The sequence below is a fragment of the Erigeron canadensis genome, chromosome 4 (assembly GCF_010389155.1).
Source record: "Erigeron canadensis isolate Cc75 chromosome 4, C_canadensis_v1, whole genome shotgun sequence".
Classification (NCBI taxonomy): domain Eukaryota; kingdom Viridiplantae; phylum Streptophyta; class Magnoliopsida; order Asterales; family Asteraceae; genus Erigeron; species Erigeron canadensis.
Genome location: NC_057764.1, coordinates 9,760,169 through 9,832,257, shown reverse-complemented (window position 1 = coordinate 9,832,257; position 72,089 = coordinate 9,760,169). Strand labels below are relative to the sequence as shown.

The window sequence follows — 72,089 nt, the reverse complement described above, 5'->3', positions numbered from 1 at the left end:
CTCTTAAGATTTCATCAGTGTTTTCTTCAGATTTTATTTCATATTTTATGGACAAATCATGTGATGAAAGTGATGAATTTATATTTGTGTTCTTGTGATTTCGGTTAGTGATTTTTATGCATAGTCTTGTCTTGAATTCTTATAAAATCCTTATTTCTTGTGCTAACTTAAAAAATCCCAGATTATTAACATCCATTAAAGGTCCATCTCAAATTCCAAATCAAAACAACTTAAACTAGTGTAAATTTAAGCATGCATGTAATCATCTCATCATTTTAACAACAAATCTTTATCCATCTTCAATTCAACAACTCAAAAACATATTTTTATGAAAAACTCCAGAAATATATTCATCAAGATATATAAAAATATGACCATATTTCAAAGGAAAAATCACTTTAAAAGTTATTTAATCTATAACAACACTTTTGGGTCTTAAAGTTGTTGAATCCTTGAATCTTTTCTCTAGATCTTGACATGCAATGGCATGAAAGAAAAGATTCTATCAACTTGCCTTCATCAAGTGTGTTTTTCAAAGAAAACATGAAGAAAGTATAACTTTTGATAAGACCTTTTAGTATAAACAAGAACAAGATTAAATATAGTAAAAAGGATGGAGATTATACCCTCTTGAATTCGGTTTCTTGTTGATGATGATGGCAGAATTTCGTGACCTTGAGGGACCCAAATAACCCTTATTCTAACCTTAAATTAACCTTTAATCCTTCCTTGAATTAACCCTTTAATAATCTAACTTAAAACCCTTATTATTAATATGTTTAGATTGATTTTAGATTGTGTTTTCTCCTTGTTTTGTTGCTGGCCGAAATTAGGGAGAAAGAAAAGAGAAAGAGTCTTGAGAGAGAATGATGGGTGTGTGTTGGAAGTGTAAGGAGTTATGGTGTGTAAGAGTTGAGTGCATGTTTGGTCTTGCTTTTTCTTGGAGAATAAAAAGCTAGGTGAATTTTGATTGGGTGAATGGTTTTGGGGAGATGGGGGCCGGTTTTGGTAGGGTAAAATGGGAGGGGATTTTGAATTTTTGGGGTATAATATAAGTGTATGTATATTTGTATGTAATGTAGGTTTATTTTGTGTAGGTACATGCATGTAATCCTTAACTTGTTAGTTGATATTGGTGCTTTCAAAGCTAGTTATGTGCATGTATGTGTATGGCCGTGTATGTATGTATGTATATATTTGTTGTGCCTTTAATTTTTTTTTGTAGCTTAACTCATTATTTATAAACTTGTATTTACAATAGACATATATATTTACTTATTATTATTCAAGCTCACTTTTATGTGCATAATGGTTTAAATTTATTATTTAGAGAGGGTTATTATATTTTTATGACCGTTTGAACTTTAATTAGCTTGGTGTTTAAATTGTTGGACATTTATAAGTATTTTCGGTTGTTATCACAGCTTATGAACCTTGCATTCTTATTTGTATAATCCCAACTTCTCGAAATAAGATTTTTGGTTCATTGACATTTCACCAAGTTTGATTAGAACTAATTTATACTTTGGATTGTATTGAATGATTATAGTTATTGTTTATGGCATTTCTAAGATAGCTAGTCATCTATGATGTTTTATTGAACGAGAGGGCAACTATCACTGTGCCTTGAATGTCTAAAAGGTCAATTCTCTTAATAAATCTCTAGGGATAAAGACCTAGATAAGTCCAAGTAAATTATCCTAATCGAAATTTGAGGGTTGTTACATCATTAACCCCTTAACAAAAACTTCGTCCTCGAAGTTCGCTTGTTTACACCGTGATAACATGAATAGATTAACGGTAAGGATAGCTTTACGGAGGCATACAAAATGTGAGAGTTCACATAGGTTTTATCACGACCTTTCGGTTAGTTACAGGCTTCTTAACCTCCATAGTTGGGGGCATCTATTTCTTGGTGCCCTAAATATCACCTGATTAGAAGCTTTGAAAGAGTTATAATTGTCGCTCACTTCCTGAGACGACTTGAGATTAATCGTAAGAAATCACCGTGGGCTGTCCATTCTGCCTAGATCAATGTTAAGTAATGGGATGATGACAAGAATATTAATACGGAGGTGTAATATGAGCAAACGGTTCACAACGTGAGTTATAACAAAAATAGTAAGAGACGTTGGAATATCAATCGTTGGTGGCCACTCATTTCTCATTGTCACTTTGTACTCTTTCCTTTATCGTTTGCTTTCTCAAATAAAGTATCCTCTACTGGCTCCTCGCCTACTTTTATCTTTCTTTGGTTTAACGTTGGACACGTTTGCTGCTGCTAGAAAATATATTGACTTCATTTGTGGCTAATCACTTGTTAAGGGATTACCCCCTTAACAAGGGTGATGCTAATTCGAAATGCCGAGTTGCACTAAAATTGCAAAAGTACATCTTCGTAGCACCTTATTTTAAGGTATTCTAGTGTTGTGTTTGTTGTTTTATGGCGTGCAAGGGAAATTGGTCATGTAATGTATGATGATAGTTCCATCTTGTTCCTCATACTCACCTTTCTTCTTTCAATTTTGCCCTTATTTTCCCAAGATCACCTTTTCCTGTTATTCGCTAAGTCACACCATTAATAAATTCTCTTTTCTTCCTACGCATTCCTCGCGATTGAGTTTACACAATCCTTATGTCTACAATTAATCATATTATATGCTCACCAATTTTGGCAGGACTAACACTTCAAGCCCTTGTTGGTATGAATCCCTTCTCAAGGACGATTCTCTTTAGGTCCTTTTAGGCCTCCACAAAACTTCCAATTACCTTGCTCTCTAAAGTCTCATATCTATATTTTGGTTTTCTAAGCTAAGCTTCTTTTCAAGTACACTGAACTAATACTCTTAGGTATTGTGATGTAACATAATTTAGGTGAAGCTTCACACCTCATCCTTTTTACCAACCATTTAGTTTTCTCCATTTTTCTTTCGTGTTCTTATGGCTCACCATACTCCTTGCCATTTCGCCCCTCGGATCCATCTCTTACTAGAGTGATTGTTATTATGGTTGACATACGCGCAGTCGATAGTCCTTGGAGTTTATCTCAGGGGTACTTGCGAGATCATAGTGTTAGGGATCCTTGGATCCTGACTCGTCACAGATGCATGTTATCATTATCACGCTTTCGTTCCAGTGTTTCGTAAGTAGCCCTTTCCAGAGTTTGTAGTTTCTTAAAAGTTAATTCAATGACCAACTTCCTTAATCGTTGTGGTGGTATGTGCCTTAACTTCTAACGTTGTATTCCTTATTTGCTTTCACTACTAACTTAGCGATTTCATGTTGTTTTTGTTCTTCGCTTTTCTTGGTCGCACCACTTCGTAGGTCAATGGTTCTTGACTGTTCACCATGTGTTCCAAAATTTTTCTCACTCGGGTTCATCTCATTTTAGCTTACCTTTCTACAAACGTTGACCTTGAGGGGTTAACCTTCATAACCCACCTTGCTTCTAAACTTGTGTGTTGAGCGTATACCGCTTTCTCTTGGCTTAGTCGATCTATTCTATTAATAGCTTGGTTTTTGATAGTGGTTTTGCAAGTGGTATTCAAGAATAACATGAGGAGTGCCATAAGGATGAATATTTCCGGAACTATATCTTGTAGATAACGTCGATGTCCTCACTTTACCGTTTGGGTTAAATCGTCTTCCTTTACTTTACTCTCTACTCTACATCACTTTCAATGATGCTACTGAATAATTTTTCCTGAACGATAAAGGATAATCTTGCGCTTCATTCTCCATGTTTGAGTATCTTCTTTTGTTGTGATTACCCCCTTAACAATTTTTCTTCTAGAAAAATGTAAGGGGTTTCGTGCTTTTCGTATCATCTCGCTTTCTCTTCTAAACAAGCTCATTAGCCACCTTCTTAACTAGGTTCCTTGAATCATCTTGCTTTCTTACGTTCTTTGGCAGTCTTCAATCCACCGAAACTTCTCATCATTCTCAAAGGCCTTCAATTCTCCAGATTTCCTAATCCTACTTGTAACTAATCTTGTCCTCTAGAGTAGTCCCAAATCATTTTTCATTTATCTTCAAATCACGGGGTCACAAAATTCTTATATTACTTCCTATCCTTCTTAATTTTGCATCTTCGCTCCAACGGTAACTTTGGATTTCTTCTAATTTCCGTCGAGGCTCCATTTTATATGGATAAAAGGACCTTTAATTCCTTCATCACTTTGAGGCCTCGGTTCAATTTCCTCTACACTCGCTCATATGTAGACCATATCCAAGGCATCGCTTTCATTGGGTATACTAGTCTATAGTATCTTCTATACTATACTTCTCTGACTCGCTAGTTTCTTGAATTTCCTTGTATCGAGTGAGTCTTTCTCTTAACGTCGTTGCGAGTGGGTAGTGTTAGTTATTTGGTCTCACCACTTTCAAGTGTTGCGTCGAGTCATCTATGGATTAAGGAAATTGTAAATCTTTGGAAATGAAGGAGAATCATGCTTTCATCGTGTTTGGTCCTCGAGGTTGTCGAAATTCACTTGGCTAGCTTCAATATGGAAGTGGGGAGCAAGAGTTCATAGCGAGAATAAGACGTCAACCCAGATTAATATCTTCAGGTGAGTTAAACGGAATGCTTCAACGTCGCTTGCGAAAATTTGCTCCTTTGTACTTTGATCGACATACAACATATCTTCCATGGCCTACGTTATGTTTGTGATCCAATAGCATCTTCTATGCTATATATTTATCCCAAGCATTTCACTTTTGGACAACTGATGACTAAACGTCATTCGCACCTCTTGATGTCGCAACGAGAGCGGAGTACTACTTACTTGATTTCGTCATTGCCGAGTGTGGCGTGAGTGAGTTGTACGTTGTTAGGTTACTAACTTTTGAAGAGAAGCGGTGGTGATCATTACTTTGAATCATTAAGAATATCAAGGATATAGAATTTGGTTTCGAATGAATAAAGTAGGAAATATAAAACAAAAGATTCATTAAGGCTCGAATCAGACTCCTTGCGCGAGTTAAAGAAATCACTTCTATGTGTTACGTTGCCCATTGGACTCCAACTTTTAATGACGTCAATATACGCCGCACTGACTTAAATAATATAAATAGATGTTCACGTATACGTGTTAAAATAGAAATATTGCACCAAATTTCAAGGCTACATTCCTTACAGTGTGTCATCTAGAATGTATGGGTACGTGTTCGACTGGTGACGTTGTATCGTGATAAGGCCTTAGTGCCGTTCACCATTTGTAAATCTCCGACTTAGTTTGACATTCCCCATATGTTTTGCGCCATCTTAGATCGCATAAAAAAGGTTGTGTGTAGATATCTTCAAGTCGCATCATATCTTAGGACTATAATCCTTAAAGTATATCATCAAACGCTCGTGAGAGGATGCTTTACAGGTGATATCGCGTCGTCGTATGTAAATAATGAATAGCGGTGTCATAAGAAAAGGATATTGAATAGTTTCAAAAAGCACGAGTGAACGAATATCGGAGGGATACTTAATGACAACTTTCATACTTAGAAAATTTCTAGTTTATAATGAATTTCCCAAAGGCAATAACTAGTTCTCAAGCGGTCGAATCTCAACATACAATATCTATCTTGATAGTAAGGACTAACCATATTATCATCATATCAAGCGATTACTAGTTCTCAATAGTCACATCTTAGAGCATCATAACTATCTTATAATTAGGCACAACTATATAGTCATTATATCATCTACGCACTAGCCCTTATAAAGCTCAACCTTAGGGTGCAATAAGTATGTCAATAGTAAGGCATGACTACATAATCATCGCAATATTCACACGCTAATTTCAAATAGCTCAAACTTAGAGAGTAAGGGCTCTTATATCTATATTTCAAATAGTCCAAACTTAGAGAGTAAAAGCTCTTATATCCATATCGGCTATAGAATTTCATTTTACTCGTCATACCTATATCCCCTTTCGGTTCATTCATATATAATCAATCTTATTGTCTTATAGTTTAAACATGTCATGCCCCAAAATGGTTTCATGTCCCATAGTATTCTCATCATTTTAAAGTGCATATGCTATTTAAAGTTCAACATTATGGTTCATAAATCTTTTACGCATGCATTTCTCACAGAATTTTCACATTGCACCTTTAAACTTTCACATAGACAATACAAGCTTTCACATTGCACATTACAACTTTCACATTGTACCTTATAACTTTCATATTGCAATCAAATCAATCATGCGCAAGTTTGCATGTTATAGCATAGAGTAGCATGTATCAACAAATATATATTTCAATCTTAGATTCGTTTCACTTCTAATGTGCAAGGAGAGGAATCCTACAAAGCTAGCATAATCCTCAACTAAAGCAAGTCTCAAATCCTTATATGTGCTTAGGTGAATGTCTAAATGCAACACGTATGCTCATAAAAACGGATTTAATAAAGATCTCTTTTTTTTTTTGAAAAGGAATCCTTTTGAACATAAGTCCAAGTGGTCGTTTGAGTTTTACATGGTTCTCTCATAATTAAACATAGATTCATGACTCTATGTTTATTTAGGGTCCTACCATTTAAAGCTCAAACTAATCCACTTAACCTCATGCTCGACTCGACTATAAAAATCGTTTTGAAAAGTGGCTATAGTTTTGAAATTTCCGTAGGAACTCCAATGTTCTCTATAACCTTGGCTCTTGATACCATTTTCTGTAACACCCCAACTAAGGCGGAACAATGAAATGTACAGAAAGTCGAGTATTCAAAACAAAGGATTATAAATAACATTCACCATAGCTTTATTTGATAAAAAGAATTTACAATGTACAAACATGTGAACCAATTTCCAAGTACAAATGCGTCCACCATACTTGGGTATTAAGTCCACGAACCAAATAACAAGCACATGAAATAGTAAACTACAATGATCAAGGCGGATTCCATTGCCTATCACAAGGTTTGATCTTTGACTCCAAAGTGCAATGCAAATAATCATGAAGCATATAAATCCTCAATGCTTAAGCTTATTTCCTGAAAAGCATGAAGAAAAAGTGTCAACTACGAAAACGTAGTTGGTGAGTGCATAGGTTTTTATATAAATCTTGGTACATCACCGTATTAATACTTAGAAAACCGTTTACTATTACATTTTGAAATATCCAAACCATATGACCGAGAAAATTTTCATATCATGTTATCAAGCTTCCAAATACCATAATGTCATATCAAGACTTGGAAAAATCCATAGCAAAATTTCAGATTCTCATTTGTCAAATCATCATGAGAGAAAGAGTATATAAATCGATTAATCGTATATCATACCAAAATCATTCGGTTACCAAAATCATTTCAATATCACCAATTTCAACATCTTTCAAGATATCATATGAGGGACGATACCAATCATTTCAAACAATTTCCAACTATCAACAATATTAATATCAATTTCACTTAGCCACAAGGCATAATTCAATATCAATTTCATTTAGCCACAAAGGCATAATTTACATAATTTTGATGAGAAAATGCTTGAGCCACTACTACTACCATTTTTTTAAGTCCCATAATAAAATTAATTGGAATAATAGCACAAGCTATCAATTAAGTGCTTTAAATATAAAATAGGGTCGTGCTATGGGGACGACCACTTAAAGTAAGGTAGCTAGAACACCCTATGGTCGGACTAGAAGTGAAAGTCATCACAAAGGCAACTAACCTTCTACCGTTACACTATGGGTGGGTGGACGAATCCTAGTTGCGCAACTCTCTAACTACAGGCCTCCACTTTCGGAGTAAATAGTAGTGTACCGACGAAATGGGTTGACAGAAGTCAAACTCATCATAAAACATTCATCACATTGAACATACGAAATAATTTCAATTCATAATCATAATATCAAGAACCATTTCATATATATACAAAAGCAACTTAATTTATATATCATGCTTTTCACCCCGATAATTAAACACATAAAATAGTTTGAAAGGGGGCTATGACTCCCCTTGATATGCCGCATATTATATTCACTTATCCAAAATGGGTACTTCCCATCAATTGCTCCATCATACATCCGTCACGTTTCTCAAACACATTTCAAAGCCAAGACTATCCCTACGATAGGACTAATACACGTAAGTTCCTATCTTAAGCCATCACTTAGAAGTGCCACTTTCATTATGTTGCTATCAATTGTGGAATCCAAGTATATTGCTAACATTCTCATTGTTTTGGTTGTAGCGATTGATGGTGTAAAAGGTTACTTTAATTACATGCGTAGTTATAAGTTGTTAGATTTTTGATAACTTGGCTTCATTTGTGGTTTCACTTGGCATCTTAGGTTATCATGTAGAAATATCATATTAAGTTATGTTATCCTTATTCATCATTTGTTTTATTTTGATTACATTTATCTCATGAAATTCGTTTAAGTGTTATGGGTCATTATCAATTGGGCCTTAAGTGTCATGGGCTTTTAAATGTTTTGGGCTTACATTAGTTATTGGGCTTTACCTTATTTGGGTTAGGTGCATAATGGGTCATGGTGGTTATTGGGCTATAAGGCTTATTGGGCCAAGTAGGCCTACTGATTTGTGTTCCTTATGGGTTCATTATTTGGGCCGGGTTAACCCATTATGGTTCTTAGTTCATTACATAGCCCATTATGCCATTTATAAGATTACTTACAAATTTTCTGTTTTATACTTTATTTTTAAGAAATGTTAGCTACTATTTTGGGATCAAGATAAATTATTTGGACCTTCATGATTTTTACACAGTGACTTATATGTATCTAGTATTTTTGTGAATTTTCGGTGAATTTTTAGATGCTGTTTGGTGTCCTTAAAAATTATCCAAACACAAACTGTCCCGAATGGGCACTGTTTGCGACACTAGAAGTTTTATAAAAGTTCTTGATGTTCTGATTGTTAGAAAAATCCCATGATTTTATTTTTAAATTCACGACACATTGAAATTACTTTCCACCAAGTATGACCTCCTGGAACCTTATGGATTAGGAGAAAAATTGTTAAAGATTATAAAATATTCAGACAAAATAACAGTTTGACCAGTTTCAGTAGAAAAATCATATTTTTCGTTTGGTGCAGTATTTTTGAGTAATTCCAGTTGGAGGTTAATCTTAACTCATTTCTCACAACTTTTATTTTGATAGTTTTGCTTGAAAATGCCCTCACATGCCCAGTTTTCCCGTTCAAAGACAGAAGATGGGTTCTGTCAGCTTACTTTGTTTGCCCAATGCATGCCTTTACTTTATGGCTTCGCCCAATACTTATTTTGACAAACCCAATACATTTTGTTCATCCTATTTCATCTCTTAAGATTTCATTAGTGTTTTCTCCAGATTTTATTTCATATTTTATGGACAAATCATGTGATGAAAGTGATGAATTTATATTTGTGTTCTTGTGATTTCGGTTAGTGATTTTTATGCATAGTCTTGTCTTGAATTCTTATAAAATCCTTATTTCTTGTGCTAACTTAAAAAATCCCAGATTATTAACATCCATTTTAACATCAAAATATATATGAAATCATCAATTAAAGGTCCATCACAAATTCCAAATCAAAACAACTTAAACTAGTGTAAATTTAAGCATGCATGTAATCATCTCATCATTTTAACAACAAATCTTTATCCATCTTCAATTCAACAACTTAAAAACATATTTTTATGAAAAACTCCAGAAATATATTCATCAATATATATAAAAATATGACCATATTTCAAAGAAAAAATCACTTTAAAAGTTATTTAATCTATAACAACACTTTTGGGTCTTAAACTTGTTGAATCCTTGAATCTTTCTCTAGATCTTGACATGCAATGGCATGAAAGAAAAGATTCTATCAACTTGCCTTCATCAAGTGTGTTTTTCAAAGAAAACATGAAGAAAGTATAACTTTTGATAAGACCTTTTAGTATAAACAAGAACAAGATTAAATATAGTAAAAAGGATGGAGATTATACCCTCTTGAATTCGGTTTCTTGTTGATGATGATGGCAGAATTTCGTGACCTTGAGGGACCCAAATAACCCTTATTCTAACCTTAAATTAACCTTTAATCCTTCCTTGAATTAACCCTTTAATAATCTAACTTAAAACCCTTATTATTAATATGTTTAGATTGATTTTAGATTGTGTTTTCTCCTTGTTTTGTTGCTGGCCGAAATTAGGGAGAAAGAAAAGAGAAAGAGTCTTGAGAGAGAATGATGGGTGTGTGTTGGAAGTGTAAGGAGTTATGGGTGTGTAAGAGTTGAGTGCATGTTTGGTCTTGCTTTTTCTTGGAGAATAAAAAGCTAGGTGAATTTTGATTGGGTGAATGGTTTTGGGGAGATGGGGGCCGGTTTTGGTAGGGTAAAATGGGAGGGGATTTTGAATTTTTGGGGTATAATATAAGTGTATGTATATTTGTATGTAATGTAGGTTTATTTTGTGTAGGTACATGCATGTAATCCTTAACTTGTTAGTTGATATTGGTGCTTTCAAAGCTAGTTATGTGCATGTATGTGTATGGCCGTGTATGTATGTATGTATATATTTGTTGTGCCTTTAATTTTTTTTGTAGCTTAACTCATTATTTATAAACTTGTATTTACAATAGACATATATATTTACTTATTATTATTCAAGCTCACTTTTATGTGCATAATGGTTTAAATTTATTATTTAGAGAGGGTTATTATATTTTTATGACCGTTTGAACTTTAATTAGCTTGGTGTTTAAATTGTTGGACATTTATAAGTATTTTCGGTTGTTATCACAGCTTATGAACCTTGCATTCTTATTTGTATAATCCCAACTTCTCGAAATAAGATTTTTGGTTCATTGACATTTCACCAAGTTTGATTAGAACTAATTTATACTTTGGGATTGTATTGAATGATTATAGTTATTGTTTATGGCATTTCTAAGATAGCTAGTCATCTATGATGTTTTATTGAACGAGAGGGCAACTATCACTGTGCCTTGAATGTCTAAAAGGTCAATTCTCTTAATAAATCTCTAGGGATAAAGACCTAGATAAGTCCAAGTAAATTATCCTAATCGAAATTTGAGGGTTGTTACATATACTGGTTATATGTAACATCCCAAGATTTTAAAGTAAAAGAAATTAATCTCTTTTTATAGTTTTGGCATTAAATTAATTTCATAGTATTTTATTTTTATATTTGGGGTTAATTTAGTTGGAACTTTAGCGGAGAGCGGGTAAAATACCCACAAAAAGGTGGGATGGGTCGTGGCATCTCCTGAAAGTGTCAGCCATCCATATGACTTATGAGTCATATTTTACTTCTCTTCATCTCTACATCTTCATGCAATTTCATCTCTTCTCTTCAAAATCAAAAGTTTAATTTTTCCAATTCAAAAGAGAAATCATTGTATTAAACATCACCATCTTATAATCTCCATTCAAGAATCAAAAGTTAGGGTTGTGGGTTTTGGTGGTGGTCGAAAATTTGGAGAAAAGAGGAAGGAATTGTGAATTAAAAACCCTAAGTAATTGTCTTCCTTGTTAAGGTAAGGAATTTCCCTAAATCTAGCTTTATCTTTTCTTTTGAAATTAGGGTTCATGGATGAACCAAATTGGGGGCTTTTACTAGAAATGATTTATGGTTAATTTTTCTCGATTCCTTAGTTAACCTAGTTGTCATTGAGTTATATAATGTTTTTGATTATGAAATTGATAAGCTCTTGTGATAAATTGAAGTTATAAGAAAAGATGAATCTTTTTGCTAGTTATTGAAAAGATGATGAAAATGGTAGAATGAGCTACCTAGTGTTATTATAAGAATGAAAGTAACTCAATGACAAATGGGTTGAGTTTTGGGTTTAGAAAGGCTAGTAATTGTGTATGACTAGGTTAAGCTAGTCAAATTGTGAATAAAAGCTTATGCATTTTATGATATGATCATAGGTTGAGCTTGTTGAGCATTATTGTTTAGCTTTGTTGTCTTTGTTGCGGAGGAGGTGAGTATATTTGCATACCCTTATGTTTACGTTGGGTCAATTACCATGAGATGTGAATGTTCCATGCATGGTAATTGATTTGGCATGAAGCCCATGTGGGGCATTGTTTATGAGGCCTAAGAACCTCCGGGGCCTAAGAATCCTGATAGTTGATGTGATATGAGGCCTAAGAACCCCCGGGGCCTAAGAATCCCGATAGATATTATTATTTAGCTTATATGGATCCATATATGTGTTGATTGTGTGCAAGGTGAATATGTAAATGTGACATGACGATGCCATAGGTTACATGTAAAAGTCCTTGTACTTTGCCCTCCTTCGTATCCGTAAATGTATGCAAGTATATTCACCAAGCCTTTACTTATATTTTAGTTGTTTACCCTTTTATAGGTAGTTCCGGAAGAAGGAACTAGTATTGTTGATTGAAAAGAGTTGATTTGAGCCTGAAGTTGGATTTAGCAAGTTCTTGAAGGTAATTAGGTCATTTGCGGATGAATAACGATCTTTTAGTAGATGCTTAGAAGTCCCATACCTTTTGGCTCTTGGTACATTGTTTGTTGATGGTCATACTTTTATTAAACTTGTGTCTATGATCAAGTGTAAAGTTTTCAATCAGTTGTGAAGTTGTATTTCTTGGTCGAAACGGTGTCAAAATGGGTAAATGACCCGTTTGATGGTATCCATGATTTGTGAACATGTTGATGATGTAAATTTGTTTAAAATGTGTCTTTATGTGTCTTGAAAATCTTAGGAATGTGTTTTATGGAGTTCATGATGATATGGGAAGGTTGCAATTTGGTTTAAGTGTTAAAATGGTTTTGGTTTACTGATCAGGTAGCCTACTGCGGCGCAGTGGTTTTCCTCGTCTTTGTTTTCAGTTCCTCCCACTGCGGCGCAGTGGGAGAGTGTCAAACCCACTGCGGCGCAGTGAGACTTTTTCCCATTATGTTCCGAGGATTCCCACTGCGGCGCAGTGGGTTATAAAAAAAAAAAATCTTCTATTTTTGGTTTATCAAGTCGGGTCCTTTCATTATAACAGGTGATTTTGGTCAACCATATACAAAATTTACAAGTTTGTGGATGATATAAATTTACAAGTTTGTGGTCAACCATATAAATTTACAAAATTTACATCAGTATAAAAAGTTTATTGGGCAACAATGTTCAAAAGAAAAAAGTACAGTTAACAGGTAAGTTTCCACGTCATGACCAGCTAAGCTGTCACGCCAATTCAATAAAGTGTAACCGGCTATAGCACATATTTTTGGCTAACTATGTACAAAATTTACAAATTCGTGAGAGATACACATCAATATTTTAGTTTATTAGATATACAAAAACAAAATTACATCAATATTTTAGTTTATTAGATATACAAAAACAAAATTACATTGGTTCCAGTGATTAATTATATATACATACTAAAAACTAAAGTTGGAATATGAGGGGGAGTTACTGTAGCTAAAAGTACTCCCCCTTTAGCATAAGGTACAAGCCTTTAAAGCATCCAACATAATTAACGGACTTAACGACGGTTAGGTAACAGACTTAACGACTGTTAGGTGACGAACTTAACGACCCTTATTTTCTTTTTTTTACTACATAACTTTTAATTTTTAAACTTTCCACCAAATTTTTTTATTTCTTTTTACATTTCCTTTTTTACCTTTCGTCACATAGCTCTTACTTTTTAAACTTTCAACATACAAACTTTGTTTTTAGGTATAAAGTTTATTAACTTCTGTACTTTTTTCATATAACTTTGTTTTTAAACTTTTGAATTCTAAATTTTATTACTAAAGTTTCATTTTCTTTACTTTGAACCACAACTTTTATTTTCTTAACTTTTGTCACGCAAATTTTGTTTTTTGGCTTAATGTTTTTGTAACTTTTATCACCAGAGTTATGTTTTTCTCCCGGGGTCAACGTCCGGATAAAAATACTAGTTTCATCAAATAATTAATGGAAAAAAAACAAGAATCAAAGGGGAAACGCCCGCGTAACGTGGTCAGTTTCCACCCATACACACACACACGCAACTCTCTGCAAAACAAAGCCCTCATCTCACCACGGTGATCCATCCATTGAAAAGCTTCTTTCTTTCTCTATTCTCTCTCTCTCATTTACATATACATACAACAAAACCTGTATCTATAGAATCATTACATGACTACGGGAGTCGGCGGTGGTGGTGGTGCTGATGGTGCAGTAGGAGGCGGAGGGGGAATTATTGTTCCTTCGGTCAAATCGGAGCCACCGCCGGAACAAACGCCGGCGGAGGAACAGGCGGCGGAGACGGTGGATAGAGATGTATTGTGTCCGATATGCATGCAGATAATAAAAGATGCATTTTTAACAATATGTGGACATAATTTCTGTTATATGTGTATTGCTACTCATCTTCAGAATAAAAGTGATTGTCCTTGTTGTGCTCATTATCTTACCCCCTCTCAACTCTTTCCTAACTTCTTACTTAATAAGGTACTTTCATTATTTCTTTCACCTTATTTTATTATAGTACTAGTCCTAATACCTTTACAATGTATGGTAGCTATATAGATAGTATCATAAAGAAATTCGAATATGCCTCATACATGATTCGTGAGTATCAAATGAATTCTGGGGATGATCGAAGCTAAATTATAATAAACAATAATGATAAATATAATAGGAGTTGTAAGCATTGGATGATGAAAAATAGCCTTGTGATTCCAGAATGTAAACTCAGATTTTTTAAGTCTTCATGTTAATAACTTATTATAATTAATATAAGTAATAGGAGTTGAGAAAAAAAAAGAGACAATGTATTAATGAGAAAACAATCAATCCAATAAGGTTATAATGTCTTTTTGTATTAATAAGATAAGAGTTAGAGTTTATTCTAAGTCTAATAACGAAAGTGAATTTATGTACAACTAAAAAAGCTAATTTAACATTTAACAAAATAAATAGATTAAAGACACATGTCGATCAAAGATTACGCCACATGTCGTTTCAACAATATGTTAACCTTGTTTTAGTTTATTGGTAAATTGTAATATAGATATAGATATTTATCTTGTTGTATATACATATACCATATATATTGTGAATGTGAAGGTCAATGATTATTTGCCAACCAATTAATTAATACTACCCAATCACAACATCAAATCCAGCTAAGGTGTTAGGATGTATTCCCTTGATTCCAAAATTTGTGTAGTCGAGCCAAAAAAAAAACACGAGCTTTTAGATTATGCTTAATGATTGCATTATGTGACAATACTTTTAGATAATCCCCCATTTCCTGAATTTACAATCAAGAGGAATTAAACCTTCTCTCAACCCTTTGCCTTGTGTGGGGGTGAGGCTGAAATGATAGATCATGTGCATTTCACTTGCCCAAAGTTTATTGGAGAAAGTGTTTCATGGTGGAACATTCATATTTCAGATTGGGCAATGAACATTGGCGATACCATATTGGGAAATTTTGGTGTAGGTGGAGAAAATACCCGAATAAAATTTTTCAGGAGGGTTTGATTTATTTCTCTCTGGATGATCGAGTCTTGGAGAAAAAGAGTGGTCCATGCGAAGGATGATGATGCCCAAACATCTTGCATGTTGACATGTTTCCTCGGAGTCAAAGCTTGGCATTATCACGGAAATTTCAAATGGTGCGAAATCTGAGTTTCCTTTGGAATGGTTGGACTACTAATCCGAGACAGATGACATAGTTTTGATCCTTATGTTGTTTGATATATGCTATCTTAGTTTTCATTCATTGTTGTCTATGTTGTGAATCCTTTCCGTGGGGGCTTCATGAACAACATTGTTAATTCTGTAGATTTTTAATCAATTAGTTGATACGAACCCATCTCATAATAGGCTCGCATCATGTCATAAGCTAGGTGTAGAACTTACTCCCAAAAGCTAGCTCAAAGGAGAAGGGGACACCTAGGCTTATAAACCACCAACCAATCCCATATTTGGCCGATGTGGGATCATATCAATACCCCACCCTTTCAAGAGCCAATGTCCTCGTTGATCACGGCTATGTTTGTCACGGTTGGCACCCTTCTCCTTGGGTCCAAGCCACCACTCCATAGGCCACCACTCCGAGCGTTAGAACCTCGAAAGGTAGGGCTAGCTCTGATACCAATTGATACGAACCCATCCCATAATAGGCTCGTATCATGCCATAAGCTAGGTGTAGAACTCACTCCTAAAAGCTAGCTCAAAGGAGAAGGGGACACCTAGGCTTATAAACCACCAACCAATCTCATACTTGGCCGATGTGGGATCATATTATTAGTCTAACTGCCTTTTTTTACTTTTAATAAAGAAACACTATGAGTCATGGAGGATTTAGGAGGGAGGTTGATAGAACCCCCAAAAAAAGAAGTAACAATAGGATAGATATGACTTATAAGTCGGCCCAATTTGAGAGGGGCTATGTATCCTTACAAAGAACCAGGGTAAAACTAAAAGGTATGAATTCCCAAAATGATAATTAAGCCTCTTATTTTAGTGCCAACAGTTATCCATGCTAACACTCACCCATGACCCATGGCCTTGTGGTTTCTTGCCATTAATCTGCTCCTTCCCATTCAATTTGTTGCCCAGTAGCATTAACTCGGTCCGACCTGGCTCAGATTGAGAATAGCCCAGTTGTACCCTGTTGTGGGATCTTATCGTTATCCTGCCCCAAGAGACGACTTGCCCTCAAGTCGATAACTAGTAAACTGGGATTGAAGCCAATATAAAATCTCTGGCAGCACCAACTGTTGTTTCTTTTTCTGCTACCACCTATGAATTGCATCCTTTCCATCATTATTAGTCCAAACCGTATAGTCACTACCATAAGAATAATGGACGCCCATAGGCTGACTAGCTTTGATTGATTCAACATCATTTCTCATTAATGAAAGAATTGCATCTAATAGGCCTGAAATTTCTGCCAACTGGTTAGAAATCGGATCAGGGTTTGAACCTTTTACTTCGATCTGACTATTCCGGGTCTGCTCTATCATTGCCTCAAATTCCCGGCAATGGAAACAAATGATAAAACCCTGAAAATTAGAAGTAAAAATAGATGGATTTGACATATAAGTCGGCCCGATTCGAGATGGGCTTTGTCTCCTTACAAAGAACCAAGGTAAAATAAAAAATTATGAACTGCCCAAAAGATAACTAAGCCTCTTATTTAAAAGCCAACACTTATCCATGCTAACAGTCACTCATGACTCATGACCTTGTGGTTTCTTGCCATTAATCTGCTTCTTCCCATTTGATTTGCTGCCCAAAAACATTAAATGGGTCTGACTCGAGCCAGATTGAGAATAGTCCAGTTGTTCCCTTTTGTGGGATCTTATCAGAGATTCAGAGGTGGATACTAAATGACTTAATTTTAAGAATTTGCAATAAATTAAACCTTAATCTGGAAAGGATTTGCTTATATAGTAACACTAATTGATATGCTAGCAGTAACTATACCTAATCATTCATGTTGAAGTGGAAAATTTAGTATGTATCATTTTTGAAATATATATATATGTATATATATATTTGAAAATTTAGTATGTATAATATTTGAAATATATATATTTATTTATATAAACACTCCGGTGAGAACACTTTTAAAATAAGAACGGTGAGAACACTTAAAAACATCATTTTGGTGCATTAAAAGTCCATAAAACTAACATAGTGCTTAACTAATTATTATTATTTAAGTTTTAACAACACATTGATCCGTCAAAATCGAAAAAATCACGTTTTTTTGTGCATCCATCTTGGATGCATATTCATCAATATGATGCATCCAACAAAAAACGAGATTTTTTCGATTTTGACGGATCAATGTGTTAAACACTTAAATAATAATAATTAGTTATGCACTATGTCAGTTTTATGGACTTTTAATGCATCAAAATGTAGTTTTTAAGTGTTCTTATTTGTTCTCATTTTAATTTCGTTCTCATTTGATTGTCACCCTATTTATATATATATATATGTAACGAGAAGTAACTACTAGACTACCTTCTTTTCATTCTTAGAAGGGTTAGTCAATAGCCTATCTGACCCTTCGTGGCAAAAGTCTCCATGTTTAAATGGCTAAAGGAACATGATCCATTACAGCTAGGTGGATAATTATTTCTTTAACTGATGAAGAGTGTCTTGGAAGATACATTAGAAAAATTATTTGTAACGGTCTGATATATACTAAAAAAAGGCAATTTCCACAGCTATTGATGAAGGCTTCAGCTTGTCAAATAGCAAAAGGTGCTTCTCCTGTTGAGCAACTACGCCTAGCATTTCAGCAGGTCAGTTATCGTATTAAACATTAGTTTTTATTAGTGATCGTGTTGGTCTTATATCTGCTGTTTTCTTGTCTTGAAGTAGTTTGGGTGTCAATATTATTTTTTTATGCTGATACCAAATATTCCAGTCTCATAAATGTTAGTTTACTTGTTATATACCTCTAGAGACAGAGAGAGGGGTTAGAATGACCTTTAAATTGAAGTTTTTTTTTACTATAATGCTGTATATTGTCACTGAAACCTGAGCTTTCTAGGCAATTTCTTTGATTATAGTTTATCTTTTTTATTGCCTTGAATACTACTTCTGTTATGCATAAGTGCATAACTATCATTGTACACATGCAATGTAGTACAAATTGTTTTCAGAGGCTTTTTGATTTTTTATTCTGGTTCACATGGATATCGGCTGCATAAGTAATAAATTTGATTTTCAGTATTGAAAGGTGACTGTTTTCTCTTAGACAGGGATGTGATGTATCAATCAAGGAGCTGGATAGCCTCTTAGTTCTTCTCACAGAGAAGAAAAAAAGAATGGAGCAAGAAGAAGCGGAATCAAATCTGCAGATTTTGCATGAATTTTTGAATTGCTTAAGGAGGCAAAAGCTTGAAGAGCTAAATGAGGTCCATTTTAGTTTAGGAACCTTTGACTTATATGTACTTGGTAGTTGTTTTAGTTATCGTATCATGTGTGGAATGCGGATTCTGTATGCTCTCATTGCAGATACAAAAAGATCTCCAGTACATGAAGGAAGATATAAATGCTGTAGAGAGATATAGGATAGAATTACATCGAGCTAGGGAAAGATGTTCAGTAAAAATAAGGATGATTGGTGATGATTCTACTGTAAAAACATCATGGCCATCATTGATGGATAAACGCAATAGCGGCAGTATCCCTATGGGGGCTGGAACTCCACAAAGTCGGTTTCCTGATGTACAGGGTCCTGTAAGTTCTCTTGCACATCAGAGAAAGGATGCTTGCAGCGGGTCAGATTCACAAAATACTGAAGTAGGAGTCTCTGTGGCAAGAAAGAGGAGAGTCCATGCACAGGTTAGCACACTTTATTTTTTAGGGATAATGGCATACCAATGTAACCACCTATGACAAAATGGTTATGTAATGTAGTAACCTACTTAGGTGGCTATATAAAGTATGCACCTATGTTTTTTTTGGCTATACTATGTAAGAACCTTTTTATTTGGGTCAATTAATGTAAGGACCGATGTATTTTTTTTTGCTATATTATGTAAGGTCCGTACACATTTTACATAGTATAGCCAAAAAAACATAGGTGCATACATTACATAGCCACCCGAGTAGATCACTACATTACATAACCATTTTATTATAGGTGGTTACATTCGTATGCCATTTTCCCTATTTTTTAATGTTTGGTAAGTGAATAATCGATGTTATTGTTTCTACAAATTTTGATGAGCATTTGAGAAATAGAGGCACTCGCCTTAATATCCATCAGGGATGTAAAGCACTTGATATGTATAATCTGCATGCTTCATTGTGTGATGCTTTTTTCCATGCTGACACTTTACATAGTCTTACTGCCAACTATGTTTGTTCAGTTGACAGGAATGGAATGGTAAACGAATGTAATGTGATGGATGACATATTGCACCTTGCTAGATAATGGAATGAATCCTTACATTCTATTATCATGTTTGATAACCGAGTAGGATTGGAATGGTTTATAAACTTTTCATTTATGTAGAAAATATGACATTTTATCTCTACTATTGACATTTTTTATGTCAGTTAGAGAATTTATTGATACATATGATACAATGTTAACTCAATAAAAGCTTCTTAACCTCGAATAAGATTATAATTAGAAGATACATTTTTCTAGTCATAATTTCGAGACGAATGAGTAATTAAATTGAAGATTTGAGTTTTCTAAAGAAGATTTATGCTACTAAAATTTATTTGAATGAAGATGGGTGGAGCTGTACATTTTTGTTCAATTTAAAGATAAAATGAAGAGTAAAAACCCTTGCCCTTGGAATGGAACTTAACAAGCGAAAGGAATCACATCATCCTTCTCTGACATTGTCATTCCTATTTTGTGGTTGGTTAACTTTGTGGCACTGTCTTTATTGTATTCTTTCATAATTGTGTCCCACAGTTCAATGACTTGCAAGAGTGTTACCTGCAAAAGCGGAGACATTGGGCAAAACAGGTGCAGAAGCAGGAAGAAAGGGATGATAATCCGATAAAAAAAGATGGATATCATGCAGGACTCAGGGACTTCCAGTCTGTACTTTCGACATTTACACGATACAGGTTTAGTGTGCCCCTCTTGATGTTCATATGTACGTTCTTCTCATTCTTCCTGAAGCGAGGATTTTGATACTATCCACGCACTCTTTCTTTTTGTAGTCGATTGAGAGTCATTGCTGAACTTAGGCACGGAGATCTTTTTCACTCTGCTGATATTATATCAAGGTGAGTCAAGTTAATGAATAGTGTGGAATCAAATGGTAGCCTGGTAGGTGATCTATAAAAATTAGTTAGCAATTTCATATTTGATTGTATAAATATATAAATGTGCAGAAGCAATTGTTTACGCAAAAATAGGTTATCTGTTACTGTGGGTTAACAACAGATATTGATGTAATATTATTGGACACCTTCTTGGTATCATAAACATGAGCTGCAACAAAATATCATTGAATGGCATACCCTTTTTGTCTCTTTGATTAAGTGTTTTCTTGGTATTCAGCATAGAATTCGACCGGGATGATGAGCTTTTTGCTACAGCTGGAGTTTCAAGACGCATCAAGGTCTTTGAGTTTGCATCTGTAAGTATTGCCATAAGTACAATCTAAAGTTCATATTTGCTTGTATCAAACCTCCTTTAGTTACAATGTTATGTTGAAATTTAGTTAGATTATACAGATTGTAATATATTCTGCAGCCAGTATTGGATAGTTGGAATGCTTGCTTTGATCCAGATTTTAGAACTTGAATTAAGCATACTTGCTAGAGATGATGGCCTCATGACAAACCTATTTGTATTCTATTTTTTCCTATTATTTTAAAATAAATAGCTTTTGGCTCATATATGTAATTTAGTGTTTTGTATCTTTATATACGGTTAAACACTAATATTGAGTAAAAGGAGTTTGAAGTACCGGTTTTAATTGGGTTAAGTACCTTGAAATGTAACTAACTATAACCAAATGTCTGCAGTATGAACGAACTAAGGTTTTGGACATTGTATTTTAACAACTTGATAAATTGTCCAAATTATGTAATATGACATATGTGGCAACCCATATTAGCTGCCACGTGCGAGTTTTTGATTCGTCGGCTCATGATTTGAACATTTTTACTAAGTTCTTAACAAACAATATCCAATCTGATAGTTGGTTCCCACTATAGATATTTGATCATAGTTAGTTACATTTCGGCGCACTTAATCCGTTTTAATTTTATGGGTTCTACATAAGAATATTTATATTTCAGGAGTACATATCTGTTATATTCAACAGTTCATGTTACCAGATACTGTAGACAATAGGGGCCTACTATTACGATCAAACCCTATCTGTGTGAGAGGATACTTACAATTAATAGCTATATTATGCTCTTAGCATAAATACAACAGATCATACAGCTAGGTTTATGATGGCATATATTCATTAGAATGTGGCAAATTGGGTCGGGTTGGGTTGGTAACTTCCGATACAAATCTAAATGGACCGATGTGGACAGACTTGTTGGAACTTATATATATAGTTTTCGAATTTACAAATACTATGTGTCAAGTGGGGTTGTTTTATTAAAGCCATTCAGTAGGTTTTAAGAATTGGAAAACATTCTGGGTGACGTGTCATGTTTGACCCATTTGACCTGTCATTTTTTCTGTGTATTGAAATTTTACCGATTTTGCTCACGCAAGATTAATTACAATTTAAGCTGACCCATTTTTAGGCAATGGGTTTACGTTGCCACCTCCTTGTGCACAGTCAGTTTATAAGATGCTTGCATTTTGTATCTATGATAGTAAAGAACTTGTAATTTGATGCATAATAGATAATTCTGGCCTCATTTCATATTTACATATTAGTGGTTTTCCAGGTGGTAAATGAACAAGCAGATGTCCAATGTCCTGTGGTGGAAATGTCAACACGCTCCAAGCTTAGTTGTTTGAGCTGGAACAAGTACACCAAAAGTCACATAGCCAGTAGTGATTATGAGGGTATTGTGACCGTCTGGGATGTAACCACTCGCCAGGTAGAATCTTTTGTATAGCTTGCTTTATAAATATATCATGCCATTCTAAATTACAATGCTCTCAGAGTGTAATGGAGTATGAAGAGCATGAGAAGCGAGCTTGGAGTCTTGATTTTTCACGTACTGAGCCTACAATGCTAGTATCTGGAAGTGATGATTGTAAGGTAATTGATGGTGGGAAGCTAATAAATGCTATATAGACCAAAACTGAAATCAATTTTGGTCATGCCACATGTTCTTGCAAAGAGGTGGCAGTTTCGGCCATTTACTAAACAATGTGGATTACGGTTTACTTTAGCAGGCTATATGTTAAGTTAGAAAGAAAAAAAAGCTAATTTAAAACTGAAAGAATTAAATTCAAATGAAGTGTAAATGCATAAAACCTTCAAATTCATAGTTATTTTAATAAGTTAGATCACTGTTGAGTAATATAATCTTAATTACTATATTTGACAACTAATGATTTATTAAATTCTAAGTATGTGGATATAAGGTATTTCAGGTCCACCGAAAATGGACTGGATCTTATTTACCTTCACCTAATCACTTGTTTTGACCTGTTACCCAACCTCACTGTCCCAGCTATATTCCCACATCTGATATCATGTTATGGTGAGGCTAGGTCTATGCTAAGGTAAATGCCTTGTGATTTTGTTCGTTGTAATGTTCTGCTTATGTTCTCGATATATTGAGCAGGTGAAGATATGGTGTACAAGACAGGAAGCAAGTGTTCTTAACATTGATATGAAAGCAAATATCTGCTCTGTAAAATATAATCCTGGATCTAGCTTTCATGTTGCAGTACGTTCGAGTTTGTTTTCTAGATTTTTCAAACTAATTGATTAAAAATATCAATACTTATTGTGGAAGCATGCTTATTTACTTTGCAGGTGGGTTCAGCAGATCATCACATTCATTATTATGACTTAAGAAATATAAGCCAACCATTGCATATTTTTAGTGGGCATCGGAAAGCTGTTTCATACGTAAAGTTCTTGTCTAACCATGAGCTAGCTTCTGCATCTACTGACAGCACCTTGCGCTTGTGGGATGTCAAACAAAATATCCCAGTAAGTCTATCTCCAGTTACTGTATGCTTCTCATGTTATTCGTGTGTTTTGTAGCTGAGACCAATTTTGCAGTTCCACTTGGAGATCTCATTTCTCTATTAAAATCTTTTGAAGTTGCTGAAACTAGAATAATAGAGGTGGCAGTTTAGACCATCATTATTTATTTATTTTCCCGCTAAGATGTCACATGTTTAAGCTCAAAAAATGCTAATATAAAAATGGGTCAAATTCATCAATTAATACCCAAACTGTTTTCACAATGCGTAAAACGTCATAGATTATTTTGTTCCAAAAGAAGATTAGCACTAAATTATATTGAAACATGATTCACATATAAAGTTCAGGAAAAGCAAAGAGAATGAGAACAAATGTTTTTAGTTTCACCTGACCATCTCGTAATGAAAATGACCAGTTATGGCCTATTACCCAACCTGTTTCTGCCGTCTCTTTTGCCACCTTTTTCTGATAATTAGTTGGTATCTTCTACACATGTATTAGCTATGTTATACCTACAAGTTGGCAATCTCTTGCTAACACATCAGGCAAAGTCTGAAGTGTCATTTTCTTTAAGTGTTTACCTTTATTTTTAATAAAGTAATGATAATGACTGGGTTGATTTATTCTTGATCCTTCAAGATAGGCTTTATTAAAGTATAGCTGTGAATGTTTGTGTAATAGTCAACTAGTTTACACGTTAATACGTAGTTTCCTCCTTTTGAAGTCATAAGTAAACTGGGCATTAATTTAATACCATAATGATCCAAGTACTGCAGGATGGAGAAATTTCCCATGCTTGGTTAGGATACCTCCTTGAGAAAACATAAAGCAACAAATAAGAAGGCCTTATATATCATCAAATATATGACTATATGACTGTTGTGATAAATTAGGCATATTAAAAATCTAGCTACTATAAGCTATTAATTTTAGGAGTATAAATTGGATAGAAAACACAAATAAGCTCACTCTTAGGTTTCCAAGAGGATGTTCTATTTACATTCAATGGATGACTTACATATGAAAGATGTTCATTAATTATTATTGGAATCTTACGTGCGGGGATTTAGACATGTCAAGATAACGAGAAACGTAAATGGAGGAAGTTTTTCCTTTTCAAATTACCCAGGGATTGCAAGACTTTGACCCATATGCACACTTCCCTACAGGGTATCCTCGTGAACGGTTCCGAGCTCTTTCAAGTTTCACCACCCTAAGATGTTTACTTAACTTGAGACCTCTTGTGATATACTCTAGACACTTGATCACAAGGTCACCTTGGTGGTGATCCTGTCATGAAATGATGATAAAGTTTCATGTAAAAGTTTGTTGATGCCAATAATGAGTAAAAAAAAATCTTTTGAAGTGTCTTACTTGCTTTGTGCACTAATTTCTTATTTGTATGGCTTTATAGCATTAAATAGTATTTCATTATCTCATACCAGTGTCTTAATCGAGAAAAATGGTACACTGAGTCACTGATAAGAACAAGATACATTGAAAATTTTAAATATCTAAATGGGACCTAAAACATATTAATTAAACTATACTAAACAGGTTGTCCTGTAGTTATAACTAGTTTGCCCACATCATCCCTATGTGATATGTATCAAGGGGTGGCAGGAGGTTGGGTTGGGCTGGGCTGGGCTTCATAGGGGGTTAAATGTCGGTTTTAATAATTGTTTATCTATATTAGTTAATTATGTGTTCTCCAAGTTAGGGTTGTGTCATATTTAAATAAGGCTTGTAGCCATCTATTGGAGTGTGCAGAATTATTATTGTTTAGTTTATTATTGTCTAGTTTTTATTCTTGGAGTAGCTAAAGCTCGAATTCAGCCTTATCAAAGAAACAACCAACTTCATTTGGCTGAGTTTGTGTTCATTGTGCGTTTCTTGGCTATTTTTCTAGGTTTGATTCATATCAATTGGTATTAGTGCTATAGATCTTGCAACCTCTAATTTTGTATTTTTGATTCTTAAATTAAAAAAGATAAAGGAATTAAGGGTAGAGATGGAGGAATTTAGGGCAAAGATAGAGGAATTCAGTAGGAAACATGAGGAAGACATGGAACGGCGTGAAAGGCAACACAATGAAATCATGACATTATTAAGGGAGCTAGTGGTTTCGAGGGGCTGCGGTGTGGCTCACTGGCCCTCATCGGCTGGTGTTAAGGTACTCAATCAAAGGGTGTGAAACCAAAGTGGTTGTGAAAGAAAAGTGTTGTTAGTGAACAACATTCCACCCAGCATCCGATCAACAAATCACCATAGTGGATGACACTGGTACAAAATCAGCACCATTGCACCATGAAGAAAGAAACAAGGAACCCGGGGATGAAACCACTATGGTACAAAAGAAAAAGGTAGTAATACTTGTTAAGGAGATTAAATATGTTTCAGATTGAGTAGTAGGTAAACGTGACCCATATGGACAAATCAACAGGCAGATGCAGGGAGATGAGATGATTGATGACGGCTGCAAAAGCCAACATGGATGAAACAGGACCATAAAGACCAGAATTTTGTATAGCTTCAACAAGCAACTCAGTAGTACAGACGAGGGAGACGGACGAGACAACTCTATAGCACTAGTGACATTAGTAAATATCGTCTAGCTAATGTTAGACATGTTTTTGGATGTTCGAGAATGGTATGGGATCCGCAAATCACCTAATGTAATTTTTGAAGCCACACCGTGAGGACAAGGTGTGTTTTGTGGTGGGGAGTAGTGATATCTATCAAGGGTATGGCAGAAGGTTGGGCTGGGCTGGGCTTCATACGGGGTTGAAGTGTCCATTTTAATAATTGTTTATCTATATTAGTTAATTATGTGTTCTCCAAGTTAGGTTTGTGTCATATTTAAATAAGGCTTGTAGCCATTGTGTCGGAGTGTGGAGAATTATTATTGTTTAGTTTATTATTGTCTTGTTTTTATTCTTGGAGGAGCTAAAGCTTGAATTCAGCCTTATCAAAGAAATAGCCGACTTCATTTGGCTGAGTTTGTGTTCATTGTGCGTTTCTTAGCTATTTTTCTGCTTGTCTTTTTGATTCTTATATTAAAAAGAGGAAGGAATTGAGGGCAAAAATGGAGGAATTTAAGGCAAAGACGGAGGAATTCAGTAGGAAACATTAGGAATCATGGATCGGCGTGCAAGGCAACGGATACGGATCCAGCCCTACCCGAAGAAGACTCGTCGGGCTTGCAACAAACAGGCGTCCAAGGTGGCTAGGGCCAGCCCAAGTGCAATCCACTCCAGCCAAAATTGAGAGTTATTCCTTGCGTATCTTTTATGTTTTGTTTAGATTATTGTTTCCTTATTTGTCTTCTTTTGTTTTCTTATTTAAAGACATTGTAATCTCTTTGGTTGGAGTATTGATGAATAAAAGTCTTTTGAGAATATCGCTCTTGTCTATCCGGTTGGCCGGAATTGATATCCGTCGAAGACGACTTGGTTGGCCAAGCGTCATCGCCGCTGGGTTTTTGCCTAGGTATTAGCCTTCTGTCCGTATCAAGTGGTATTCATAGCTCAGGAATTTAGAGATGTCTGCACAAGATCGCCGCCCGCATCACTGAGAGAGGCAATGGTGAAGTTGGACGCGACCCACGCGACATTGAAATCGAAAGGCTTCGAGAACGGATCCGGGAATTAGAGATCAACCCTTTCAACAGATATGAAAGACAGTATGAAGAGGCACCCGATGAATCAGTTGTTGATGAATCAGAGGACACCGAGTTTAAAAATTTTTTTCATAACGAACACCACCAACTCCACCTACCCAGCGCCGCCGTAACCCTCCTCAACCACCACTTATCCCACAGCCAACTGATCCGTTAATATCTCTCTTGTCTATCCAGTTGGCCGGAATTGATATCCGTCGAAGACGACTTGTTTGGCCAAGCGTCATCGCCGCTAGGTTTTTGCCTAGGTATTAGCCTTTTGCTCCTATTAGCAACACAATGAGATCATGTCTGTCGTTATTAAGGGAGCTAGCGGTTTTGAGGGGCTTCGATGTGTTTGATTGGCCCTCATCTGCTGGTGTTGAAGGTACTCAATCAAATAATGGGTGTGAAACCAAAGTGGTTGTGAAGACAAGTGTTGTTAGTGAACAACATTCCACCCAACAAACCGATCAAAAAATCACCAAAGTGGAAGACACTTGGAGCACCATTAGACCGTTAAGAAAGAAGCAAGGAGCCCGAGGATGAAACCACTAAGGTACAAAAGAATAAGGTAGTAGATACTCGTACAGTTGGTAAGGAGATTAAATATGTTTCAGATTGAGTAGTCGGTAAACGTGACCCATATGGACGAATCAACAGGCAGATGCAGGGAGATGAGATGATTGATGACGGCTGCAAAAGCCAACATGGATGAAACAGGACCATAAAGACCAGAATTTTGTATAGCTTCAACAAGCAACTCGGTAGTAGAGACGAGGGAGACGGACAAGACAACTCTATAGTACTAGTGACATTAGTAAATATCGTCTAGATGATGTTAGACATGTTTTTGGATGTTCGAGAATGGTATGGGATCCACGAATCACCTAATGTAATTTTTGAAGCCACACCATGAGGACAAGGTGTGTTTTGCGGTGGGCAATAGTGATATGTATCAAGGGGTTAGTAGAAGGTTGAACTAGGTTGGGCTTCATACGGGGTTGAAATGTCCGTTTTAATAATTGTTTATCTATATTAGTTAATTATGTGTTCTCCAAGTTAGGTTTGTGTCATATTTAAATAAGGCTTGTAGCCATCGTGTCGGAGTGTGGAGATATTGTCTAGTTTTTATTTTTGGAGCAGCTAAAGCTTGAATTCAGTGTTATCAAAGAAACAACGGACTTCATATGGCTGAGTTTGTGTTCATTGTGCGTTTCTTGGCTATTTTTCTGCATGTCTTTTGATTCTTAAATTAAAAAGATGAAGGCATTCAGGGCAAAGATGGAGGAATTTAAGGCAAAGACGGAGGAATTCAGTAGGAAACATTAGGAATCATGGAACGGCGTGCAAGGCAACACAATGAGATCATGTCGTTATTAAGGGAGCTAGCGGTTTCGAGGGGTTTCGATGTGTCTTATTGGCCCTCATTTGCTGGTATTGAAGGTACTCAATCAAATAATGGGTGTGAAACCAAAGTGGTTGTGAAGACAAGTGTTGTTAGTGAACAACATTCCACCCAACAAAGCAATAAAAAATCACCAAAGTGGAAGACACTCGTGAGCCATGAAGAAAGAAGCAAGGAGCCCAAGGATGAAACCACTAAGGTACAAAAGAATAAGGTAGTAGATACTCGTACAGTTGGTAAGGAGATTAAATATGTTTCAGATTGAGTAGTAGGTAAACGTGACCCATATAGACGAATCAACAGGCAGATGCAGGGAGATAAGATGATTGATGACGGCTGCAAAAGCCAACATGGATGAAATAGGACCATAAAGACCAGAATTTTGTATAGCTTAAACAAGCAACTCGGTAGTAGAGACGAGGGAGACGGACGAGACAACTCTATAGCACTAGCGGATGCTAGACATGTTTTTGGATGTTCGAGAATGGTATGGGATCCATGTAATTTTTGAAGCCACACCGTGAGGACAAGGTGTGTTTTGCGGTGGGGAGTGTCCGTTTTAATACTTGTTTATCTATATTAGTTAATTATGTGTTCTCCAAGTTAGGTTTGTGTCATATTTAAATAAGGCTTGTAGCCATCGTGCCGGAGTGTGGAGAATTATTATTGTTTAGTTTATTATTGTCTAGTTTTTATTCTTGGAGCAGCTGAAGCTTGAATTCAGCCTTATCAAAGACACAAACGACTTCATTTGGCTGAGATTGTGTTCATTGTGCGTTTCTTGGCTAATTTTCACGCTTGATTCATTTCACTATGAGAGTTTATTATTTTATTACATGAATGACATATTAATTGGAGTAAATTCATCCCTTTGATTTACTAGTTCTACCAACTTTGTGATATAGGTAGTCCATTTATAAGGGCCTGGCTTGGGTATACCCAGGGCAGGGTTTACCCCTTTAATCGTCGTGCTTTCGGGCGGATTATTATGGGTTTTCCCCCTATATGGTATTTGAAATAGGTATTTATACCTCGATGGAGCTCTTTTTTTTCAGGCATGATTCATATCATTATGAGAATTTATTACTTCGTTGCATGAATGACATTAATTGGACTAAATTCATCCTTTTGATTTACTAGTTCTACCAACTTTGTGATATAGATAGTCCATCTATGAGAGTTTGGCTTGGGTATACCCAGGGCAGGGTTTACCCCTTTAATCGTCATGCTTTCGGGCGGATTATTATGGGGTTTTCCCCCTATTGGGTATTTGAAATAGGTATTTTTACCTCGAGGGAGCTCTCTAGCACGGACCCGGTTAAGACAACGTATGCTAGACCTCTCGCTGTCAAATTGTGACACAAAGTTTCAAGCGCAATTCACCTTTCAAAAAAATAGCAAGTAACACCTACGGATGTCTGTCACGGGTTTTGTATTAGTTTTGCATTATAAAGAGTTAATTACATGATCTTCTTCATTCTCTTACCCATCCTTTTATTGTCTCACAAACTCCTAAGCTATTTATTTTACTATCCTTAACCTAAAATTTATGATTTATCGTCGTTGTGAAATACCTTCGCGAAACTCATCATCTGAACGAACTTTTTTGCCACCCTACATAACCCTTTGTGTGTTGAAAACGAACCATCCTCCACCATCATCCATACAATATAAAACAGTTTAACCACGTCACCAATGCAGCCTTTTTGCTCAACTTATCGATTCTTGCAACTAAAGTCGATTGAATCAGAGGGTTGCTCCAGATTTTTAGGCAGATGGCTTGGTTTGGATTCCACACTCCATATTCGACCATGGCAAGATAGGTATGGTTGTTAGTGGGTATGTTTCAAACATTATGACCCGTGAATATGTTTTTGTGTGCTCAGAAATTGGGTGTGATGTTGCGTGGATTAAGGAAACATAGGAGAGGTTTAGCTGGAATCACGGGCCAAAGCTCGTGGCATGGCGTTGGAAACTAATACGAGCCTATTATGGGATGTGATGAAGAGAGTTCATTTTTTGTGGGGTGGGGATCAAGAGATCAGCAGTAACCGCCGTGAACAAGTTTTCGTCCAGCAAACCGATGGTGATAAGAAATTTTATCTTGGCTTTCAAGATTCATCTCAGCAAACCTCAGAATATTTGATCTTGAATGTCTACCGGAAGAAATCTTACTGATCTATGTCAAACGAAGCGATTGGAATGTTGACCTAGGTAAAGGGCAAAGTCGAAGCTTTTCCATCATTGAAGAGAAACTGAGCGCAGAAGTTGAAGTGTTTTCTGGCCTTCACAAAGAGTTATATGAGGCGAAATTCCAAGTTAGAGTTTTAAGGCAACACCTTGAGGACAAGCTGGTGTTTTTGGGGGGGGGGGGGGGAGGGGAGTAATAATACGCCTCCATATTATTATTTATTGTTATTGTTATTGTAATTGGAGAAAATCGTGACAGTAGCCAAATTTCGTTACAATTGTACAAAAGTAGCCAAGTTTTTTTTGAATTATCACAAAATAGCCATATAAATTGCAATAACTAGACAAAATCGCATAAAAAAACCTTAAAATTGCTATGAGATCTTGCAAAATCGCTACGAGATCTTCAAAATCGCTACGAGAATCTCGAAATCTCTACAAGATTTTGCAAAATCGTAATATGTTGACCTTGACTTTTTTTTTTCTTTCAAAATCGCGATGTGTTTTGTTGCGATTATTGAGATTTTAATTTTTTTTATTTAAACATACTAATTTATTACGTAGTCCATGAATACAAAGCTTCGAATACTATTAAACATACTAGAAACATTCTAATAATCCCCTAAGCTAACAGTCCCGAAAGGAGAAGAGTGTTAAGTCGATTTTGATTTCCCTTTTGATTTTGATCTCGATGAAGAAGTCAAAGTCAACATATTGCGATTTTACAAAATCTTGTATTTAAAGATCTCGTAGCGATTTTGTAGATCTCGTAGCGATTTTAAGGTTCTTTATGTGATTTTGTCCGGATATTGCGATTTATATGGCTATTTTGTGATAATTAGAAAAAAAACCTGGCTATTTTGGTACAATCGTAACGAAATTTGGCTATTGTCGCGATTTTCTCTTATTATTGCTATTGATATCTTATAATATCTTTAATAATATTATTTATTTATCTTGTCAACCTATAGGATTAGTATTTATATAGATCATTAGGTTCGTAAAAGAATTATGGATGAATTGAATTGAGGTCTTAAAGACTTGTAGGAGATCTTTACTTCTCGAATTGCAAGACCACTTTTATTTTATTATTTTCTTTATTTATAGATACAAATCTGCATTGGTTCATATCACAAACGAGTGGGTGGAGTGGCGAGTTTCTAACAATAAGAATAAATTAAAATAAAATGATACAAAAACAACTAGATAATTAAAAAAAAGAGTACTACATCAAGAGTAATTTGGTCATTATAGATAAATGAGGAAAAGTTAACTACCGAGGATGGTCCATGTAATTAATACTTCACACGCATGATCGGTTCAAAAATAGTGAACCACGTAGAAGATACTTGTGTTTGGATTTTATCAGCTGAATAACATAAATAACATAAATAGGTCGGTTGACGACCCAGTTTGAATGGCAAAAATTAAATATTCATATTTAATAAAACGACTTATTGAATCAGAGTAAACAATGGAAGCTTGTTAATAAACCCTTCTAAGAATTTCGACCTCCCCCTCCTAGATATTCTAGGTTCGGCCCTAGTAGCCTTTGATGGGTCGGGTCGGGCTTTCTTAACTTAATTAATCAACTATTAGTTAAATTGGACTTTTTAACTAAATAATTGTCGAACCCACTAATTCATTTAATTAATTAAACTACTTATAATTAATAAGTTATTTATTCAATCAATTAAAACTAGCTTTAATCGACTCTTATAAATAACGGTTGTTGGTTTATCCATTTATCTTAATTAAGCTCGCTTTAATTTATAAACGGATAATTTAATTAAATGCGTATATATCAAATATCATTCTTTAGGTTGATGGTTAAACATTATAGACGTTGTATTGTGTATGACCCTACGGGCTCAAAGATCCGAAGACATATGATTAGTTGGGTTTACGAAAGTTCACACTATTTCAACAACTTGCAATGTACTCTGTTAATCTAATTGCTTCGTTATCTTACAACAATGATTTATGCTACTAACTTCTCTTTTTTCTTACTCAATGCTATATAACATAAAAGTTATACACGTAAATACGTAATAATGCTTAGTTATCTATGTTGTTGCTGCTACAGTTTTATCAACTAAAACATCCTTTTAAACAAATGTGTCTATTTGCAGCTGCGCACTTTTAGAGGACATGTCAACGAGAAAAACTTTGTCGGCCTAACTGTAAATAGTGAATACATTGCATGTGGCAGCGAGACTAACGAAGTTTTTGTGTACCATAAGGTAATCTTGCAACTCTACTCAAAATAATTCTATAAGAATTAAATTTTATCTTTCGTTCTATGCTTAATTGTAGGCTATTTCAAGACCCGCAGCATGGCATGGATTTAGTTCTGATGCAAATGAAGGCGAGGAGCCAGGGTCTTATTTCACGAGTGCCGTTTGTTGGAAAAACGATAGCCCGACAATGATAACGGCGAATAGTCGAGGTACAATTAAAGTTCTGGTTCTCGCTGAGTAGAAAGTAAATAATATAATGTGATTATGGAGAAGGTATAAGTTTGCTGTAGTCCAGGATACTCCTTTTAAAAGTCTATGATATTCGTCCTGATGTTTTGGTTATTGAATTAGAAGCATTAAGTTGCTGCAAACTGTAAAGTTTACTCGTAGTATCCTTTTTTTCTTTGAAGTGAATTAAAAGTAAGCAGAATCAATAGGTTCATGAAAATCCTGAATCATCGATGGATGGTCATTGGACACAAAACAACGCTTGTGCTATCTACTCTTGCTGCCAAAATTGTTGATATGCCCTCATAATGTTTACTTTTTGAAGAGAAAAAACAATGATAGTTTATGTAGCTTCTTCGGGTAAATCAAGGTAACGAGTCATTACTATTTAAAACCTTTGAGGGGGATGTGTGAATGAGTGAACATGTACTGGTTCTTCACCCAATTAAAATTGTTAATTCAAGTTGGTATATATACAATACATACATAGGGCTCTGATTAAATGAAATGTAAGAAAGGAGTTAAAAACGAAAACACAAATCTGAGTCACATATTTTTCTCATCTGATTCTTTTTCTTCTTCCCCTTGCCGTCACCACCACTGTTCTTCTATTGTATTTGTCCCCTCCACAACAATTGTTCTTTCTCTCCGCCGCCGCCGCCACCACAACCACCACTACTGCCGTTGGAAATTGTCATCCGAAGCGGGTTTCATCTTTAATGGAATTAATAAAAGGAGCTAGTGAATATGATAGGTTATAAGGTATGATAAGCTATAAGGAGTGATCGATGATCTACATGACGAATTTCGAGCCGTCATTAAAATTATAATATATAAAAGTTTATATATGTTAAAATGTATTATAATATATAAATGATTTTATTTATTTGTAAGTTGGATTATAAAAATGACAGCAACGAAAAAGTGTAAGTCAATCTTGGAAGCTATATATTTAACTTGGTGGTGGGCGAATTGGAAATATCGGAACGAAGTTGTCTTCAACGGGAGTTCTGCCACTGCCTTGGATATTTTTAATTTTATTGTATCTACTTATTTTTGGATCACTTGTCGTACTAGAAATGATACTCTAGTATGGCCTTTATGGCACAATAGTCGATGTAATTTTTTTTTTCCTCTTTCGACATCTTGCCAAAAGTGGGTTCATTAATATATTTTCTGTTGTTCAAAAAAATATAAATGATTTTATTTATTTGTAAGTTGTAACATTAAAGAATATGGGGTTTCATTATTATAAGAGTTAATTATTACGAGTATTATCGTAATACTTTACTTGCAGATTTTATTTTTAAGTTTCAAAAATTACAGTTTTAGTCAAACTTTTTTTGCTTTGTCAACAGTTTTCGTCCTAACCTTAAGCTTCCGTTTAAAACGATATGACGTGTCTCGCACACCGAGGGTATAATGGTCATTTCCTCACATGTAGACCAAAAGTAAATTTACATCTTTTTTTCTATTTTCTCCTTTATTTCCAACAACTTTTTTTTTCTTTTTTCAGATTTATCTTTAACATCATAAACAACATAACACACCTTATCATGTTCATATCTATACCAAATTATTAAAGAGCTGAACAAAAATTCATTATATCTATACCTATTCTCTATAATCTCTATAACAAAGCATCATTTACATCATTCTAAATTTATCACCGGATACACATCCATCTTTATATAAAAACGAACATATTACATAAATCCATCGTCCTATTTATACGAAACCAAATCACAATTATGGTAATTGAATTATCAGATGACGTTTTGGAATAAATGAGTTTGTTTTGGGAGTAATGGCTTGAACTCAATTCTCTTCCTACCTTTCCCTCTTCTTACAATGGCCACACTGCCACCACATGAGACCACTCCCTTTTTCATGTTTAAAGTTAACACCAACCAAAGCCACCAGTTCAGCGGCCTACGTACAACCTCAGTGAACATACCCTCTCTTTTTCTTTCCATGGCCACACCACCACCATATCAAAGCACATGATAACTCTATATTATTAATTAGTATATTAAAGAAATATATTAATTAAAATGATCACTAAATAATTAATTAAACTATATTAAAAGTTTAATAGTGTTTAATTAATTAAAAGAGAAGAATTAAAGTGTAAATTGAAAAGTTTCCTAATTATACACTAATAGGGTTGGCCGAAAATTCCATGATTTTTTTTTTTTTGGCCTTGACTAAACTTGTTCACCAAGTTTAAAACCCTAATCTATTATCCCTATATATAGGAATTAAGGATTAAGGGTTTTGTGTGACAATTAGAATCGTAAAAACCCTAACTAAATAATCTTCTCTCTTCTCCTTATTCTATTCGGCCGAAAACTTTTGGTTACTCGGTTTTATTCCATTCTGTCAATATGATTCTTGTGTATATATTAATGCTTAGCATTAATTGGTTCGGTTAATGAAGGTTTCAAAATAAAGGAGATACACAACAGGTTTATGTGTTCGTGATCAAGGTACTAGCATATGATATAAAAGGTGTTTAGTGTGCGATCGTAGAGGGATTTACTTCAAATCCTTTAAAATTCTTCACTTTATTCATCTACATTATAAGGTAATCCTTAATCCTATTTCAAGGTTAATTATTTGATTACATGGTTTTATTTGCTTCCGTTGCGTACTTGTGTTTAAAGATATTTAGTTATAGTTATATATTACAACAGTGGTATCACGAGCCACCCATGTGATTTTTAATTACCTAAAAATCAAAAATTGAAGAGGGGTTATGATTTCATATTTTTCGAGAATTTTATATAATTATCTTGGTTATTTTATTAATTAATTGATTTAATCTTAATAAAATAATGAAATACAAAAATATAAATTTTTTTTTATATAAAATTTCCAAATCTGGAAAATAAATAAATTTATTTTTTTTTTTTGAAACCCTAATTGCAAGTTTTGATTTATTGCATGATTAATGTATTAATTACATGCGTTTATGGATTACCTTTATTTTAATTGTTAAATAGAAGTAATAATCATGAATTTTTACATGCAATTAATTCATGATTATCACTTAGTCATAATGATAAAAATTAATTGATCACTGGGTCTATTTAGGTGGAATTTAAATAATTAATTGTTTGACAATGTGATAATTATTTGTTAATCTTGCTGCTTGACACCAGTCCACTAAAACGACCATAACTTTTCATCCGTAAGGCGTTAGAAGTCATCCTTTGAACTCTAGAAACTAGACTCATAGGGATACAACTTTGTAGTTCTGTTCTAAGACCAGTTCGGCCATCTTCTAGGGCTAAATAGGTCGTGAAGCTGCTGGAATTTTCCAATCAGCATCTTATGTGTTTATGTGATAAATTTGTTATTAAATTTTGGCTTACGCAATCAAGTTTACTTGATGTATGTGGTCCTTTTCCTTGAGAAAGGGGAGCCAATCTTAAACCATAGTAGCCTAACCAAGGATGGATACCTAATTGTTACGTGTTTATGTTTAGTAAGTTTATTTTGCCCTTTCAGAAAATTGTGTGCAAAATTGTTTTTGGAAAATTAAACTTGACTAAATTATATCGAAATAATGATTTTGTTTATAAAGTTGGTGCACTTCCGAAATAGGAAGGACACTTTGGTTGACGGGATAAACAACTTGTACCAAAACGGAAGGTGCGAGAGTTGTGTGTGCATCAAACATAGCAATAACAAATATGGCGCTGAACTTACTGCCAGCATACGCACACCATCACACAATCAACACACTGATGCCATAGAATAGATGAGAAGAGAATCCAAGGGGTTCCCCCCACACTTGAGTTGCGCTATAGCCATCAAATGTAACAACCTGCTCATATTACATCAAAACAAACCATAATAATTCCAAGCATAACCTTATTCTACTGTTCATGCAACAAACCAAAAGAAAAAGAAAAATAACCAAATACAATGTCTCATCACCCCGTAGGGTGGATACCAATAGAAATAAAGAAAGAAGATAAGAAATAATGTATCAAGTACAATCATCCATATACCACACTGAATGAAATCAATCACCATCACATGACCCCATCCCACGGTACCGGATGAAGGCCATCATAATCTCTATCATCACTGCTGCTGCCCGTGATAGCCATAAGGAGCACCAGGTGGGCCAAAAAGATCATCGACCCACCTAGTGGCCTGCTCTGGCGTTCCTCATGAACCTGAACTGCCATAGCCGCCTCCCGACTGATCACCTACCTGTCCAGAACCACCAGCAGTAAATCCCCTTGAGCCTCCAGCAAAATCAGCGAACCCAGAGCTAGTACTGCAAAGAAACTAGGCATAGAAGAGGAGATCCCAGCATCACCACCTGTATATCGACCAAACTGAACCGGCCCTCGAGGAGATCCTCCCAAGTCATGGGGCCGTGGGGACATCTGGGAAGGCGTAAAGAAGAAAGAACCGCCATCCTGTCGATAAGGTGGAACACGGATAGGTGGTGGGCTAAAGGGTGGAATCGGGTCAGGCCTCACAAACTCTGTCCCTGTATACTGGGCTTGCCACATCAGTTGGTAATAATCAAGAGTGTAGTTTATATGGGCCTGCTGCGACCCTATCCATGTCACCTCCTGATCTATACGCCGCTGTTAATCATCAAAAGCCTGGCGGCTGGCCTGCTGCCCCTCACAAATCTGCTGGAGCTGGGTGCTCAATGGGGTCAAATCAATCCCTACCGGACCCCGCCTCCTCGGAGGCTCCTGCGGAGCATCCCTCATCTCCTCATCCTCAGCTGTGCAGCAATAACCCAGTATCATCCAGCAACCTAGAACTCTCATTCTTCGTCATCTTCTTCACAATCTTCCCCCTCACCAACTCACCCTCAGTAAAAGTCTCCTGAAAAACCTGAGGGGATAGATCTGTCTGGCACTCATCAGTATCAAAAATACCCATCCTCCTGTAGATCTGGGTAATGAAGTGCCCTAAAACCAACTCCGAGTCGGAGTGGTTACACATCCTATCAAGCACGACTATGGGGGCCAAATCAAACCTCTTAGGTGCACCCTCTGAAAACAGCTTAATCAACCACAAGTCAGTTTGGTACGCCTTGTCCCAGTGAGTGGACCGCTGTACCAAGAAAGTAACAATCATCCGGTGGAGCATTCTCAGTTTCACACTCCTAATCTTAGACGCACTAACTGTCCCCCCATATGGCCAAGCTTCGCCCCCATAAATACGAGTCCAATACTGTGGAATGGACTCGCCATCAATAGCCTGCTTCACATACAACCCTTGCCTCAACAAAGCCCAAAAATCACTGTTCTTCAACTCATCCAGTATAGTACCTAAACTGTGCCACAGATATCTTCCTCTGAACCCCTCCACAATAAAATGATACACACCGCTCCTCAAAAATGTCTTTAACTTTATTCAACTTTTTTGAAAGTTTCAACGTCGAATAGAATTCTAAACATAACTCCCTATATACCGGTTCCCTATTATTAAACACATTATGCCACATATAACTAACAACTGACCAGTCACCCACTTGAGCCTCAAACCGAAACCATCCATTAATATCAGCTTGGATACCAAAATGTTGAGCTGCAGTTGGGTGGAGATACCTGGGAGGGCACACAACCTGTTTGTGTAAAGAATACAACTTATTGAGATAGATGTACCTCGGCAGTCCCGCTTGATTGACCCACTTTGGGGTTCTTTCGTTTGTCGACACCGGCAGCATCCTACAATCACAAAGCATAGACAAATAAGCATGTTAAATGAGGAATACAAAACGTGAACCATATTAAAAACAAACAAAATTTGGGCAGGAAAGTGTCCCACTGCGACGCAGTGGGCATCAACACCCCCTCACTGCAGCGCAGTGAGGTAAAGTCAAAATCTGGACGTGGATAACCACTGTGGCGCAGTAGTCTGAGGCAACCCTCATTGCGGCGCAGTGGGGTTTAAAACACATGCAGGTCACGAGCAACGGACTGCGGCGCAGTGGCCTAAACCCACCACCACTGCGGCGCAGTCACTTGAATATTTGGGTAAGTTCTTCCAAAATTCATCACGATTTCAACACAAATCAAGGGTAATAGATACTTCCCACAATTACAAAAAGCAATAATCACTAATTAATCAAACAATAAACCTCCCCCACACTTGCTCATCAATAAGCGCCCTAATTTTTCAATACCCTAAGTTTAATTTTGACTTAAATCTGAACGAACAAGTGTTTGAATCGCGAAATTAAACATTACATTATCATCTATACCCCTTAATTAACAAAACCCACCAAACAATTTAGCAATTACAACCTAAAAATTGAAAAACAAAAATTAAAGAAAGAAAAAGAAAATAGTCAAGAAATCTTACTCCTCTTCCCATGATAGCTATGAATGGATGATAATCTGGAAGAAAGAGAAGAAAAGTGTAGGATTTTGGTGGATTAAAGGATGATAATCGAAGCTCTTGGAGGTTTTTTTGGAAAGATTTTCGTTTTTGGAAAAGGAGAGAAAAAAAGATAGAGATTTTGTGGTGTAAAAAATTAAGGGATTTCCTTTTTTGGCTAAGTAACCCATTCCCCCTCTGACTAGTCAACTGACCCATTGCGGCGCAGTGGGTTTTGACCTCCCTCACTGCGGCGCAGTGAGATCTTATGCATCCGAGTGCCGAGCAAAAGGACTGCGGCGCAGTGGAGTCTTCACACCCCCACTGCGGCGCAGTGGGGTGATGGTCAATACTGGACGAGGAAAAGTACTGCGGCGCAGTCAAGGTCACCACCCCCATTGCGGCGCAGTGGGGGACTTTTCCAGAATTTTTTTTTCGTTTTTTAATACGAACTTACCTCAATTCTCTTCATACCAAATCTGAACCTGCACATTCTTGACAAAACAAAGTAGAAACTATCTAACAAAATTGAAAATCAAATTTGACAAAACAAAATTAAACACGGGTTGCCTCCCGGGAAGCGCTTAACTTATATTCGAGTCGTGAGCTAGACTCGATCATCATTTTCAAGTTTCTGAATAAAAAATGGGGATTTCTTCAACCATCCCCTCCTCTTGGTCTTCTTCCAAATACAGCTTCAACCTGTGGCTATTCACAATAAAAGAACCGTCTCCATTTCTTTTGAACAGCTTAACATAGCCGGACGGATAAACATGCTTAATCACAAAAGGACCTATCCATCTAGAAGTCAACTTGGGTTGTTTAATTTTAAATTTTGACAAAAATAACAAAACTTTTGCTCCAAACTTAAACTCCTTCCAACGGATCCTTTTGTCATGGTAAACTTTGGTTTTCTCTTTATAAATCCTTGAGTTTTCATATGCACCCAACCTAAGCTCATCGAGCTCATGAAGTTGCAACAACCTAAGTTCACCGGCCACAATCATATCCAAGTTCAAATTTCTCAACGCCCAGTACGCCTTATGCTCTAATTCAACCGGTAAATGACAAGTCTTACCGTAGAGCAACCGGTATGGCGTGGTGCCAATCAGCGTCTTAAAAGCTGTCCTAAATGCCCACAAGGCATCATCTAGCTTTTTCGACCAAACCTTGGGGTTATCCCCGACTGTGAAGTCCCTCACTCGATGGTTTAACCCACAAGTATAGAATAACAAGTCAAGTAATCACTAGATAAGACTAGTATTAAACGTCAAGTAAGCACTAGATTTGACTAGTATTACGATAAATATAAATGCAAGAATATATATAACGTAATACGTACTTAAGCAATATAAAGATAAGCAAATAAGTAAATGGTGAGACACAATGTAATTTTCAAGTGTATTTTATTTATTGATGTTAAATAAAATACAAGGTAGTTGCGGAACAAGATATTACAAAGTAAGTATCTAAACAACCTATGAATTACAAGTGATCTAATCTTTGCTAAATAAACTCTTTAATCGAAATACTTAAAGTTGTGAAGTATAACTGTTTAGATCGAGAGTATTTGAGCAAAGGCACCAAATTGCAAAAGTATGTAATTTGGACGAGGAAGTGACTTGGTATTTATAGGCAAAAAGAATAAATATAATATTCTTTTTGCCGTACAAACATGGTTACATGCATTTAAGGAAATTACTTTAATTCCTTAAAAGCATTGATTAAAGTACAAGAATAAAGTCACATGATAGTGACTTGTCTTCTAATTAACCAACCACCTTTACATGCGTGTAAAGCTTTTAACAAAAGACAAATGGATTGTCCGGTTAAAGGCATGTAAAGGCATAAAGTCAATTCCTCGAAATCAGTGTTCAAACTTGTAAGGTCTAGAACACTGACAAGGACTCCAGTCAGGAGATCTGGTAAGTCTTCCAGTGAGCTCCGCTATTTGTCAGACTTCTTTCTTCAGACTTCAGTCTTCGACTTCAGTGAGAATGTTCTTCATTAGAAAGATCTTGACTAGAGTGAAGTCCAGTGAACAAATCTGGTAGAATCCAGATTCCTGTACAAGTAAGTTGTTCACTGGTCTTCACATAATTTCTGGACAAATCTTCAGAGGGCTCCAAGAATTACGTCTGGAGCGAGTCCAATAAATCTGAACCTAACAAATTCCCCCTATTTGTTTAGAAATTATGCAAGGATTTTCAAGCTTTTATATATACAAGTTTGTGCTTGAAAAATCCTTGGAAAAAAAATTTTTTTTTGACTAAGTCTAATTTGAATTTCTGGAGAGCCACTTTATAGATCATTAGTGTTCCCAGTTTGTACATTTTAATTTCTAGACTTAATCTGGATAAGTACTTGTGAAAAAAATAAGAATTGCAACTTATATTTACAGACATCAACTGGAGGAAAGTTACAATTTTATCAACATAAAATAAATACAAGTACAATATCAGAGTCAGGCCTTTTTCTTTTCAGCATGCCTCTGGCTCTTCAGTGGCCTTCCTCTTTACACCTGGAGATGAAGACGTAGTAAGAGAAGTCCTTAAGCCCAGCTCCATCTCCATCACTTCTTTCCTCATCCATTCCTTGCCAATCCTCTTCATAAAGTATTTAACATCCTGGGTGACATCTTTACCCCTGAATGAAAGACCAATCTCTCTTAATTCTGACCACCCAAAAGCCCTGATTGAAGTGTCTTTTCTTTCATGAGTAAAGTTCCCTTCTCTGAAGAGTTTGACATGGAACTTAGAGAAGTTGTCTTGATTTTCTGCCAGATGGATCTCAGCACCCAATATTGATCGGACATCAGCTCTAAATTGTGACAAATGTTCATACTTTTCTTTTGTCTGAGCCCTTTTCACCATTTCATCCACTTCCCTAGACACCTTTCTTTATTCAGCAACTTGTTGAAAATTTTCTTTATTGATCCTTTCAGTTGTGTTCAAGGGAATGAAGGTGCTAAGATCTGCATCTCTGGCAGCTTTGGATTTTCTGGCTGGCGCCTTGGGCAAACCCTTAACCTTCTTCCTATATTCATGCTCCAGAGCAGTTGCATTACTCGTTACTTGTTGCTGGAGATTTTTCAATTCTTCTATTCTCTGGGCAATAAGATCCAGTATGCTCACACCATAAATTTTCAGAATCATATACTTGTTCATCCTGAGCATACATGGATCGAATATAGACGTCATCCAAGGCATCCAGACACTTCTTCAGCCTGCCAGCGTTGTAAGAATCCAGAGTCCCATGCTTGGCCATATCTAACTGGTGGGCAATCAAGTCATCTTTTAGATTCTTCTTGAAAATTTCAATCAAGATAGACTCTTGCTCCAGTCTCTTTGCCTTGGCCTCATCAGCAGACACATATTCCTCTTCTGCTTCATCCGTTGGTTCCCAGACACCACTTTCTTTCTTTTGAGACTTTTCATTGTGGTTGGGATGTCTAGAAACTCTTCAAATACTGGCTCACTGGCATCAGTACCAGCAGCCTCTTCATCAACTTGTCCACTGGCTTCAGTACTAGTGACATCTTCTCCAATTACCTTCTTCCAGAATTCGATCTTCTTCTTAAGATCAACAACCTTCTCTGTACCAGAACCAGAACCTTCCCCCTTGGAAGCATCTCCAGATTGAAGATGATTCTACACCTGATCCAGCTTATGTCTGTCAGCAGAGTCAAATGTTCGACCAGACAGTGGAGCAATGTTGTTCGCAGTTTTCCTCAACTGCATCACTTCCTTTTTAATTATTTCAAGATCTTGAGGAAAGTGGTGAGGCAACTGGGCGTCGATCGTCTTCATTACTTCAGGCAGCAACCCATCACGAAGATTTCTAAGGAGAGTTTCAGACACTGAGGGTGCTGACCACTGAGTTTTTCTCCATCAGTGATTTCTTTCAACATATCTCCCCTGAACTTTCTAACAACTTCATCGCTGAGGGTGCTGACCACTTAGTTTTTCTCCAGGGTTGGCCTGCTCTCTAGAGAGCTTATTCTGGTGGTCAAATTCTGAACTTCACCAGTCAGACTTGCCAGAGGTTGAGCAACTTCAGTTTCAATGGCAGTCTGAACACTTCTCACCACATCCCCCTTGATTCCCTGGACTGCAATTTGTATTGATTCAGAAGTTCTATTTGTTGCCACGACAAGTTCATCCAGCTTCTCAAAGACTATCTTATCATTTCCAGCAAATATGTTCATTTCTGACTTAAGATTATTGGAAATTAGAGTTTTGAAGTCAGAAATAACCTGAGAAGAAGCCTGAAGTGATCTCTCCAGGTCCGCCACCTTATCAAAAAGGCCTTGGACCTCGGTTGAAGAAGAAGAGGAGAGACCACTGGAAGGATTGGTGATTCTGGTGATTGATGATACTGGCAACACCCTTGTGATACTTCTGGTGCAGAATGAATTTCTGGTGCAGAAGGTGATTCAAAAGTTGTAGTTGATGTTTGTTCTGGAAGAGGTGTTGGTGTATTTTCTGGGGGTGGAGGAGGCATATCAGATAGAATTGACTGGGAGACAGAGTGGATGGTGCAATCAATTTCTTTTTTCTCCCAGAAAACTCATATTAACATCAAAGTCATTATCCTCAGACAGTGGAGAATCAACCATATCCCAATCAGGGCCGGTTCCACCTGCCTGGTCCTCTACTTGTACATTCTCCACCCCAACATTCAAATCAATCTGAGCCACCTGCTCCAGATTATCTCCTTCAATCTACCTAACTTGTTCCCCCTCAACCTCTTCAATTATTAGGGACCCATCAGCAGCCATGATGTCCCCACTTTCAACAGTTGCTACTGGTATGACAAGAGGTGATCCAGACCCTCTTTCTTCTTCACCACTTCCTTCTACTGGTACTGGGGAAGTGGTTGCTGGGGCAATTTCCTGACCAACTTCTCCAGAATCTTGATGAGATGATTCTGGAAGGGATGATACCAGAACTCCGTCTCTCCTAAGACGACGAGTTCTATTTCTTAGCCTGGTGGGATTCGGTGGAATTTCAACAATATTCACAGCAGGCTGCTGAAGATCTGGGGCAATCGATGTATTTCTTGTCTTGCTTGTCTTTGGCTATAACCACTTGTGCCATTTTCTCCCAGACAATCTTGGCATAGTCACACTCCACATTGTGGGTGACTGCATAATATAATGACAATGAATGTTTTGTCATTGCATCAATCCCTTTCTGTGAGGGCATCAAGCATGTATTCAAGACATTTTACATGGTGTGCTAGAGAGTAGCAACATTCATCCTCTTAAAATCTCTCAAAGATCCCAATTCCCCTTCATATCTAAGGGCTTGACCTGCAGCCAACATTTCTTCAACAGATGGCAGTTTTCCATACTCTTCTTGTTCAGGAAACCCTAAGATGGATCTGAACTGTTCCAGATTAAATTTGCATAGATAGTACTTTCCTTCAGATTCCAATGTATAATGGAAGTAGTCTTCAGACTTCTTTCTTTTGTCAGCCTTTGTGTACACAATAGATTCCCATAAGTCGAAGACATACTTTTCTGGAACTATAGCTCCATTAGTGAGAGCTATATCTAGTGGATGGTGATTCAGAATTTCAGTGATGATTGGGAATTTTGATGCAAATGGGATGTGAAAAGCTTGATTAGCTTGCATCTTCATAGAGACACCTTCTTCAAATATAGACATCTTTTTATGATTTTTAAGAAGAACCTGAAATGAAACCAAATTGACCAAAATATTGACCAGAAAAGCAACTTTAGACATCACACAAAGAAATATACACATTATAACAAATTAGACACATTATTTTCACAAACACAAGGTTTCGTACATATATTAAGTGTGAGACAACAACGGTAGTACACAAAGGCGTTCAATACCTTGCTTCTCGCCCTAATATATATATAAGAAAACATTACAATTTATAGAATCACATAAGTATTTAATGATAACATAATAAAGGTAGTACACAAAGGCGTTCAATACCTTGCTTCTTATCCTAATACTCATGAAAACTATAAATGGACCCACATATAACACATTTACATTTATCAAGACATAGACAAGAATTTTTGACAATAAAGCAAATTTGACAAAATGAGGTGTTTGCCGAGCTTACTGCTCGGCAGATAGTATAAAAGAAAAATTTTGTCCAGAAACATTACATGTATGGAAAATGGTGTTGGAACAAATTTTGTGCAACTTGTAAGATTTGCCGAGCATAAACTTCGGCAGACAGAAGAAATGTATATGAAGTCTATGATATGTCGAGTAAATACCTAGGCGCATAGAACAAATAGATTGGACTTCACTTTGAATATATATGAAAAATCATTTGATTAAACAACAAGAATGTTGCCAATTGATAAAGGATCATTTCAAGGAGAAATTAGTTTCAAGTCATTTTGAACCATTTGAGAGCAATAAGCTCGGCAAATCACAATTTGGTTTCTTAGCATACTTCTTACCCTTTTGCAAGGAGTAATTAGTAAACTCGGAAAACTTTCTTTCAAAAGGTTTATAAGATTTACCCGTGTAAATCCTCTGTGGAACGTCAACTTTAGGTTTGAAAGACTCGGTTTTTGAAAAATTTTTAGAAACCTCAACCTTGTTAGAAACAAAATCAAAATCAGTCTGAGTTGAGGTCTCAATGGTCTTAACCACATCACATTTAGTTTGCACAGGGGAATTCACAACTTCACATATAGGACAATCAGGTTGAGTGCAAACTTCAACAACTTCTTTAAATGAGTTAGAAGAAACAGAACATTGATTTGGACTTTTAAAAAGATTTGGTTTGTGTTTGCAATTCAATCTTAAGGTCAAAATGTTTCTTGGTCAAAGATATTTCGTTTGACTGAAATTGCAAACACTTGTCTTCAAGACACTTGATTTGAGCACAAAAATTAGATCGTTCCTTTTCGGCGTTCTTCTCAAAAATGAAGGACTTGTTTTGCAACTCATGGTTAAGCTCAGAAATCTTTTGTTGCAAAACAAGTTCTTTTGATTGACTGTCCAAAACATTCTTATTGAGCTCTTTGAGAGAATTGTCCAACTCATTTGTTAATTTAGAAATCTTTAATTGTAAATGATCATTTTCTTTTTGAGCACTTTCCATGTTTATCAAAATGAGATCATTTGCAAATTTGAGCTCTTTGTTTTCAGATTTGAGTTGGTCAATTTCAAGTTGAAAAATTTTGTGTTCTCTCACAAAAGATTTAAATGTATTGACATCGACTTTATTTTTCTCAAAACAAACCATTGCACAAGGATTCTTCTGATACACCAACAAAAAAGATTATCATGACGACGAATTTCTTCCCAACTTGGCTCTTCACCCATTAGAAAATCTAAACCCTTTGCAACAAACTCGTTTGAAAGTTTTATCGACGTTTTGACTCAAAACTTGTTGACAATCAAATTAAACGAATAACCCAAGAAAAATAATTAAAATTTAGCCCAACCAATTAAAAAATTGACAAGCCCAGTTAAACTCTAATAACAATTTTTAGCCCACACTTGTAACACCCCAACTAAGGCGGAACAATGAGATGTACAGAAAGTCAAGTATTCAAAACAAAGGATTATAAATAACATTCACCATAGCTTTATTTGATAAAAAGAATTTACAAATGTACAAGCATGTGAACCAATTTTCAAGTACAAATGCGTCCACCATACTTGGATATTAAGTTCACGAAACAAATATCAAGCACATGAATAGTATACTACAATGGTCAAGGCGGATTCCATTGCCCATCACAAGGTTTGATATTCGACTCCAAAGTGCAATGCAAACAATCATGATGCATATAAATCCTCAAAGCTTATGCTAATTCCTGAAAAGCAAGAAGAAAAATTGTCAACTACGAAAACGTAGTTGGTGAGTGCATAGGTTTTTATATAAATCTTGGTACATCACCGTTTTAATACTTAAAAAACCGATTACTATTACATTTCGAAATACCCAAACCATATGACCGACAAAAATTCTCATATTATATTATCGAGTTTTTTCCAAATACCACAATGTTTTTTAAAACGTTCAAAATCCATGGTAATTATAAAGTTCTCATTTGTCAAATCTTCTTGAGGGAAAAAAAAAATATATCAAATGATTAATCATATATCACATCGAAAACATTCAGTCATCAATATTTCAATATCGAGAATTTCAACGACTTTCAAGATTTCATATGAGGGACGATACCCAAACCGTATGTTCAAATCAAATATCCAAACATATTAATATCAATTTCATTTAGCCATACGGGCATAATTTAATATCAATTTCATTTAACCACAAGGGCATAATTTAACATCAGTTTCATTTAGCCACAAGGGCATAATTTACATAATTTTTGATGAGTAAATGTTTGAGCCACTACTACTACCTTTTCATGTCCAAACAATATATATATAATTTATTTCATTTCATAGCACAAGCTGTCAATCAAGTGTTTTAATTACAATTGGGGTCGTGCCATGGAGACGACCATTTAAATTAAGGTAGCTAGTACACCGCTCCGGTCGGACTGGAAGAAAAGGTCGTCACAAAGGCAACCAACCTTCCACCGTTATGCTCCGGGTGGGTGGACGAAACCTAGTTGCGCAACTATCTAACTACAGGCCTCCACTATCGGAGTAAATAGTAGTGTACCGAAAGAAAACGGGTTGACAGAACTCAAGCTCATCATATAACATTTATCACATTGAACATACGATATAACTTCTTTTCATAATCGTAATGCCAAGAATCATTTCATAAATATATAGAAAGCAATTTCATTTATATATCATGTTTTTCACCCCGATAGTTAAACACATAAAATAGTTTGAAAGGGGGCTATGACTCACCTTGATATGCCGCATATTATACTCATCTATCCAAAATGGGTACTTCCCATCTATAGCTTCCTTGGCCATATATCCATTATGTTCCTCCATCATATTTCAAGCCTAGACTATCCCTACAATAGGACTAATATAAGTAAGTTCCTATCTTAAACCATCACTTAGAAATGCCATTTTCATTATGTTGCTATCGATTGTGGGATCCAAGTATATTGGTAACACTCGCATCGTTTTGGTTGTAGAGATTGATGGTGTAAAAGGTTACTTTCATTACATGCGTAGTTATAAGTTGTTAGGTTCTCGGTAACTTGGCTTCATTTGTGGTTTCACTTGGCATATTAGGTTATCATATAGAAATGCCATATTAAATTATGTTATCTTTATTCATCATTTGTTGTGTAACCGATTTTAGCGCAAATTAGCATTTGTGATATCAATATATAGATTGGTTAACATAATTACTTATGCCTATCTCACTCAATTATCTTTGTTTTATTTTGATTACACTTATCTCAGGAAATTCGTTTAAGTGTTATGGGCCATTATCATTTGGGCCAAAATGTGATGGGTTTTTATGTGACTTGGGCTTAATTTAGTTATTGGGCTTAACCGTATTTGGGTTATGTGCTTAATGGGTTATATTGGTTATTGGACTTTATGGTTTGTTGGGCCAAGTGAGCCTATTGATTTATGGTTCTATGGGTTTAGTATTTGGGCCGGGTTAGCCCATTATGGTCTTTAGTGTACTATGTCAAAAAAACATAGGTGCATACATTACATAGCCACCCGGATAGATCACTACATTACATAACCATTTTGTCATAGGTGGTTACATTCGTATACCATTTTCCCTATTTTTTAATGTTTGGTAAGTGAATAATCGATGTTACTGTTTCTACAAATTTTGATGAGCATTTGAGAAATAATGGCACTCGCCTTAATATCCATCAGGGATGTAAAGCACTTGATATGTATAATCTGCATGCGTCATTGTGCGATGCTTTTTCCATGCTGACACTTTACATAGTCTTACTGCCAACTATGTTTGTTCAGTTGACAGGAATGGAATGGTAAAGGAATGTAATGTGATGGATGAGATATTGCACCTTGCTAGATAATGGAATGAATCCTTACATTCTATTATCATGTTTGATAACCGAGTAGGATTGGAATGGTTTATAAACTTTTCATTTATGTAGAAAATATGGCATTTTATCTCTACTATTGACATTTTTTATGTCAGTTAGAGAATTTATTGATACATATGATACAATGTTAACTCAATAAAAGCTTCTTAACCTCGAATAAGATTATAATTAGAAGATACATTTTTCTAGTCATAATTTCGAGACGAATGAGTAATTAAATTGAAGATTTGAGTTTTCTAAAGAAGATTTATGCTACTAAAATTTATTTGAATGAAGATGGGTGGAGCTGTACATTTTTGTTCAATTTAAAGATAAAATGAAGAGTAAAATCCCTTGCCCTTGGAATGGAACTTAACAAGTGAAAGGAATCACATCATCCTTCTCTGACATTGTCATTCCTATTTTGTGGTTGGTTAACTTTTGTGGCACTGTCTTTATTGTATTCTTTCATAATTGTGTCCCACAGTTCAATGACTTGCAAGAGTGTTACCTGCAAAAGCGGAGACATTGGGCAAAACATGTGCAGAAGCAGGAAGAAAGGGATAATAATTCGATAAAAAAAAGATGGATATCATGCAGGACTCAGGGACTTCCAGTGTGTACTTTCGACATTTACACGATACAGGTTTAGTGTGCCCCTCTTGATGTTCATATGTACGTTCTTCTCATTCTTCCTGAAGCAAGGATTTTGATACTATCCACGCACTCTTTCTTTTTGTAGTCGATTGAGAGTCATTGCTGAACTTAGGCACGGAGATCTTTTTCACTCTGCTGATATTATATCAAGGTCAGTCAAGTTAATGAATAGTGTGGAATCAAATGGTAGCCTGGTAGGTGATCTATAAAAATGAGTTAGCAATTTCATATTTGATTGTATAAATATATTAATGTGCAGAAGCAATTGTTTATGCAAAAATAGGTTATCTGTAACTGTTGGTTAACAACAGATATTGATGTAATATTATTGGACACCTTCTTGGTATCATAAACATGAGCTGCAACAAAATATCATTGAATGGCATACCCTTTTTGTCTCTTTGATTAAGTGTTTTCCTGGTATTCAGCATAGAATTCGACCAGGATGATGAGCTTTTTGCTACAGCTGGAGTTTCAAGACGCATCAAGGTCTTTGAGTTTGCATCCGTAAGTATTGCCATAAGTACAATCTAAAGTTCATATTTGCTTGTATCAAACCTCCTTTAGTTACAATGTTATGTTGAAATTTAATTAGATTATACAGATTGTAATATATTCTGCAGCCAGTATTGGATAGTTGGAATGCTTGTTTTGATCCAGATTTTAGAACTTGAATTAAGCATAATTGCTAGAAATGATGGGCTCATGACAAACCTATTTGTATTCTATTTTTTCCTATTATTTTAAAATAAATAGCTTTTGGCTCATATATGTAATTTAGTGTTTTGTATCTTTATATACGGTTAAACACTAATATTGAGTAAAAGGAGTTTGAAGTACCGGTTTTAATTGGGTTAAGTGTTGGAATATCACCACGTAAAATGAACGTATGTCCAAAAAGTATTTAAGCCTACGGGGTCACACCTCAACGTGAATGTAACTATAAATTAATTAATATATTAAATGTAATTTATTAATTAATTTGATCACGAAATAATTAATTTAAATAAATTAAAGGATTAATTGTATTTAAATTAATTAGAAGGAGGATTAAATGTGAAAATAGGAAATTAGTGTTGGACTCTAATTCCCTAAACATAAGGGCCGAAAATTACAAGGCTTTTTGGCCTTGAGATTACTTGGTCACCAAGATTAGAAACCCTAATTATTCCATATATATAGAGGGCTTAATTCAAAGGGTTTAGATAACAATTCACACGACAATTAGATTTGTAAAACCCTAATAATCCTTTTCTCTTTTACCTCACATGTAGTCTCCATATAATTAATACTTTAGCATTAATTGTGTTGTTGCTTTGTTTGTCAAACAACAACTATATATTGGTTTTCGATTACAAGGATTTTGAATTAAGGGAGATACACAACGGGTTTTTGAGTTCGTGATCAAGTACTAGCATATATACATTCCAACGTTGAGTGTGCAATCGTAGAGAGGTTAATTTAAACCTTGTTCTTGTTTTCAAATCTCTCCATTATAAGGTATATATTTTACTTTGGTTAATTAATTAAACTGCATAGATCTTGTCTTCCGTTAATTTATTAACCCAAGAGTGGTATCACGAGCCTACTATGTATGTTTTTTGATTACCAAAAGATCAAAACTTGAAGGGGAGTTAGGGTTCTTGATTATTGAATTTTTCGGCTATATATATATGTATATATTTAAATTGATTTTGTAATTTAATTACATTATTTAAATATGAAAAAGTTTTATTTAATATATATATGGTTCGAAATTTTCCAGAAAACAAAAAAAAAAAATTGTTTTTTTTAGGGTTCCTAATCCAAGTTTTGATCAACTAAACATGTTTATGTGATAAATTGCATGTTTATATGTTGTACCTTTAATTTTAACTGTTAAAAAAAAGTAAAAATCATGAATTTTTCATGCAAAGCATTCATGATTCTTACTTAGATATATTGATATGAAATCTTGATCATTAGGGTTAATTATGCTAGATAATTGTATAATTAATTGTGTGACAATGTAAATTTTTCGTATAAACTTTCTGATTTGCGATAGTTTACTAAAAAATTCATATCTTTTAATCCGTAATGAGTTAGAGGTCGTGCTTTGAACTTTATATGCCCAACACATAGGGCTAAAACTTTGTAGTTCTGGTCGAAATCTGAATCAGACCAGAAACAGGTCTAAACAGGTCGTGAAGCTACTAGATTTTCCAGAAAGCAAACTATGTGATTATATGATAATTGTTTGTGATGTATATGTTTAAGGCTTACGCAATCAAGGAAACTTGATGTATGTGGTCCTCTTCTTTGAAGGGGGAGCCGGATTAGACATGAATAAACCATAGTGACATGTTTAGGTGGCCTACCATAACTCGTTGCATGCTTAATAGTTATAGTTTATGATTTTGCATATTTATTGAGATATAAATTGTGATGTAAAATTATTTTTGAGAAAAGATAAACTTGACTAAGAAATATCGAAATAAGAGATTTTTTTAATAAAATTGGAGTCCTACAACCTTGAGATACACCGGCTCACCCATTTGAACAAACTCTAAGAGAGGTATAAGCCGGAGTGCGCTAGCCTTCTAAAAGGGCGGGTTTTTAAATCGCGTTCATCGCATACCTTTGCCCTTGCGCTTCTTTGTGCGTTCAAATGGAGCTACCGAGCTCTCTTGTGTTGCTAAGACTATACAAATGATTTTATTAAATATTATGTTTAGAAGATATGCATGAATCTTCGAAACATAACTTTTTGATCACATGTCAAATTGAATGACCCAATAAACTTAAGTCATTTGCCACCCAATTTGTCAAGGACACATGGGGTCGTTGTTTTACTCACTGGTACACAGTGGTGAAATGGCGATTGCATGACAAAACCCATTCACTGGTACATAGTGGTGGTCAATTTTGCACGTTCTTAGTTGGACGACTTAAAGCGAGTTAAGCGGTGAGACCTTGACCCGTGGCAAAAGATGGGACAAAACATGACTACAAAAGATTACTTGATGAATCGAGTGTCTTACGTAGGTCCCATACTTTCTAGGAATTGCACTTGTAATGCAATTACTGATCGTCACTTACCTTTTGATTGCAATTATTTGTAGCAGATCAACTGATGAAAAGGTTGCATATCAATTGGATCCTAGCCTTAATGAAATTAATTGTTTATTTTATAAACATTGGGTAATTAATTTCTTAAGGATTTATTATCGAAAATACCGATAATTGAACTTGAATCTGTTTTGTAAAAGGCAACAAATCCTTCACAAAACATACACCAATCGGCTTCAGGTCGAAGCTAGAAAGAGAAAACTTTCTGAAACCAATTTCAATGACTGTTTTTGTCAATAGAGAATTGTTCTAAGAATTGAAAAGAAAACCGATGTCATTGAAACTCAGATACCGCTATTCCTAATGAGAATGCCACTGCTTTGCAGTTGGAAGCATAAAATACTCGGTACAATAGACATATTGAGGTTGCTTATTTGATGCTAGAAGCATGTCTCCTGAGCTTCAAAAGGCAATTCGGATTGCAAAATCCGTGTGATATGATCAAATAACTCAAGTCTATGTACGGAAAACAAGTTGGAGGTGAATTACTTTAGCTAATTGAGTCACTCCATAACTTGAACACGAGTATGGGAAACCGGTAAATGCTCATGTACTCAAGATGAAGAGTCACTTTGAGCATTATGGAAAGGATTAAACTATACGTATCTTCTGTCAATTCTTATTGGTATAAGAGAAATTGCAGATTTCCATAGTTGGACTTCATATCAAGTTGATTGAGTATGAAGAATACCTTTCAAGAAATCTGAGATACCTCAAGTTCTTATGATCAAGGGGGAAATGGTTTAGAAAGCAAAACAACCGTAAAGCTAAAGGCAAGAACTTAGGTAAGAGGAAACAAAGTGTTTAGTCTCAAAACCTTAAAAGACCCTTTAGAAAAAGGAGCATACGGCTAAAGACCAGTCTTGTCATCACTATGCTATAGTGAGACACTGGAAGAGGAATTGTCCTAAGTATCTAGCTGAGTTGAACAAGAAAAAGAAGCAAGTTGGTTTAACCAGTTCTTCAAGTATCTTCTTAACTGAATTATAAGTGTTGATGAGATTCAAATGATAATTCAATAGCAAAAGAGTCAAGTTAACTTGGACTCTATCTTTGACATGGTCATCTTGTTTAATTTTTGTTAAGAAACGCATTTAAAGACTTCAATGTGAAGATATCTTACAAATCAAATGATGAATCATTTGATAAATGCGTGTCTTCGACATTATCATTAGCAAGAAACGCATTAAAAGTCTTCAATGTGAAAAGATCTTACAAATCAAATGATGAATCGTTTGATAAATGCGTGTCTTTCGAATTACCGTTAGCAAGAAAAGCATTGAAAACTTCAACGTGAAGGGATCTTACAATCAAATGATGAATCATTTGAAAAATGCATATCTTGTATTTTCGGCAATATAACAAGAATACCCTTTCCACATAAAACCGGAGAGGGCTAAGGAACTACTTGGACTAATACATTCCGATGTATGTAGTCCTTTTAGACATATGTCAAGGAAAAATGCTAGATACTTCATTATTCTACGGATGATTTCAATCGTTATGGTTATGTTTACTTGCTTAAACATAAACATGAAGTCTTTGAAACATTCAAAGAGTTTAAAAATGAAGTAGAAAATCAACTCGGTAAAACTATGCTTCGTTCGGATCGAGGTGGTGAATACTTAAGTCAAGAGTTTAAGGATTATCTTAAAGCAAGTGGCATTGTCCAACAGCTTACTCCTCCATACACTCCTCTGCATAATGGAGTATCTGAAAGGAGAAATTGAACCTTGCTAGACATGGTGAGATCAATGATGACCCGTACAACTCTCCCATTTTCGTTTTGGGATTATGCTCTAGAGACTGTTGTACGCATTCTCAATATGGTTCCAACCAAGAAGGTTGACAAGACACCGTATGAATTATGTCATGGTGATGTCCCTAATTTGTCTTACTTTATAGTCTGGGGATGTGAGGCACTTGTGAAGCGCGATACGCCTGACAAACTTGAACCCATGACTACTAAGTGCATCTTTCTCGGATACCCTAAAGAAACGATGGGTTACGACTTCTATGATCCCGCCAAAAACACTGTTCGTGTTGCTCGATATGCTGAATTCTTTGAAAAGAAGTTAGTTCAAGAGAACAGTGGGAGGATTGTAGAACTTGATGAGACTCAAGAGGAAGATGTGTCACCTTCTAAAGATACTAGCAATCATCAACTTGGGGGGGGGGGGAATGTTCAAAGTGATGAACCTCAAGTTGATGATAATGAAGCGATTCCACTTCGTAGGTCCGAAAGGACAAAACGTCCTACCGAAAGACTACGTCTAATGGTAGAAGAAGACGTTGTTGGAGATCTTGATGAGCCTCCGAATTTCAAAGCTGCATTATCAGATCCGGAATCTGACAAATGGCTTGAAGCTACGAAGGTGGAAATGAAATCCATGAAAGACAATCAAATCTAGAGCTTGGTTGATCTTCCACAAAATGCTCAGACTGTTGGGTGTAAGTGGATCTTCAAGAAGAAGACGGACATGGATGGAAATGTACACACCTATAAAGCTCGTCTCGTGGCGAAAGGTTATACTCAACATTTCGGTGTTGATTATGAAGAAACCTTTTCACCAGTTGCGGACATTAGAGCTATTAGGATTCTCTTAGCTATAGCAGCATACTATGACTTTGAGATATGGCAAATGGATGTTAAGACTGCCTTCTTAAATGGTTACTTGGATGAAGAAGTCTATATGGATCAACCGGAAGGTTTTATTGATCCGAAACATCCCAACAAAGTATGCAAGCTTCAAAGATCCATTTATGGACTAAAGCAAGCATCAAGAAGTTGGAATAAACGGTTTGATGAAGAAATCAAAAAGTTTGGTTTCGTTCAAAATCCCGATGAAACATGTGTATATCGCAAAGCTAGTGGGAGTAATGTTACTTTCCTTGTCTTGTATGTCGATGACATATTAAACATAGGAAAACACATTCCAATGTTGCAAGATGTTAAGTCCCATCGTGGAAAGTGTTTATATTGATAAGGTCTTGAAGAGATTCAAGATATAGGATTCTAAGCGTGGTTTCGTTCCCATGCAAGAAAGACTTAACTTATCTAGCAAGAACAGTGCTTCTACACCTAATGAGGTGGAGCGTATGCGAAAAATCCCTTATGCTTCGGCTGTGGGATATGTTATGTATGCGGTAAGATGCACTAGACCTGATATTGCGTTCGCGCAAAATATAGTTAGCCACTATCAGCAAAATCCTGGATAGGATCATTGAATTGCTGTAAAGAATATTCTTAAGTACATGGGTGCTACTAAAGAGTTATTCTTGGTGTATGGAAGAAATCCTGATCCAGAATTCAAAGTGAATACATACTGTGATGTTGGATTTTAGACTGATAAATGTGATTCAAAATATCAGTCAGGATACGTCTTCATTGTTTAAATGAAGGCATGGTGGAATGTTATGAGCTAAAAACCACAGTTGTCGTATCTACAACAGAGTCTGAGTACATTGCCGCCTCAGAAGCCGCAATGGAAGCAGTCTGGATAAGGAAGTTTATTAGCGGGCTTGACGTGATCCCCTCAAATGAATTACCCACTGATTTGTACTGTGATAATACCGGTGCATTAATCATTGCTAACGAACCCTGAGTTCAGAAAGGTGCCAGACATTATGCTACACGATATCACTATGTTCGAGAGCAGATCGAACTAGGAGAGATCAATTTACTCAAAGTTAACACAGATTTTAACTTAGCTGATCCTTTCACAAAATCTTTGTCTAGGCCCAAGCTTGAAAGGCATGCCGATGGCATAGGGCTTAAATTAGCTAGTTATTTCATGTAAATCTGTTGTTTCAGTATTTGGATAAGGGATGTTAAACAGTTTATATTTTCCATAATGAAATAAAGTACTTGATATGTTTGATTTCATGCAATATTAAATTGTGTCATATATTTGCATGTTTAATCCTTGAATATTTCATTTAAATATTCTAAATTGTCCATTGTCGATTAATTATATGGGAATATAATTAAACTAAGACAAATGTGAGTGATTGATTATATTCTTGGAATATATAATGGATGGTTCCCACCAAACTCACATGATATCCATAGCAGATGCATATCGGACTACTCCACTAACGAATTATCACTTTATGGATCATCGTCATTAAGTGAAATTCGCAAATGGTTACTTTTATTGATCCTTTGACTTGAGATACAGGTCAGCATATATGAATCGCACTTACTAGATATAGTTCTAACTCTTCTGAATAAGGGGGTAAATAAAGGGCTATTTTCATAAAGCGTCGTGAAATATTATGACTGACACGTGTAGTCAATATAGGATTTGTTCTTTCAATTTGAAATTGAAGTATGATACCGTTTGGCGCCCTCATTTGACTAATTAAGATGTTTGCATGGCCGTGCCCAAATAAATCCAGATAGTTCTTGATTATATTTGGTAATCATTAATTAGTTATAGAATGAGAAACATAATCGTTAAATTATGAAATGATCTCGATCCATATTCATATTTAACAAAGGTATCGGAACAAAAGGATAATAAATGCCTTAACCGTTTAAAACTATACTTAAATGTTTTCGGGAGCATTGGCGTGTTGCTAGACGCTTACCAATGTTATTACCTTCATTCGTTACGAGCTCAAGTGGGAGCTATTGGAATATGATCACGTAAACGTGAACGTATGTCCGAAAAGTATTTAAGCCTACAGGGTCATACCTCAACGTGAATGTAATTATAAGTTAATTAATATATTAAATGTAATTTATTAATTAATTTGATCACGAAATAATTAATTTAAATAAGTTAAAGGATTAATTGTATTTAAATTAATTAGAAGGAGGATTAAATGTGAAATTAAGAAATTAGTATTGGACTCTAATTCCCTAAACATAGGGGCCGAAAATTACAAGGCTTTTTGGCCTTGAGATTACTTGGTTACCAAGATTAAAAACCCTAATTATTCCCTATATATAGAGGGCTTAATTCAAAAGGTTTAGATATCAATTCACACAAGACAATTAGATTTGTAAAACCCTAATAATCCTTTTCTCTTTTCCCTTCGGTCGAACCAAACCGAAAGTCCCAAAAGGGATTTTGGTTTTGTGTCTTTCGTATAAATCACATGTAGTCTCCATATAATTAATGCTTTAGTATTAATTGTGTTGTTGCTTTGTTTGTCAACAACAACTATATATTGGTTTTCGATTACAAGGATTTCGAATTAAGGGAGATACACAACAGGTTTGTGAGTTCGTGATCAAGTAACAGCATACATACGTTCCAACGTTGAGTGTGCAATCGTAGAGAGGTTAATTTAAACTTTGTTCTTGTTTTCAAATCTCTCCATTATAAGGTACATATTCTATATCTTGGTTAATTAATTAAACTGCATAGATCTTGTCTTCCGTTGCGTGCTTTGTGATTTGTTGTGATAAATAGTTATATAGCCCAACATTAAGTACCTTGAAATGTAACTAACTATAACCAAATGTCTGCAGTATGAACGAACTAAGGTTTTGGACATTGTATAACAACTTGATAAATTGTCCAAATTATGTAATATGACATACGTGGCAACCCATATTAGCCGCCACGTGCGAGTTTTTGATTCGTCGGCTCATGATTTGAACATTTTTACTAAGTTCTTAACACACAATATCCAATCTGATAGTTGGTTCCCACTATAGATATTTGATCATAGTTAGTTACATTTCGGCGCACTTAATCCGTTTTAATTTTATGGGTTCTACATATGAATATTTATAGTTCAGGAGTACATATCTGTTATATTCAACAGTTCATGTTACCAGATACTGTAGACAATAGGGGCCTACTATTACGATCAAACCCTATCTGTGTGAGAGGATACTTACAATTAATAGCTATATTATGCTCTTAGCATAAATACAACAGATCATACAGCTAGGTTTATGATGGCATATATTCATTAGAATGTGGCAAATTGGGTCGGGTTGGGTTGGTAACTTCCGATACAAATCTAAATGGACCGATGTGGACAGACTTGTTGGAACTTATATATATAGTTTTCGAATTTATAAATACTATGTGTCAAGTGGGGTTGTTTTATTAAAGCCATTCAGTAGGTTTTAAGAATTGGAAAACATTCTGGGTGACGTGCCATGTTTGACCCATTTGACCTGTCATTTTTTCAGTGTATTGAAATTTTACCGATTTTGCTCACGCAAGATTAATTACAATTTAAGCTGACCCATTTTTAGGCAATGGGTTTACGTTGCCACCTCCTTGTGCACAGTCAGTTTATAAGATGCTTGCATTTTGTATCTATGATAGTTAAGAACTTGTAATTTGATGCATAATAGATAATTCTGGCCTCATTTCATATTTACATATTAGTGGTTTTCCAGGTGGTAAATGAACAAGCAGATGTCCAATGTCCTGGGGTGGAAATGTCAACACGCTCCATGCTTAGTTGTTTGAGCTGGAACAAGTACACCAAAAGTCACATAGCCAGTAGTGATTATGAGGGTATTGTGACCGTCTGGGATGTAACCACTCGCCAGGTAGAATCTTTCGTATAGCTTGCTTTATAAATATATCATGCCATTCTAAATTACAATGCTCTCAGAGCGTAATGGAGTATGAAGAGCATGAGAAGCGAGCTTGGAGTCTTGATTTTTCACGTACTGAGCCTACAATTAATGCTAGTATCTGGAAGTGATGATTGTAAGGTAATTGATGGTGGGAAGCTAATAAATGCTATATAGACCAAAACTGAAATCAATTTTGGGCATGCCACATGTTCTTGCAAAGAGGTGGCAGTTTCGGGCATTTACTAAACAATGTGGATTACGGTTTACTTTAGCAGGCTATATGTTAAGTTAGAAAGAAAAAAAAGCTAATTTAAAACTGAAAGAATTAAATTCAAATGAAGTGTAAATGCATAAAACCTTCAAATTCATAGTTATTTCAATAAGTTAGATCACTGTTGAGTAATATAATCTTAATTACTATATTTGACAACTAATGATTTATTAAATTCTAAGTATGTGGACATAAGGTATTTCAGGTCCACCGAAAATGGACTGGATCTTATTTACCCTCACCTAATCACTTGTTTTGACCTGTTACCCAACCCCACTGTCCCAGCTATATTCCCACATCTGATATCATGTTATGGTGAGGCTAGGTCTATGCTAAGGTAAATGCCTTGTGATTTTGTTCGTTGTAATGTTCTGCTTATGTTCTCGATATATTGAGCAGGTGAAGATATGGTGTACAAGACAGGAAGCAAGTGTTCTTAACATTGATATGAAAGCAAATATCTGCTCTGTAAAATATAATCCTGGATCTAGCTTTCATGTTGCAGTACGTTCCAGTTTGTTTTCTAGATTTTTCAAACTAATTGATTAAAAATATCAATACTTATTGTGGAAGCATGCTTATTTACTTTGCAGGTGGGTTCAGCAGATCATCACATTCATTATTATGACTTAAGAAATATAAGCCAACCATTGCATATTTTTAGTGGGCATCGGAAAGCTGTTTCATACATAAAGTTCTTGTCTAACCATGAGCTAGCTTCTGCATCTACTGACAGCACCTTGCGCTTGTGGAATGTCAAACAAAATATCCCAGTAAGTCTATCTCCAGTTACTGTATGCTTCTCATGTTATTTGTGTGTTTTGTAGCTGAGACCAATTTTGCAGTTCCACTTGGAGATCTCATTTCTCTATTAAAATATTTTGAAGTTGCTGAAACTAGAATAATAGAGGTGGCAGTTTAGACCATCATTATTTGATTTATATTTTCCCACTAAGATGTCACATGTTTAAGCTCAAAAAATGCTAAAATAAAAATGAGTCAAAAATCATCAATTAATACCCAATCTGTTTTCACAATGCGTAAAACGTCATAGATTATTTTGTTCCAAAAGAAGATTAGCACTAAATTATATTGAAACATGATTCACATATAAAGTTCAGGAAAAGCAAAGAGAATGAGAACAAATGTTTTTAGTTTCACCTGACCATCTCGTAATGAAAATGACCAGTTATGGCCTATTACCCAACCTGTTTCTGCCGTCTCTTTCGCCACCTTTTTCTGATAATTAGTTGGTATCTTCTACACATGTATTAGCTATGTTATACCTACAAGTTGGCAATCTCATGCTAACACATCAGGCAAAGTCTGAAGTGTCATTTTCTTTAAGTGTTTACCTTTATTTTTAATAAATTAATGATAATGACTGGGTTGATTTATTCTTGATCCTTCAAGATAGGCTTTATTAAAGTATAGATGTGAATGTTTGTGTAATAGTCAACTAGTTTACACGTTAATACGTAGTTTCCTCCTTTTGAAGTCATAAGTAAACTGGGCATTAATTTAATACCATAATGATCCAAGTACTGTAGGATGGAGAAATTTCCCATGCTTGGTTAGGATACCTCCTTGATAAAACATAAAGCAACAAATAAGAAGGTCTTATATATATCATCAAATATATGACTGTTGTGATAAATTAGGCATATTAAAAATGTAGCTACTATAAGCTATTAATTTTAGGAGTATAAATTGGATAGAAATTTTATTAAAGTATAGATGTGATTGTTTGTGTAATAGTCAACTAGTTTACACGTTAATACGTAGTTTCCTCTTTTTGAAGTCATAAGTAAACTGGGCATTAATTTAATACCATAATGATCCAAGTACTGCAGGATGGAGAAATTTCCCATGCTTGGTTAGGATACCTCTTTGTTAAAACATAAAGTAACAAATAAGAAGGCCTTATATATCATCAAATATATGACTGTTGTGATAAATTAGGCATATTAAAAATCTAGCTACTATAAGCTATTAATTTTAGGAGTATAAATTGGATACAAAACACAAATAAGCTCACTCTTCGGTTTCCAAGAGGATGTTCTATTTACATTGAATGGATGACTTACATCATGAAAGATGTTCATTAATTATTATTGGAATCTTGTCTGCGGGGATTTAGACATGTCAAGATAATGAGAAACGTAAATGGAGGAAGTTTTTCCTTTTCAAATTACCCAGGGAGTGCAAGACTTTGACCCATATGCACACTTCCCTATAGGGTATCCTCGTGAATGGTTCCGAGCTCTTTCAAGTTTTACCACCCTAAGATGTTTACTTAACTTGAGACTTCTTGTGATATACTCTAGACACTTGATCACAAGGTCACCTTGGTGGTGATCCTGTCATGAAATGATGATAAAGTTTCATGTAAAAGTTTGTTGATGCCAATAATGAGTAAAAAAAAATCTTTTGAGGTGTCTTGCTTGCTTTGTGCACTAATTTCTTATTTGTATGGCTTTATAGCTTTAAATAGTATTTCATTATCTCATACCAGTGTCTTAATCGAGAAAAATGGTACACTGAGTCACTGATAGGAACAAGATACATTGAAAATTTTAAATATTTAAATGGCACATAAAACATATTAATTAGACTATACTAAACAGGTTGTCCTGTAGTTATAACTAGTTTGCCCACATCATCCTTATGTGATATGTATCAAGGGGTGGCAGGAGGCTGGGTTGGGTTGGGCTGGGCTTCATAGGGGGTTAAATCTCGGTTTTAATAATTGTTTATCTATATTAGTTAATTATGTGTTCTCCAAGTTAGGGTTGTGTCATATTTAAATAAGGCTTGTAGCCATCGTATTGGAGTGTGGAGAATTATTATTGTTTAGTTTATTATTGTCTAGTTTTTATTCTTGGAGTAGCTGAAGCTCGAATTCAGCCTTATCAAAGAAACAACCGACTTCATTTGGCTGAGTTTGTGTTCATTGTGCGTTTCTTGGCTATTTTTCTAGTTTGATTCATATCAATTGGTATTAGCGCTATAGATCTTGCAACCTCTAATTTTGTATTTTTGATTCTTAAATTAAAAAGATAAAGGAATTAAGGGTAGAGATGGAGGAATTTAGGGCAAAGATAGAGGAATTCAGTAGGAAACATGAGGAAGACATGGAACGGCGTGAAAGGCAACACAATGAAATCATGAAATTATTAAGGGAGCTAGTGGTTTCGAGGGGCTGCGGTGTGGCTCACTGGTCCTCATCGGCTGGTGTTAAGGTACTCAATCAAAGGGTATGAAACCAAAGTGGTTGTGAAATAAAAGTGTTGTTAGTGAACAACATTCCACCCAGCAAACCGATCAACAAATCACCATAGTGGATGACACTGGTACAAAATCAGCACCATCGGACCATGAAGAAAGAAACAAGGAACCCGGGGATGAAACCACTAAGGTACAAAAGAATAAGGTAGTAATACTTGTTAAGGAGATTAAATATGTTTCAGATTGAGTAGTAGGTAAACGTGACCCATATGGATGAATCAACAGGCAGATGCAGGGAGATGAGATTATTAATGACGGCTGCAAAAGCCAACATGGATGAAACAGGACCATAAAGACCAGAATTTTGTATAGCTTCAACAAGCAACTCAGTAGTAGAGACGAGGGAGACGGGCGAGACAACTCTATAGCACTAGTGACATTAGTAAATATCATCTAGCTGATGTTAGACATGTTTTTGGATGTTCGAGAATGGTATGGGATCCGCAAATCACCTAATGTAATTTTTGAAGCCACACCGTGAGGACAAGGTATGTTTTGTGGTGGGGAGTAGTGATATCTATCAAGGGTATGGCAGAAGGTTGGGCTGCGCTAGCTGATGTTAGACATGTTATTGGATGTTCGAGAATGGTATGGGATCCGCGAATCACCTAATGTAATTTTTGAAGCCACACCGTGAGGACAAGGTGTGTTTTGTGGTGGAGAGTAGTGATATCTATCAAGGATATGGCAGAAGGTTGGGCTGGGTTGGGCTTCAGACGGGGTTGAAGTGTCCGTTTTAATAATTGTTTATCTATATTAGTTAATTATGTGTTCTCCAAGTTAGGTTTGTGTCATATTTAAATAAGGCTTGTAGCCATCGTGTCGGAGTGTGGAGAATTATTATTGTTTAGTTTATTATTGTCTTGTTTTTATTCTTGGAGCAGCTAAAGCTTGAATTCAGCCTTATCAATGAAATAGCCGATTGTGTTCATTGTGCGTTTCTTGGCTATTTTTCTGCTTGTCTTTTTGATTCTTAAATTAAAAAGAGGAAGGAATTCAGGGCAAAAATGGAGGAATTTAAGGCAAAGACGGAGGAATTCAGTAGGAAACATTAGGAATCATGGATCGGCGTGCAAGGCAACTGATACGGATCCAGCCCTACCCGAAGAAGACTCTTCGGGCTTGCAACAAACAGGCGTCCAAGGTGGCTAGGGCCAGCCCAAGTGCAATCCACTCCAGCCAAAATTGAGAGTTATTCCTTACGTATCTTTTATGTTTTGTTTAGATTATTATTTCCTTATTTGTCTTCTTTTGTTTTCTTATTTAAAGACATTGTAATCTCTTTAGTTGGAGTATTGATGAATAAATGTCTTTTGAGAATATCTCTCTTGTCTATCCGGTTGGCCGGAATTGATATCCGTCGAAGACGACTTGGTTGGCCAAGCGTCATCGCCGCTGGGATTTTGCCTAGGTATTAGCCTTCTGTCCGTATCAAGTGGTATTCATAACTTAGGAATTTAGAGATGTCTGCACAAGATCGCCGCTCGCATCACCGACAAAGGCAATGGTGAAGTTGGATGCGACCCACGCGACATTGAAATCGAAAGGCTTCGAGAATGGATTCGGGAAGATCAACCCTTTCAACAGATATGAAAGACAGTATGAAGAGGCACCCGATGAATCAGTTGTTGATGAATCAAAGGACACCGAGTTTGAAAATTTTTTTCATAACGAAACACCACCAACTCCACCTATCCAGCACCGGCGTAACCCTCCTCAACCACCACCTATCCCACAGCCAACTGATCCGTTAATATCTCTCTTGTCTATCCAGTTGGCCGGAATTGATATCCGTCGAAGACGACTTGTTTGGCCAAGCATCATCGCCGCTAGGTTTTTGCCTAGGTATTAGCCTTCTGATCGTATCAACAACACAATGAGATCATGTCGTTATTAAGGGAGCTAGCGGTTTCGAGGATCTTCGATATGTTTGATTGGCCCTCATCTGCTGGTGTTGAAGGTACTCAATCAAATAATGGGTGTGAAACCAAAGTGGTTGTGAAGACAAGTGTTGTTAGTGAACAACATTCCACCCAACAAACCGATGAAAAAATCACCAAACTGTGTTACAAGACAGTTTTTCTTGAAAGTTTGGTTTCTGTCAGATTTGTTCTTGATTAAAACAACTCACTAATAGGCTTTCTTGCTTTATTTACTCTTTATTTCACCTCTAACATGTTTGTTGGTTATTTTTGTATGATTTTAACATCAATGTTTACTGATTATTAACAATTTCAAAATCATCACTCATCATTCAAAGATCCATCTCAAATCTAAGCTCTTACAACCTATTTAACACAAGTTATGTACATCCATGTCAAAATCTAACAACTTTTAACAACAAAACCTTTATTAAATCTTACTTTTAACATCAAAATGAGTTTATCCATGAAAATATACAGAATTATATAAATAAATATATGCAAATATGTCCTCATTTTTCAAGCAAAAGTCATTTTTACTAGTTATTAACATAACACAACACTTTTGGGTCTTTAACTTGTTGAATCCTTGAATCATTCTTCTAGATCTTGACATGCATGAGCATGAGGAAGAAGATTCTATCAACTTGCCTTCATCAAGTGTGTTTTCAAGAAGAAAATCAAAGAAAAACATGATTTTTGATGAAGATCTTTTAGTATATACAAAAACAAGATAGATTAAACAAAGAGATGAAGATTTATACCCTTGGTGAACTCGATTTGAAGATGGTTTTTGGGCAGGAATTTCGTGGCCTCTGATGCTCCAAATGACCCTTATTCCAAGCTCAAAATAACCCTTAAAACTATCTTGAATCAACCCTTGTTTCATTCTTTAAAAACCCTTATTATTACTATAAATTTAGATTGATTTTTCTTGCCTTTTTGTTGCTTTCTTTGAACCGAAAATGATGAAGAGAGAAAGATGATAATGTACAGATTTTTGAGAGAAAAATGAGAGAGAAATGAGAGATTAAGTGTGTTGGGAAGTGTTGGAGTGTAAAGTGTGAGTTGGAGTGTAAGTATGGGTGTAGCATGCATTGAAAGTATAAGAATAAAGAGACTAGTTAATATTTGATTGGGTGAGGTGTTTTGGGAAGGGGGAGGCCGGTTTTGGGGTAGTGTTTTGGAGGGGATTTTGAATTTTTTTGATATATGAAGTGTATGTATGGATATAAGTTTGTATTTTTAATTTTGTAGTTGTTTTTCCTAAGTGTATAAATATATTTTGTATGGATGGATGTAAATTTAGTTAAGTACTTGTATATATTTTTGTTAAGTTGTGTTTGTATGTATGTATGCATGCCGTGTATATACATATGCATATATGTTTGTATTTTAATTTGTTACTTTGCTCTTTATTATAAACTGTTACTCATGTTAGACGTATATATACTCATTATTATTTAAACTCATTTTATGTACACAATAGTTTATAAGTATGTATTGTAAGATGGTCATTATATTTCTATATTCAAATGTACTATAATTAGCTTGGTGATTTAGATTGTTGGACATTTCCTAAGATTTATGATTGTTATCACAACTTGTGAGTCTTACCTTATTATTTATATAGCTTAACTTCTCGAAATAAAATTTTTGATTCATTGGCATTTTGTCAAGTTAAATTAGAACTATTATATGTAGCTTGAGATCGGCTTGATTGATTATAGTTATTGGTTATGGCATTTCTAAGATAGCTAGTCATCTATGGTATTTCTAAGGCATTTCACTGTCTAGAAGGTCAATTCTCTTAACAAACCTCTAGGGATCGACACCTAGATAAATATAAGTAAGTAGTCCTAATTGAAATTGAGGGTTGTTACATCATTACCCTCTTAACATCAACTTCGTCCTCGAAGTTCCCTCGTTCACACGGTGATAAAAGGAATAGATTGACAATAAGAATAGCTTCACGGAGACGTACAAAATGTGAGAGTTCATATAGGTTTCATCATGACCCTTTTTGTCACTTACAAGCTTTTGATCTCCGTAGTTGGGGGCATCTCTTGCTTGGTGCCCTAAATTTCACTTGATTAGAAGCTTTGGAAGAGTTATAAATGTCGTTCACTTCTTGAGACGACTTGATATTAATCATAAGAAATCTTTATGGGATGTCCATCTTGCCCTAAATGTTAAGTAATGGAATGATGACAAGAAATATTAATACAGAGGTGTAAAATGAGCAAATGGTTTGCAACGTGAGTTATAAAAAAAAACAGTAAGAGATGTTGGAATATCGATCGTTGGTGGCCACTCATTCCTTATTGTCACTTTGTACACTTTCCTTTATCGTTTACTTTCCCAAATAAAGTATCCTCTACTGGCTCCTCGCTTACTTTTATCTTTCTTTGGTTTAATGTTGGACACGCTTGCCGCTACTAGAAAATATATTGACTTCGTTTGTGACTAATCACTTGTTAAAGGATTACCCCCTTAACAAGGGTAATGCTAATCCGGGATACCGAGTTGTATTAAAATTTGAAACGTTACATCTCCATAATACCTCATTCTAGGGTTTTCAGTTCATCTTTATTGTCTCATGGCGTGCAAGGGAAATCGGTCATGTAATGTTCCATTTTACTCCTCATGCTAGCCTTTGTCCTTCGACTGTGTCCCCTTTTTGGAACCTCTTTTGTTATTCGCCAGTCACATCGTTACTCACTTCTATCTTGCTTTGGATGATATTGGCTTTCAAATCGTTTTATGGCACCTCTGATAATGTAGAAGTATTACCCTTTATGACATATTTCCGGCTAACTCCTATTCAACATTGCACATATAACCTCTTCCATTTCTACTCTATTCCTACGCAATCCTCACGGTAGAGTTTACACAATCCTTGTGCTTACAACTAATCATATCAAATCCTCACCATCTTGGTAAGACAGACACTTCAAACCCTTATTAGTATGGATCCCTTCTCAAGGACAATTTTTCTTAGGTCCTTTCAGGCCTACACAAATCCTTGTCCTTGCTCTCTAAAGCCTTATATCTACCATTAGTTTTCTAAGCTAAGCTTCTTTTCAAGTACACTATCCTAATGCTTGTAGGAATCGCGATGTAACATAATTTAGGTGAAGCTTCATGCCTCATCCTTCTCTCAACCATCAGGTTTTCTCCATTTCTCCTTCGTGTTCTTATGGATAACCATACTCCTTACCGTTTTGCCACTTGGATCCATCTCTTACTAGATAATTGTTATTATGGTTGACACACGCGCAGTCGATAGTCCTTGGAGTTTATCTCAGGGGTACTTGCAAGATCATAGTGATAGGGATCCTTGGATCCTAACTCATCACAGATGTATGTTATCATTATCATGCTTTCGTTCCAATGTTTCTTAAATAGCTCTTTCCAGAGTTTGTAGTTTCTTGAAAGTTAATTCAACGACCAACTTCCTTAATCGTTGTGGTGGTATGTGCCTTAACTTATAACGTTGTATTCCTTATTTGCTTTCACTACTAACTTAGCGATTTCATGTTGTTTTTGTTCTTCACTTTTCTTGGTCGCACCACTTCGTGGGTCAATGGTTCTTGACTATTCACCATGTGTTCTAAAATTTTTCTCACTCGGGTTCATCTCATTTTAGCTTACCTCTCTACAAACGTTGACCTTCAGGGGTTAACCTTTATAACTCACCTTGCTTCTAAACTTGTGTGTTGAGCGTATACCGCTTTCTCTTGGCTTAGTTGATCTATTCTATTAGTAGCTTGGTTTTCGATAGTGGTTTTGCAAGTGGTATTCAAGAATAACATGAGGAGTGCCATAAAGATGAATATTTCCGGAACTATATCTTGTAGATAACGTCGATGTCCTCACTTTACCGTTTGGGTTAAATCGTCTTCCTTTACTTTACTCTCTACTCTACATCACTTTCAATGATGCTACTAAATAACTCTTCCTGAACGATAAAGTATAGTCTTGTGCTTCATTCTCCATGTTCGAGTATCTTCTTTTGTTGTGATTACCCCGTTAACATTTTTCTTCTAGAAAAATGTAAGGGATTTCTTGCTTTTCGTATCATCTCGCTTTCTCCCCTAAGCAAGCTCATTAGCCACCTTCTTAACTAGGTTCCTTGAATCACCATTACATCTTGGCAATCTTCAATTCGCCAAATTTTCTCATCCTTCTGGACGACTTTCAATTCGCTAGATTTCCTAATCTTACTTGCAACTACTCTTGTTCTCTAAAGTAGTCCCAAATCATTATTCGTTTATCTTCAAATCGCGAGAGTCACATAATTCTCATATTACTTCTTATCCTCCTTAATTGCATCTTCGCTCCAATGGTAACTTTGGAATTTCTTCTAATTTCCGTCAAGGCTCCATAGAAGGACCTTCAATTCCTTTACCAATTTGAGGCCTCGGTTCAATTTCCTCTACACTCGCTCACATGTAGACCATATCCAAGGCATCACTTTCATTGGGTATACTAGTCTATAGTATCTTCTATACTATACTTTTCTATCTCGCTAGTTTCCTGAACTTCTTTGTATCGAGTGGGTCTTTCTCTTAAAGTCGTTGCTAGTGGGTGGTATTAGTTACTTGGTCTCACCACTTTCAGGTGTTGCGTCGAGTCATTCGTGGATTAATGGAGTCGTAAATCTTTGGAAAAGAATAAGAACCATGCTTTCATCGTGTTTGGTCCTCCAGATTGTCGAAATTACTTGGCTAGCTCCAATGTGGAAGTGGGGAGTAAGAGTTCATAGCGAGAATAAGATGACTACTCAAATTAATATTCTTAGGTGAGTTAAACGGATTACTTCAACGCCGCTTGTGAAAATTTACTTCCTTGTACTTTGATTGACACACAACATATCTTCCGCGACCTATGTTATGTACGTGACCCAATAGCATCTTCTATGCTATATAGTTATCCCAAGTATTTCTCTTATGGACAAATGATATCTCAACGTCTTTTGTACCTCTTGATGTCGCAGCGAGAGTAGAGTATCACTTACTCGATTTCGCTATTTTTGAGTGTTGGGTAAGTGAGTTGTATGTTGTTAGGTTATTAACTTTTGAAAGGAAGCGATGGTGATCAATACTTTGAATTATCAAGAATGTCAAGGATATAGAATTTGATTTCGAATGAATGAAATAACGATATAGAAACAAAAGATTTATTAAGGCTCGAATCAGACTCTTTGAGTGAGTTAAAGAAATCATTTCTATGTATTATGTTGCCCATTGGACTCCAACTTTCGATGACGTCAACATATGCCGCACCGACTTAGATAGTATAGATAGATGTTAGTGTATACGTGTTAAAAATAGAAATATTGCACCAAATTTCGAGGCTACATTCCTCACAGTGTGTCATCTAGAATGTATGGGTACATTCCTCACCGATTTTAGCGCAAATTAGCATTTGTGATATCAATATATAGATTGGTTAACATAATTACTTATGCCTATCTCACTCAATTATCTTTGTTTTATTTTGATTACACTTATCTCATGAAATTCGTTAAGTATTATGGGCCATTATCATTTGGGCTAAAATGTGATGGGTTTTTAAGTGACTTGGCCTTAATTTAGTTATTGGGCTTAACCGTATTTGGGTTATGTGCTTAATGGGTTATATTGGTTATTGGACTTTATGGTTTGTTGGGCCAAGTGAGCCTACTGATTTATGGTTCTATGGGTTTAGTATTTGGGCCGGGTTAGCTCATTATGGTCTTTAGTGCACCTTTTAGCCCATTATACAAATGGTTAGTTTCCTTTCAAATTTTCTGTTTTAATTCAGATTTTTAGGAAATGTTGGCCACTATTTTGGGGTCAAGCCGAATTATTTGGACCTTCATGATTTTTACATAGTGACTTATATGTTTCTAGTATTTGTGTGAATTTTTGGTGAATTTTTAGATGATGTTTGGTGTCCTTAAAAATTATCCAAACACAAACTATCCCGAATGGGCAATGCTTGCGACATCAGAAGTTTTATATAAGTTCTTGATATTCTGATTGTTAGAAAAATCCCATGATTTTATTTTAAATTCAAGACACATTGAAATTACTTTCCACCAAGTATGACCTCCTGGAGCCTTTTGGTTTAGGAGATAAAAATTGTCAAATTTCATAAAATATTCAGACAAAATTACAGTTTTGACCAGTTTCAGTAGAAAAATCATATCTTTCATTTAGTTCAATATTTTTGAGTAATTCTAGTTGGTGCTTATTCTTAACTCGTTCCTCTACAACGTTTATTTTGAAAGTTTTTCTTGAAAATGCCCTCACATGCCCTGTTTACCCGTTACAAGACAGAAGATGGTTTCTGTCAGATTTATTCTTGATTAAAACAACTCACCAATAGGCTTTCTTGCTTTATTTACTCTTTATTTCACCTCTAACATGTTTGTTGGTTATTTTTGTATGATTTTAACATCAATGTTTACTGATTATTAACAATTTCAAAATCAACACTCATCATTCAAAGATCCATCCAAGCTCTTACAACCTATTTAACACAAGTTATGTACATCCATGTCAAAATCTAACAACTTTTAACAACAAAACCTTTATTAAATCCTACTTTTAACATCAAAATGAGTTTATCCATGAAAATATACAGAATTATATAAATAAATATATGCAAATATGTC

General features: G+C 35.5%; 1 protein-coding gene and 1 pseudogene across 2 annotated transcripts; both read left to right on the top strand.

Moving 5' to 3' along the window:
* The first annotated feature begins 13,954 nt into the window (after nt 1-13,954).
* LOC122595899 (E3 ubiquitin-protein ligase COP1-like) lies at nt 13,955-33,513 on the top strand. 2 transcript variants are annotated; one of them, XM_043768373.1, is made up of 13 exons: nt 13,955-14,429; nt 18,173-18,250; nt 18,713-18,868; nt 18,969-19,298; nt 20,389-20,546; nt 20,643-20,708; nt 20,986-21,064; nt 22,347-22,502; nt 22,568-22,666; nt 23,199-23,303; nt 23,393-23,572; nt 32,958-33,068; nt 33,142-33,513. In XM_043768373.1, exons 1-13 carry the CDS (start codon nt 14,115-14,117, stop codon nt 33,304-33,306), a joined length of 1,998 nt encoding a protein of 665 aa, XP_043624308.1. In that variant the 5' UTR covers nt 13,955-14,114; the 3' UTR covers nt 33,307-33,513. The 2 variants fall into 2 exon arrangements, with proteins under 2 accessions (XP_043624308.1, XP_043624310.1); XM_043768375.1 differs by lacking the exon at nt 13,955-14,429 and having other exon boundaries at nt 18,709-18,868.
* A 16,407-nt stretch (nt 33,514-49,920) lies between these two features.
* On the top strand, nt 49,921-65,355 carry LOC122596950 (annotated as a pseudogene).
* Nucleotides 65,356-72,089: the final 6,734 nt, after the last annotated feature.

Coding starts and splice junctions, on each gene's coding strand:
- LOC122595899 (XM_043768373.1), top strand. CDS start 14,115: ATGACTACGGGAGTCGGCGGTGGTGGTGGTGCTGATGGTGCAGTAGGA. Junction 18,869..18,968: donor AGCTTGAAGAGCTAAATGAG/GTCCATTTTAGT, acceptor CTCTCATTGCAG/ATACAAAAAGATCTCCAGTA. Junction 33,069..33,141: donor AAGTTTTTGTGTACCATAAG/GTAATCTTGCAA, acceptor GCTTAATTGTAG/GCTATTTCAAGACCCGCAGC.